The 61,700-nt window shown below is 41.0% G+C and overlaps 1 long non-coding RNA gene across 1 annotated transcript; it reads right to left on the reverse strand.

Annotated features, from left to right (window-relative positions):
* Nucleotides 1-18,463: 18,463 nt before the first annotated feature.
* On the reverse strand, nt 18,464-59,868 carry LOC120751106 (uncharacterized). Its single transcript, XR_005700270.1, has 4 exons — nt 59,740-59,868; nt 24,304-24,395; nt 22,943-23,055; nt 18,464-18,660 (listed from the first exon to the last, which is right to left on the reverse strand). It is a non-coding gene; the product is annotated as an uncharacterized LOC120751106 (long non-coding RNA).
* Nucleotides 59,869-61,700: the final 1,832 nt, after the last annotated feature.

Raw genomic sequence — 61,700 nt, forward strand, 5'->3', positions numbered from 1 at the left:
AGAGGAGTGCAGTACACCTGGAACCGACTGCCCCAGGGGTGGAAACACAGCCCCACCATCTGCCATAGACTTATCCAGACTGCACTGGAAAAGGGTGAGGCTCCGGAACATCTACAGTATATTGATGACATCACTGTGTGGGGAAACACAGCAATGGACGTGTTTGAGAAAGGAGAGAAGATCATCCAGATTCTCCTGAAGGCTGGCTTCGCTATCAAGAAGAGCAAAGTTAAGGGACCTGCTCAAGAGATCCAGTTTCTGGGAGTAAAGTGGCACAATGGAAGGCATCAGATTCCCACTGAAGTCATCAACAAGATCACAGCAATGTGTCCACCAACTAACAAAAAGGAATCACAAGTTTTCCTAGGGGCCATAGGTTTCTGGAGGATGCACATTCCTGAGTACAGCCAGATTGTGAGCCCTCTCTACCTGGTCACCCGCAAGAAGAACAATTTCCACTGGGGCCCTGAACAGCAACAAGCCTTTGCCCAGATCAAGCAGGAGATCGCTCATGCAGTGGCCCTTGGCCCAGTCAGGACGGGACCAGAGGTGAAGAACGTGCTCTACTCTGCAGCCGGGAACAATGGCCTGTCCTGGAGCCTTTGGCAGAAGGTGCCTGGGGAGACTCGGGGCCGACCACTGGGATTCTGGAGTCGAAGCTACAGAGGGTCCGAAGCCAACTACACTCCAACAGAAAAGGAAATCTTGGCTGCCTATGAAGGAGTTCAAGCTGCCTCAGAAGTAGTAGGGACTGAAACACAACTCCTGCTGGCACCTCGACTACCAGTGCTGGGATGGATGTTCAAAGCAGAAGTTCCCTCTACCCACCATGCCACCAATGCCACATGGAGCAAATGGATTGCCCTCATCACTCAGCGCGCCCGCATTGGAAACGCAAATCGCCCTGGGATTTTGGAAATAATTACAAACTGGCCGGAAGGTGAAAACTTTGGTCTCATGGATGAAGAGGAGCAGGAACAAGTGACACGTGCTGAAGAAGCTCCACCATACAACCAACTGCCAGCAGAAGAAACACGCTATGCTCTTTTCACTGACAGTTCCTGCCGCATTGTTGGGATGAAACGAAAGTGGAAAGCAGCTGTATGGAGCCCCACACGACAGGTTGCACAAGCCACTGAAGGAGAAGGTGGGTCAAGCCAACTCGCTGAGCTCAACGCTGTTCAACTGGCTCTGGACATTGCTGAAAGAGAGAAGTGGCCAAAGCTCTACCTCTACACTGATTCGTGGATGGTGGCCAATGCTCTGTGGGGATGGCTGGAGAAGTGGAAAAAGGCCAACTGGCAGCGTAGGGGAAAACTTATTTGGGCTGTTGATGAGTGGAAAGACATTGCCACTCGGGTAGAGAAGCTACCTGTCAAAGTCCATCATGTAGATGCCCATGTCCCCAAGAGTTGGGCTAATGAAGAGCACCAAAACAACGAGCAGGTAGATCAAGCTGCAAAGACAGAGGTGTCAAAGATAGACATAGATTGGCAACACAAGGGAGAGTTGTTTCTAGCTCGATGGGCCCATGATGCCTCCGGCCATCAGGGCAGAGATGCCACCTATAAGTGGGCACGAGACTGAGGGGTGGATCTAACCATGGACAGTATTTCTCAGGTTATCCATGACTGTGAGACGTGTGCTGCCATCAAACAGGCCAAGCAGGTGAAGCCCCTATGGTATGGCGGGCGATGGTCCAAGTATAAGTATGGGGAAGCCTGGCAGATTGACTACATCACCCTTCCCCAAACCCACCAAAGCAAGAGCTACGTGCTCACAATAGTAGAGGCCACCACAGGATGGCTGGAGACCTACCCTGTGCCTCACGCTACGGCCCGTAACACCATTCTAGGCCTTGAAAAACAAGTTCTTTGGAGGCATGGTACCCCTGAGATGATTGAGTCAGACAATGGAACTCATTTCAAGAACAGCCTCATCAACAACTGGGCTAGGGAACATGGCATTGAGTGGGTGTACCATATCCCCTATCATGCACCAGCTTCAGGGAAAGTAGAAAGATACAATGGACTGCTAAAAACCACCCTGAAAGCACTGGGTGGGGGATCATTCGAAAACTGGGAGCAGCATCTAGCAAAGGCCACCTGGTTAGTTAACACCCGAGGTTCCACTAACAGAGCAGGCCCTGCCCAATCTGAGTCCCTACATACAGTAGATGGAGAGAAAGTCCCAGTAGTACATGTAAGAGGTTTGTTAGGGAAGACAGTTTGGATCAATTCTGCTTCAAGTACAGAGGATCCCATCCGTGGGATTGTCTTTGCTCAGGGACCAGGCTGCACATGGTGGGTAATGCAGAAAGATGGAACCACACGATGTGTACCGCAGAGAGATTTGATTGTTGGGTGAGAACGGTGTGTAATTATCGCTGTGTGCTGAATGGTACTGCCACTGTATGTAGCTGTATATTGCATATTGTTTTTATATAGATGTATGTGTGTGTAGAGCTGGAGTATATATTAGTTCTAGTAAATTGACGATATGGGGATAAGGGGTGGAATGTCCTAGGGTAACTTAATGATGCCTGTATCCCCAATCGTCTGTTCTGTTTGTGCTGTACATTGAGTCCTGTGCCTTTAAGACTGGTTCTAAGAGCAAGGAGAAGCGCGGAGTTTGTTTTGAGAAAACTGCCTGACTCCTCCACATTCTTCTGCGGACAGCGTGTTCGGCGGAGGCTTGGAGAGACTGCAGGACAGAGATCTTTTTTTGCTTTTAGTTAGTTTCAGCTAGCTAGGGCAGAGAAGTTCCCTAGACTGTTTTTTTCCCTTTTTCTTGGCACTGTTTAAACCTGCTCTGGACTGAAAACCCAGGGGAGCACTGGGGGCTGAACCTGTGGCCCACCGGGGCCTGGACCTCGGCATTTTCCAGCTGCGCCGGAGGGACTGGGACTGAGGAGAGACTGAGAGAGAGCCGAGTTCCACCCACGGCAAGGACTTTCTCAATTTGCCATCTCACTTCAGAAGGAAAGGTTTTATTGTTTCATATTATTCATTCTTTATACTTGTATGCACTTTGTTTGTTTAGTAAAATAGTTTTTTCCACTTTTCTCCAAAGAGGTTTTTTTTTTTACCGGACCGGTTGGAGGGAGGGGCCACTTGGGTTTGCTTCCTTCGAGGGATCCTATACAGGGGTTTTCTCCCAAATTTGTCCCAAACCAGGACAGCATCTTAAACAGCAGATATAGTATAGCATTATTTAATTGTTTCATGATACGTAGCCAAATTAATATTCAGAAGCTTTACATTAAAAAAGAACAAGACAAGGAGAAACACTTCTGAGGGAAATATCTCTGTTGGGATTTATTCAATAATTCTAATTTTTCTATTTTCTCATTACCAAACTGGTTTTTGCAACATCTCAGGAAGGAGAAATTAGACATTAACAGAACCAGCATCTTCTGGGTGATTCTTTCAGCTCTGTGATACATTTCATGACAATGAAGGTTAATGTTGTGGTCTGAGGTGGTTGTCGTGTGTTCTCCAACACCTCAGGATATCCTGCCTCAACATTTCTTTCCTTCTTTCCTTTTTCATCTTCTTCCCTTGAAGTTAAAGTCCTGTGAAGTTAAGCCAGGACCAAGGCCAGAAGAACAGCAACAAGGAAGTGTTACTTCTCTGGCAGGATGTTGACTGGTGAGCAGGCACCTCTGGGATTTGGGACTCAGTTTGCAGGAATGGGTTTTTCAGGTGATATTCTAATCACAGAGTCACAGAATGGGTCAGAGTGGAAGGGACCACAGTGGCTCATCTGGTCCCACCTTCCTGCTGCAGCAGGGCCATCCCAGAGCACAGGGCACAGGACTGTGTCCAGATGGGTCTGGAATATCTCTTGAATACCTATATTGAATATATATTGCACAAGAAAGGTAAGACTGCTGGGTTTCTGCAGCCAAGAGTTCCTTAACTCCCAGTCTCGGAAAAGACTCCCTTCAACCTGGTCATTTCCTGGTCCCATGATATTTGTTCTCTTGTTTCAACAGCAAATTTCATTGTAGAATACATTTATCATGACAAAACGCACTTCTTCAGTCTCACCCCCAGAATTTTGTACACCATTCTCCATCAGTACAAGGCCTTCCTCTCTGTGGCTGAGTGCACTAAAGAGGAGGCAAGCTGGCACAAGTGGCCAGATTACTTATATTTCTATCAATGTTTGATAACTTGGGCTTTTTTTGAGCATCTATGCCATCCTGAAACCTGTAGGTTTAGCTTGGTTACTTGTGCATCTCTAGGGGAAAAATGGTGCCTATCATGAAGAGAACAGAGCAGGGAACTCTGCCATACTCCGAGAAGTTTCAGCCCGAGCAGCGTGATATTCACAGTTCTGAGATTCTTCCAACCAGATTAATCACCTCTGAAAAACAGATGGGACTGGATGTCATGGGGGTCTGAAGGCTTCTGCTGCAGCACAGGAAAGTGATTAGAAGTACAAGTTCTTAGAAGGGGTTGTTTTCCAGTTGTGATAGTTCTGAAGTGAAGGAATAGGCAACAATGAAAACTGGTAACGGCTTTAGCATTTTTAAATGGCCAAATAATATTTGGACTAGTTAAATTGCAATATTTAATAGGTATAATTTTTTAAAATATGCTTTTCAGGTCTGGAAAGCCCATGATTTCTGCCCTCAATTTACCACAACCAAATGTAGCCTTAATGAACAGATTCCTTATTGTAGCAGCTTGGAAGGAAGAAAAAAAACCTAAAAAAACCTGAAAAACCCTACGAACCTCCTAACCCTTGCATTACAGCCATAATACTTCCTGCTTTTGGATGAGGACTACAGCTATTGATTTCACGTCAGCTGTACAGACATTGTCAGCATTATGTTTTGAACTTGTCTGCTTGCTCATCACATTTTAATTAATGAAGGGATGAGCCAAAACACGTGTTGGTAACAGAACGGACAGCAGCTGGCAAACAATTTTTAGATTTACAATTAACTCATTTATACTATTGTTCTAAAACAGAGGGTTCATACAGTTTCACAGAGGAGGAGTTCATGTAATTTTACAGAGGTTATTATCAGGCTGAGCTGGAGAGGTACATTCATTTTTTCTCATTTTTTTGCTAGATCTTTTTAAATTACTTTTTCTCAGGTTTGGTTCTCATGGTAAAGCTGGTTGACAAGCTTAGGTTATGTTTTTTCCAGTGCCAGGCAATTTATATTACTAAAACAATTTAATCAAGGAACTACATGGCCTTTGAATAAAGAACCCCAGATTCATTTCATTATCATCTATTTTTCCAGAGAGAAAGTGGCATAAATTGCTCTGGAACTAGAGCTCAGCAAAACTCTTTTCTGAATCTGTGTCTGTATAAATTGCCACAGAATGAAAGTTGTACAAGTCCATCAAAACTTCAAGCACATTAAGAATCTAGTGAAACTCTAAACTTTCTCTTTCAGGTGTCCCAGGCTCTTTAAATCACATAACACTTTCTATGTCCTTGCTGTTACCCATTCCAAGGCTATTCAGATACAGCTCTTTAATTGTAAACTTCTGTCATTCCCTGGTGTGTCTGCCGTTCCCTGGAGGTTTAAAGCTGCATGTCCAAAATGAGCAGGCAAAAATCCCATTGATCCACAAAACCATCAAGAGTAATAACTTGGTGCCAAATGCCATCTTTACATGGTTTTGTGTCACAGAAAATTCCATGAAGTTACTAAAGAGGGAGTCTGAGAGAGAGCAGGTTGTTCTGATCAAATCGTTCCTCAGGTCAGTTAACTGATAGTTCTGAAGAAATCTTTCATGTTATAGGGATAATCAATGGGACCATTTTAGAAACAGGAGAAATAGTGAACATCGTTCTGGTGACACAGCAAGCACAGAAAGGGTGGTAGCAGAGGAGGATGAAATCAGCTTCTATGCTAGATCTGCAAAATGTTCCCTCTGAGGCATGAGGAGTTGAAGAAAACTTCAAGAAAAACTTCTTTAACATCTCCATATCCTTCCCTACCCTTATGAGCCCTGGAGAGGAAAACATGCACCCTGGGATCTCTCAGGATTGTCAGCCTGCTTTGTCCAAAGAGTGGATCATCTTGACACTGGTATTGATAATTTTCTTGAGACATCTGTGGGGATAAGGAATTTCCTGATCCTTGAGACATTGTTCTTTGCCCACAAGTGTTTTTTTTTCAGTTACCTGGCTTTGATACAGCCATGTTGGAGTCTCAGCAGTGTATAAACTGCAGCTGAGATCAGCCAGGAGCAAACTGGTGTCAAGATTCAGGCTCAGGCACAACCTTCAAATGCCTGTATGGTTTAATGGGCAGAACAGCTCCTGACACACTTTTGGCATTTGCTAATTAGCACAGCCACAGACAGGGCTCTGAAACTATTTCTCAGAAACTGTTCCTAATGGCAATTTGAATTTAGACACTTTGTTTCAGGGGAAGGACAGGTTTGATATATGACCATCGCTAAAACCCTGTAGTTTGGCCTCAGAGAAATGTCCTTAATAGCTTTACTTAGCAGGATAGGCAGAGCTGGGAGGACCAAAGGATAACCCAAAAGCTTGCAAACATCCCTTGAAAATGAAGGTTAAACCTCTGAGTTATTGCATGAATACCACGGCATAAGGGAGTGCAATCTTTAAGCATGAAGCGTTTATATGCTGAATGACCCAAAAGGCCAAATGGATATTAGCTGTTTTACAGGATATTATTCTGTGCACATAATATGCCTGGAAAAATTAACAGTGAAATTAATTTATGCTACTATAGTAAATTTATATTAGCCATAATAATTTTAATATATGCACATGTCTTTGAAATGATGATAGCAGCTGTAAAACTAGTGCATTTCTTTATTAAAAACACCTAGATCAAAGAGTTCAAAGAAGGGTCAAGGACCAGATTTATTTGTGATTTAACCCCCGTCAGCAACTGAACCCCACACAGCCTCTTGCTAATTCTGCACTGGCTAGGAGTGTATTTATGATTAGTTAAAGAAATAGTACGGAAATTAAATTTCCTTGGACTAGGAAAGCACTAGATTTAGTATTATTTTGATGGGAAATTCTTTCATTAACTAGTCAGGTATTAAATGGGTTAAAAACTATCTCAGTGCCAAATCTCAAACAGGTATTATTAGTTAGCTATTACCTGTATAAGTCCTTAGATAATTTTTCAACTGCATTTAATATTTTTATCAATATTTTAGAAAATAAAAATGCTTTACGGCTGGAGAGAATGATGATGTGAATACGGACATAGCAGCAAATATGGGAGGAATTTATAATTTATTAGCATGGTTTGAATAGCTTGGTTTCAAGCCTGGAGATTTCAGCTTTTCCCACAGTAAATCTATATTAGATCAACTGAATCTCTGGACCTGATTGACTGAACTGACTGAATCTTCATTTCCTATTTAAACTTAGACATTTAACCTTTCAGTGCAGATAAGCGAAAGTATATACACAGTGAAAGAAAGGGAAAGGCTTTGTCATGGCATGTGGAGACTTGTTGAGGACTCAAGGAAGATTCTGGGGTCTATAGAGTCTAACTTGCAAAAAAACTACATTTCAGGCATAAAAAAGTGATCCTTCCCATAAATAAGGCCATGATAAGATTGGTCTAAGTAATTTCTAGTTGTGAGATACCCATATTAAGCTGTGAAAATAGTATTAAAGAGAATTCAGAAGAGGATTCAAATGTTGGAAACCAGCCTTAGAGTGTAAAGCTCCATGGAGCTTATCTAATTCACTTCATTAAAAAAAAAAAAAAAAAAAAAAAAAAAAAAAAAAAAAAAAAAAAAAAAAAAAAAAGACACTAGTTAATCCCTATGTGCAGCTATTTATATGTAGAGGTGTGTGGCAGCAGTGAGGCATTCAAATTAATGGACAATGGCTTAACAGAAATCACAGGCTTTAAAACAAAGGTGAAGAAAATTGACCTTCAGATGATCCATTCCTGCATCTTATGTAATAAAGGTTATTAAATGTAGGAGTAGCTTATGGGGAGAGAAAGTTGAGGGTACCACCATTAGAAAGTTTCTCAATAAGAATGGGGTATTTTAAGAGAAATTATTTACTTCCTGAATATGTTGTTTGTGCTGGTTCACTCTGTCACTAGATTTTGTATCTGTCTTTTTTACATACAAACACTGAATGAATAGTTTGAATAGTTCAGATGAGATATTAGCATGAAGATAACCTGCAATTAATTATCAGGGCTTTCACTAGTCACCAGGAGCAAAGTAATTATAAGAAACGGTACAATGGAAATTCCTAGACTGTATTTCTGTGAAACGTATTGTTAGCCATTCATTTGTGACAAAAAGATGAGTGGCGTGATGCGAATATTCTGAAAAGCCACATTTTTAAAAGTCAAATTTGGAACATATGCCTTGAAACTCAGCATCAGTTTCTGTGTGGAATTGATGCCTTGATGTGTTGTTATTTAGTCCTTCTAAAAGCTAAAATGAGGGGACATGTTGGCTGACAAGAAAGAAGACTATCACTTACAGTTACAAGATTTTTAAAGCACAAACAAAATTTGGCACATTTACTGGAAAGTGTTTTTAAATGGCAATAGTAAAAAGGAAAAAAAAAAAAAAAGCTTTCTGTGCTTCCATCTTTTTTCAGTGTTTAACTTCAAGATGCAGAATGTGCCAACCTATAAAACCTCCTGTGAAACGAGTATCTGGAAACACTGATGTACCTCTGGGGAAAGTGCCACTTTCCAAACCAAAATATTTACCATATTTACCATAACCAACAGCAAAAGCTGTCACATACTGACCTGTTGCTCCTATCACTTGCAGGCTGCAGCCATGGTTTAGTGTCCTGGAGTTAATTTTCTCACTTGTAGCACCCTTTGGAACGGAGCAGAGTTGATTTGTAATCATATCAAAGTGCCATTCTATTACTTTGCTCCAGTTTTTCCAGCACGTTTTATTTTATTTTCACTTTACCCAGGCTCTTGTTCCAGCGCACACTTTTCTAAGTAGTTTTTCTAGCTATCCTAGCAGTATAAAGTAATGCCTACTTATGTCAGTGCCAGGAGGGTTGCCTTGTTTTAGGTGTTGTGGCAGCACAACACACCAGGCAGTTTTCCTTCCTTTTGTTAGCTGCTGAGTTCCTAACTGACTGTAGATAGTTATGGCTCTCTTTCAGAACCATTTCCCTCTGGATCTCATATAACCCCTTGGCAAAATGAGAGCTGTGCTGGACAAAGCACTATAAAATAGGCTTCTGAGAGCAATGTGCAGTGCCTTGGAGCCCTAAGAGGAGCCTTCAATCTGTTTTCTGTGTTTTATTCCCTTCAGCACTATTAAGGTGAAATGCTTCCCAGAGAGCTTTCATCCAAAGATCTGAGAGTGGTGCAGGAAAACAGCACCTTGGAAGTGAGCTCCCCATGGGCTGGGGGCTGTTTATCAATATCTATGTCCTCTCCAGTTTGGGCTGCAGAAAACTGCTTTCTCTTGCAATAAAATAGACTATGAAGGTGAATAGATGCTTGGAACTGGTTTGCAGATGTTATCAGCAACCAAGTGATAAGAGGGTTTGCTTTCTGTGTTTGCCACAACATTTGTGAATGGTAATTCCCTCATTAAGAAGCTCTGGAGGGTAACAGTAATGAAGGACTTAATGTTGAACTGGAAGTCACACCCCATGGTAGAAGGACAACGCGGTAAGAATCCAACTAATAGGGCAGTGGGAAAGGAGGGAATGAAAGAAGAATAAAATTATTATCTTTATTTCTTTTGCTCTTGCTATTTCTGCCCCTTCCATTTCCATAATCCAGAATAAAAATGAAGATGCAGCACAGAAGTGTTTCTCTAACAAGGCCAAAATGTATGTATTGGATCTGCTGTGTTAGATCTGCAAACTAGCAGTGATGGTGGTTTTCCCAAAAAGGTCTTCTGCTACTGATGCAAAAAAATCCTTAACTGTGAAGAGACAGATGAATGTAGGGTTGTGGATCCTTCCTTCCTTCCTTCCTTCCTTCCTTCCTTCCTTCCTTCCTTCCTTCCTTCCTTCCTTCCTTCCTTCCTTCCTTCCTTCCTTCCTTCCTTCCTTCCTTCCTTCCTTCCTTCCTTCCTTCCTTCCTTCCTTCCTTCCTTCCTTCCTTCCTTCCTTCCTTCCCTTCCTTCCTTCCTTCCTTCCTTCCTTCCTTCCTTCCTTCCTTCCTTCCTTCCTTCCTTCCTTCCTTCCTTCCTTCCTTCCTTCCTTCCGTCCTTCCTTCCTTCCTTCCTTCCTTCCTTCCTTCCTTCCTTCCTTCCTTCCTCCTTCCTTCCTTCCTTCCTTCCTTCCTTCCTTCCTTCCTTCCTTCCTTCCTTCCGTCCTTCCTTCCTTCCTTCCTTCCTCCTTCCTTCCTTCCTTCCTTCCTTCCTTCCTTCCTTCATCTATAAATTTCATGTCAAAGCAACCCTTTTTTAATTTTGTACCCTTTGGATGAGCTGCCTCCTTCTTCTCTGCAGTAATACCTACAGGCTAGCTCTCTTTGATTAATTTGCCTTTCTGCTCCACACGGTTTGTCTGTCAGATTACTCTCACACCTTCTTATTTACCACCAGCTCCTCTGCCCCTAAACTGTGTCCTTCAGAGCCCTGTCAGGGTAACAAATTCTGCCAGGGAAGCTCTCCCACCCCAGGTGGGGGTTTCCCTTTTAATGGCCAAAGCTAATGGGGCCACAGCCTACTGCTCTCTGGCACAGGGAGATGAGTATTTTATTTTTAGATACCTCTAGCCTAGGTTCTGTGTAAATGCCAAATGGGAGCTGTCTTCTCCCCCATAAACACATAGTTTACCTATTTCAGAGAAATTACAAGGCTGGGAGTGCGTACTTGGCTCTGAGGAGTGGTAGTTTGAGACAAAGGGTTCAGTTCAAGAACTTTTAAGTAGAGAAGTCAAGGGCCTTTTAATGAAAATTAACATAGTCCATACCACAGGGGATATTCAGGACGAGAGGATGGTCCTGAATTCAAAGGCATGGTGAGGTGTGTGTATGTAATTGAGCTCTCAAGCCTCTCAAGTGGCGCCAGTGACAGGTTTGGCAAAGGAGCTGAGCTATCTACCATGTCCCTTCTTCTACTTGTCTTTTTTTTCCCATTCCTTTCACTCTATTCCACTTAAATCTGACCCTGACTAATTTTCAGCAACTAAAATGAATGCTCAGATGACTTTATGCAATTTTCCTAACATATATAGCCATGGTCAAAGCTCTTTTCGCAAACAGAAAATCAAAGGTGAGCCCAAGTTCTGTAAGGTCTCATCCACATCCTATTGACTTCCCTTGGTATTTGTGCAGGTCCTGGGTCACGGCTCAGGCTGGTATTTTTTCATGTCAGAAAAACTCACAAACACTCTTTTGGGAAGTTTGCAACAGATCTGAAAGCAACATGGAATATCTGTGCTCTAATATAGCTACAGTATTTTAATTGCAGGCATCTGCCATCCAGCTAATGCAGATATTCGTGGAAATGTTTACTTCATTACTGCCTCACAAGAACCTAATTAGGCTGACTGGAGACTTGAACAAAGGAGGATGAAAAGGCATCAATTATGTGTGTTAGCACACTGAATAGGGCTCCAAAACTCAGACCCGAACTTCCATCAGAAGGGGCTGTTCAGGAACCCAGGCTGGTGATTGCATGCCCGTCATTTTGCACGCCCCGGGACAGGGCTGCGTTCAGCTGGAGGCGAAGGCAACTTTCCATCTGGGTAATTGCGGGCTGCTTATGCAGCGGGAACGTCACCAGGATATGGGGGAAGAGCTGACAACATTAAACCACCGCAGTGACAGCGGGGATGTCGCATCCAGCAACTAAAGCCTGCCGAGCACCAAACCCGGAGTCAGGTGTAGTGCAGAGATACAGATCTTCCATCAAAAGCCTCTGTGAGATTAAATTATGACATGGAATCTGATCTTAATCAAAATATGCAGCAGCACTGTGAAGAAAAATAAAATACTTTCTAAAAAGAATTTGGATATGCATGAGTTATAACACGTCCACTCAGCCCTATTCCTCCCAAATCCCAATGAAAACTACAGATGCATCCTGGTAAATGTGTTTGGAATAAGAAATACGTGAACAGCAGCCCAGACAAAGAAATGTTATATATTTTGGATCAGAAGAAATTACTTTTATTGAAGAGAAAGTATTAACACACTGGTTTTTTTTCAACATTCCTTTGAAAGTTTCAGAATTTGTATTGTTTTTACAAAATTTGTGTTCAAAATAATTTGGAAAGCAATCAGTCTTTTGTTTCTTTCATGACAATGAAACATGACAAATATTTTGTTATATTAATGGGATCTTAGGTCTTATTGCATTATATCACAGTAAAATAACAGGCAATTAATAATTAATAACATTCTGAAGGTGAAATAATGTAAAAGTAAATCACATGTATTAATTACTACATGAGTAGCAGTAATTAACAGCAAGTGGAACTGGATTTTAGTATAAAAAATACTGCAAGGGCTACTGAAAGCTCTCAGCATTGTTTACATTATTTTTGTAAAAGGAACTTTCATATGAATCAGATAAAGCTGCACGATTGTAATTGTGATAGATGCTCTTAAATGTGTTACTTCATATTGTTGGATCACAATGTACAGTGAAAAAAAAAGGTAAAAGTGTGTGTTTCCTAAAGATATAACCCACATCCAGTTCAGCCTGCTACTCTGAAAATCACAGGGTATTTAGAGCTACATGAGATTCAACTGACAGAAACCATCTCAATACAGAACTTTATTACTTGTGCGGTCGTTTGTATTAATTGTGACCTTATTTCCACTCAGGTATTTTTCAGCTGGGTGGTTGAACTGAAACCCAGTTTAACTGATTACATTTGTGGTGCTTTTCTGATTCTTTCCTGTGTAACATAGTATTAATTCTGGTTATGGTTAGTAGCACCAACCAATTTGAGACTTACACTGTGCCATGTGATGTATGATAATATTTTCTCTTTCTGTTGTGCTTTGCAACGATCTTTGCCATTAACACTGATGAGGATGAAAAGAAACCAACAGAGGCTTCTGCAGCAGCAGAGACCAATAAAGATAAAGCTCTTGTGTGTGTTGGGATTTCTGCTGGAGCACAGAGCACTGTAAACAGCATTGCTCTTTCATAAAGAGGAAAACAAACAACCTGACGTTGCTTTGAGGATTGCAGCTCCATTGTTATATGTGTATGCATCTTTCTTAGCTGATTTTATTTAAGAATGGGGATTTTTTTCCCCTTTATTCTGCAGCAGTTGCATTAGATGGACCTCTTAGACAGAATTCAGATAAGCTATAAGCTAATGATCCTGCTCCAATACCATGGTTTTGACTCAGTCCATTGCTCTCTTGAATAAAATCATTCTGTGCACATTGATAGTCATGTGGGTCAGTTGATAAAGTCTCTTTCCAGAAGATCTGCAATCCAGAATTTCTCCTCCTTTGAAGAGAGTCTGTAGTACAGAAGAACGCACAGAAAACTCAGGGGAACTAAATAGCATTAAGAAAATAAAAGTCATTAAACAAATCTGCTTTCTATTGGATTTTGCTTAGTAAAATAAGCATAGCAACATCAAACCATCATGCCCTAGGCTGGCGTTTTTAGAGTGACAAAATGTTTTTTGCTTCATTTCAAAATGGCTAATTCAGATTTTTCACTGGCATTACAGGAAAGTCAAACTAAAACCATATATTTTGAATATGTTGTAAGGCTGTTTGTATTTTTTCTCACTGGTTGTTTCAGTACTTACCCACCCTTTGCAGTGGTTTGAAATAGAGATAATTTTCAGTCTTGAAATCTGGAATTGATCTGCTGTTTTCTGTGGATGGACAGAATTGCCTTACAGCATGGAAATAATAATTTTTTGATCATTTGTCTGTTTTTAATTTCTTACGGACTGGGGCTATCTCAGGCTGAAGACCACGACTATCAAAATAAAGTTGGATTTTCTTCTCTAGATGCCTGACAATGAAGAAGTTAGATTAATTAAGATGCCTCAATTTAATCACTCCTGACGCCTCTTCTGGACATCTACAGTTTGAATACTTGGCCTGCAGTGAAAACACTGTTTTTTGTATTCTAATTCCAAAAATTATCAGAGTACATAAAATGTGCAGAATGGTTTTTGAATTACTATTGTGAATTAGGTTCTCAAGCAATAGAAAATTGTTAAAGTTAGGAGGACAGGGAAACAAGTTAGTTCATGCATTTTGGTGAGAGTTCAGGGTATTTGTTTTAATGCTGATATAAAATTTAAGATTAAAAAAACCCCTCAGCACCCCATGCTTTGTAAAGTTGCTGATTACACAAAGAATTTACTTATGACGTGCAGCATTTCCTTTGCCTCCAACACTCATGCTTTGAATTTTAGAAATCAGAGTATTGGCATCCTAATTTAAAAACAGACCCCAGATATTTCCTTTCTGTTCCCATGCTGTTCTTTCTTTTCTGCTCACAGATGGTATTCTGACATTTCTAATATATATTGCATTTGTATCATAGTTTCCCAGAATATTTTGATAAGGAACTCCAAAACCAATTTAGTTGGAGAGTAAATCTAATGCCAGACTGAAAAAAGATTTTCCTTCCTATTTCATATAACTTTTTTTTTTTTTTTTTCCTAAAAGGAAAGAGAGAAACAATCAATCTTCTTTCACGGATGAAAAGATAGACTTATCTTTCTCTTGTAACAAGTGAAATCTCTGAGATATATCAGGTTTTATCCTGACATGATTCTTTCCTACTTACAATTAAATATGAGAATCTTTTGGATGCCTGATATTTCTTTCCTCACTTGCAACCTTTTTGTTTCTGACCTCACCTTCCAGATCACTTAGATGTTTTTAATCCAGTTTTGAAAGTGAAAATATAGCGTGGATTTAATACTGCAGCTCTTTATACAAGTTAAGTTTTACTCATAATTTTTACCTCATAGAGCTAGTCTAATTCCTTTAGCTTCTCTGAGTGACATTCATCCCTCTGAACTTTGGATGTCCAAAAATTGGCTGTGCTCTCCAATGACATCTCAGTTCCCTCTGCAGGCAGTGCAAGAAGCTTATTCACCTCCCCTGTCTGAAATATCTTTGGAGGGGAGTAGAATGTTATTTGCACCTAACAGTCTTTCAGTACTGGCTGTGCTGGAAAACCAGCACAGCCTGCAAGCTGGAAAAGGAAAGGAGACTCCCACTTCTCAAATGCAGGAAGTTGCCACATAAGAATTTGCAAAATCTGTCTTTTTCATAAAGGTCACCAAAAATGTTAAAAAAAAAAAAAAAAAAAAAAAATCAGAAATGTCATCGTGTATGTCATACGCTTGTTTTTCAAAGTAATTTTTTACGAAAAATTTCCTAATATTTTGAGAAAGATCGAAAATTGTGAAATGTCAAAGTGCTTATCTAATGAAATCTAAACTTTCAGTATCTAGAATCATGGAATCATTAAGGTCAAAAACCACCTCTAAGCCCATTCAGTCCAAGCTTCAACCCAGCACTGCCAAGTTCACCACTGAACCACATCTCTAATAATATTTCATGACCCTCTGAGGAAATTACAACCTCAATGAAGTACAAATGTGTATTTTTTTTTGCAACCAGGGCAGCTGGTAGCACCACATATATTTTTAGCTTGGATTTCAGCACAGACCAGGTCTCATTTATTTAGTTGGAGTGGCAGTTTCCAATGGCACTGGTTGCTTTTCCATATGGAAACATGAGATTTCAGCTGACTGATGTGATGATCTCCTAATGTCGTGTAGAAGCTCAGCTACACACAGACAGCCTCCACAGCCTCAACCAGGACTTCAGAGTAAGACCTTGAGGTATTACTGGCCTTGTCCTGGAAGAAATGCCAGAATCATTCTAATTATTTCAAAACCTGGAGATGAAAAACTTGAGAGCAAGACTTGTGAGAAATCAATTCAGCAGAGAGAGAGGGAGTGGGGATAAGGTTCGACTTTCAGATTTTCTGGCAGCACCAAGTGACATTCATGTGAGCTGTGGCATACCTCAAAATAACAGAACTTTATTCCTTCTACTTTGTTCCTTATCCTAAGAGATGTTCTTCAATCCTTAGGAGTGATGACAAAGCACTGAGAGTGCACGTGAATAGTAATTATGCACAAGAGTGATGATTATAGGCAAATTTAGCACTAAGTAAAGAGCTGTGCAACACAGAACAGAGGGACTGAAAACTGCAGGAACCTCTGCAATCTGAAAAGCTACTCACCAGATCTTAACAGCAGGCAGCAACAGGTCTGGGTTTATTATTTTTTTTTTTAGGAGTGCTGCACACAAATTTCTACAGTCAGTTATTTCTTCCAAGACACTGAGTGTGATTGTACTTGATCATTGATATTTTCCAGAAACTCTAGTCAATACTTTCAAAATTTTCCACCAAGCCCCATTGATTTTGATGAAATTTTGTTTCAAAAATCAAGTGAAAAAACTTCAAAACACCAAAAGTTAACATTTTAGAGGTTTTGGAAATTAGAAGTTCTGGTGTTTGTTACAAAACTTTTTTTTTATTACAAACTGTTCTTATTTTCATAAATAAAAGTAAAGGATGAGACTGTTCAGAAAATTATCAGAAAAAAGTGTTCCTGTAAATGTGAAAATCTTGTTTGTTTTTATTTTTCAAATACAGCTTGTGTACTTATCCAGCATTCTGAAATGCTCCAAAGACATTGCAATTCTCTGATAAGCAGACACAGAAACAGATACACAGACATTGTCACCTTCACAAAGAAATCTGTTCCAAGTAAAATATTAATTACTAGGGCAGTTGTTTCAGGGGCTGGGGAGTAGATCCAGTTGATAAGGCACCAATTAGAGGGTAGGAGAGGGAAGTGTCAGGATTCCATGTACTATGAACTTACAAAGCTTTCCTGGACTTGACTACTCTATACAGAATTACACTGCTGAGATGTGACTGATCAACTTGCAGGCTGCATGATTCTTTTGCAGCTAAGAGATCATTTAAAGATATAAATGCCCCCTGAAAGTTCTGAATATTAGCAAAGTGAACTGGCTAAGGACACAATTGAAGGGACATTGGGGGCCCACAACTGTAAAGAAAATATATCAAACACTTGGCTTTCTCTCCTCTCCCCCCAGACTTACCAAGCTTGCGCTGAGCTTAAGGTTGAGGCTTTGGCCTTCCCTTCAAGTTCTCCCCATTATTTTGCACTACTCCTGACTGTCCTTGTGCCTCTCAAACCTAAAACAGAGAGTGGTTATTTGACTCCCTGTCAAACCTGGGGTCATCCCATCCAAAGAAAAGCAACAAATTTGGTGAAAGCTCTGGAGGACAAGTCTGATGAGAAGCAGCTAAGGGGAGCTGGGGTTGTTTAGCACGGAGAAAAGCAGGCTCAAGGAGAACATTCTCATTCTCTCCAGCCACTGAAAGGAGGATGTAACGGGTTGGGGTTCAATCTCTTCTCAAGTAACAAGCAATTGGATAAGAGGAAATTGTTTCATGTTGTGCCAGAGAAAGTTTAATTTGGATATTAGGAAAAATTCTTCACCAAAGGGGCATTGTTAAGCATTGAAGAAGCTGTTCAGGGAAGTGGTCGTCACCATCCTTAGAAATATCTAATAGATGTGCAGATGTGGCATTAAGGTGTTGCCGAAATTGGCAGAACAAACTCAACAACAATGTTGCATTAAGGAGCAGGAATTCTTTATTGTAGCCCAGGGATATATCTCTACTTATTGTACATGCATAGCACAGAAAAAGCTCCTGTTGAAACACTTCAAATCTTCATAAGTTTTCCCAGAAAATACATGCATATAGCAATCATTTCTCAGAAGTCACTATCATTTGCCCTCCCCTTGGCCTGTGCATTCTTATCCCGAGGTCGCTCTGGTGGTCCTTGGGGGTTATCAACCCCGAAGTTCTCCTTCAGCTTGGTGTCACAAATATTGGGCTGAGTTGGCATAACTAGTCTGGTTCACTGTTCTGTGAGATACTTGGTTAACCGAGTGCACATTCTTGTTCCTTTCTTTGTTTAATATTTAACATGATCCTATAGAATAAGCATTGTATTTTCCAGCAGCTGGGCAAGTAGTTCTCCCTCTGGCAACATTTCCCCCTACTGGGGCTTTTGAAGCTTGTTTTCCCCACCAGCCTTCATAAGCTTCACTTTGCTTCTTTACAAACATAACATTTGTTCCTTGTGTTGCATTTACATTTTATACACAAGTTAAAGCAAACATCATAATAATAACTCTCACTACAATCACAATTATACTTTGCAAGACAGAGGCCAAGCAACCAGAGAAAATCGCAAGTCCTTTCAATATTTTATTCAACCAACCATTTTCTAATCCTACACTTAATTCTCTGCTGGATGATGCAACTGATTTTATCCTTTCTATCTGATCATCCAATTTGGCAGTCTTATGTTCAATGTGTATAAGACAGGTATTTTTGTTTTAATTTAAGTAAATATCCTACCACCAGTTTTACCTGGTAGCCAGGAGACTGCCAGGGCAGAGCACAGATTGTAGAAAGTTAAGAAGGACATTCACCACATGATGTAAGATGCCCGGAAAAGCACCCACAGTGTCCTGTTCCATCCAAGAGTTCACTTCCATGTAGTTCCCTTTTATTACATGGTCCAGGGCAGGAGTCCTCTGTGGTGGGATTCCTGTGGCTTGAGAGACATCATTCAGCCTGGTGTAGCTGGGGGCCAATGGTTCTGTAATGTAATGAAAGACTGAGGGATGGAAAGGCCATAAAATAGAGTAAAAGACAATCAGCCTCACACTGAACTAATAATTCACATTTATTTGTATTAAGGATGACCATATTGTCACTGGTATAGTTTATATGGAACAGAAGTGCTGCTGAAGAGCCCTTGGCAGTGGCTGGCAGACCATGAGGGGAAAATATCACTTAGCTTTTTGTTACACTTTTACACAGTATGTATTTGCTTGCAGTTGTTGTAGGTGACAGCACGCTGCTAAAAATGGACATTTATTATTGCTGGGAATAGTCATTTTTGTGTTCCTATGTGGTTACTTAGGAAATTTATACAGCAAGATCACCCATCCACGAGTTTATGAAGACTTACTAGAGCCCCCTCCATCCTCAATGTTTCAAATTCATCTCTGAGACAGTTGCTTCAACGTTTGATATGGTGCAATTTCAAATCCTTCCAAGGAAGAAGCTATTAAGGAAATCTGTCTAGTGAACAAGCTATTTGGAAATAAATTTTGACTGCTTTTCAACTGTTCTCAGGCTTTAGAGTTCAAAATGCTTAGGAAACAACAGAAGTGTGTTTACAATCACATAGTATACAATTGATAGCTGATGACATTCAGGGAATAGCAGTGTGTTTAGTTTCCAAAGATAAATATTTATAATGGAAACATTTAATGACTTAAGCATCTTATTTAACTGGCCTTCCCTTCCATTTCCTGGTCTAAACATTGTACAGAATTCTACTGGCACTAATTTCTGGAGTAAAACATTTGTATCAGTGTTGTGTAATATGCTGGCCAGATACCTCCAGCAGATGTAACCTCTCCACGCTGGTTAATAGGAAAATGGCGTTCCCTGGGGTGGTGGCAAAGAAAGAAGTGGGCAAACTCATTTATTTGCTGTTCTAGTGCAGGCTGTGAAGACTTGGCACAATGTTTACTTTCCCCATAGGTGTGGGTGAACTTTGTACTTATGAGATACAAACAAAGAAATCCTCCAAATACGGACATGGTCTTTCTGAAATTCACTTTTAGGTGGTTACAGTCTCCTCAGTGTTTGATTCCTGAGACTGGAATACCTGAAAGAGTCTTTTTTTCCACAGGGGGGCAAGCATATGCTTTTATTATCTTCAGTCTAATTCAGCAATTAAGTATATACAGAAGGTAGCCTTTATAGTTACACAGTTTAAAGGAGATGGACTGCAGTCTAATGCTGTCTGGATACTCTTCCAGCTTCCCACGTGGCTTTTCCCTCGACAATTTTTCTCCTTTTTCTGTTACTGGCACACCTCTAGCATGTCTAAGCAATAGCACTGCCTTGTACATGATGCTGAGTCATCACCCAAATTGAATTTGTTTCAACTCACAAATCTTTTCCCTTGGCGGACCCCAAAGCTCTCCATAACAACATGGAATTTTCAATAACTTGAATCAAAGTTAACCAAGAAAGATTAATCCTAAAAACAGTCAAACCATCAAGTGTGTTGATGTTAAAAGGCCCCATTTAAACCTGAAAGAATTGGTTACTTTCGGCTTACTAGGTCAGACCTAAGATGAGGTGGATTTCTAACCCTACTCTGTTCAGGCAGCATTTTCACTCCTGTGTTTCAGAAATATATGTTTGATTGCGTGTACATACAACATATAGGCATACATTTTAAATGTTAACCTGTGTAAAGAAAGCCAGTCTGAGAGACTGAGATGAAGACAGCAACTTTTAGAGGTCTGTTGTCTTCATTTTCCAGCAAATACATTAATTATAAAGCCAAAAGAAAATGAAACAGGATTATTGAGTATGGGAATGGATTTAAGGAAGGTCTTTGATCCAAAGGAAAATAGACATTTAGGCAAAACCATTGAAGGGAGGAATTGTGTAAGCATTAAAGATGAATTGAAATTAATAGTGGAGGGAACAGTGACTGTATTTCTCCACCTGAGCAGACAGTGCTTCTAAAAGAAATCTAATAAACGTGGCATGAAACAGAAATGACAGAGCACTGGAGAAGGAGAGGAGAGGAATAGTTAAGAGGCAAGACAGGCGAGAAAGTGCCCTTTGGGATCAGGAATGGAGTTTGCTTAAAAGGAGCTCACACAGGCCGCAGTGCAATGTGGCTGATACTGTTTCATTCTTGCTTTGAAAATTCCTGTAATCAGATGTTCCATTCCGAAGACATTCCCTAATATCTTAACTTAGAGGCAGCAAAAAGAAAAAAAGTCAGAAAAGATGCCATGGGACAAGGTACAGTTTGATAAAATGAATTCTGGCTCACATTAGTAGGATATTTGGCTGTTGCTGTGGGTTTCTGGTGCTGGCCTAGAGGAGTGGTAGGAGTCAGATATGATGGGAATGACATCAAGCATGATCAGGGGATGGCGTCTTAACAAGAAACCTGCTACCTGCAGCACCAGTGCTACTGCTCCTCTCTGCTTTCAGATGCTCTGCTGGAAGAAAACAGACACGTTTGCACCAGAGTTTTGTACTGTGTTTATAATTAGGTCATAATTTGTACCACAAGCAGAGCTTTTAGGGTGGTGGAGAGAATGCACACCCGCCCCTTAGAGCCTAGGTACTATAACTGATTTATAGATGTAGTTAACTTTATGGATGGCAAATGTTCACCCTTGTGATATATTTAGGAATGTGCCTGAATATTTCCCAGGAAGAGCTTTTGTTATCAGCCCTCATCTGTCCAGACAAGGACAGATCATTTTCTTAAGGTTATGCAGTAACTCAGCAGGGTGCCTTTCTCTTGTGGTCTCCCTAAACCATTCAAATAGGGATAATAAAAAACCACGAACCCAACAATGTTCTTCTTCAGCACAAGCAAATGTAAAATTGAGAAACATTACAGCTCTGTATTTACAGAGCTGCTCTGAAATCCTGATGCTGAACACACATACACTGAAACTGTTTTCTTACTGAATGCAAACTCCAGAGGAATTCACAGACAGAAATGTACCATCCTAGCAGATTATTTGGCTTGCTTCACTAACCCAGTTTAGTCTGAGCTGGCTGAATTTATAGAACTAGATAAAGATTAGTTGTAGACTAGTAATAGGTATGACAACAGCTTTAATATACTGGTATTGTCAATAATATTAATTGCTTTATTCAAAAGTTTTATCATTATAAGTGAAAAAATACTCAATGAGTAATTAATCCAAGGTTATCCTGTCAGCAGAGGCACTGGAAACATCAATAATATCAGTTTACTTCTTCATTCCAGAGCTAGCCACTAATTGCTATGGACATATTTTTGATCACTTTATTCACATATGTTATGTTACTATCAGGAAATGAATTCTTCCTTTTTATTTTTTCCTTATTCAGAACAGATTTGATGTGACTAGAAAAGGAAAAATGTTAAACAGCAAGGGATTGGGAATGTCAAGTCCAGCTGGGGGCTGGTTCCTGGTGACATCCCACAGGGATCCGTGCTGGGGCCAGTGATTGTCTCTTTACCATTTTATAAATGAACAGCATGATGTGCCAGAGTTCTCCCTCAGCCTGTTTGCAGAAGATATTTGCTATTCAAGGAGACCTTGCCAGGCTGGAGATATGGGCTGACAGGAGCCTCATGAAGTTCAACAAAGGCAAAAGCAAAGTCCTGCCCCTGGGACAAAGTAACCCCAGCACCAGATGGGGGCTGGGACTTCTGAGAAGCAGCTTTAGAGATGAGCAACTGAGGGTCCTGGTGGAGCAGAGGCTGACCAGGGACCAGCCATGTGCCCTTGGAGTGAAGAAGGCAACACCATCCTCGGCTGCATTAACCAGAATTCAGCCATCATGCCTTGTTAAATTGATCCTTCTCTTCCAGTCAGCACTTGTTACAACCATCTGGTGAACCCTGTCCTGAGCTCTTCAGTGAAAGACAGGCATGGAGATAGTGGTCTGAGTCCAGTGGAGGGGGACTCACTGAATGGAGTCAGTGTAAATGAACCCTCAAGATGGAAGGGGAGCAGCAGTACCAGATGTAAAAGAAGAAACAGAGGAAACTGAGTTTGTTCTGTGCAAATTAAAAAAAAAAAAAACCAACCAAAAAACCCACAAACAAACAAACAAAAAACAAAAACAAAAACAAACAAACAAACAAAAAACATAAAACAAAAAAACCCACACACACCACCAAAAAAAAAAACCCTCAGGGGTGATTTTTTGCTGTCTGCATCTATCTGAATGGAGAATACAGAGGAGACCAAGAGACTTTTCAGAGAAGTGTGCAGTGACAGTATGAGAAGCTGAGGATCCAATCTGTAACATACAGAATTCAAACTTACCATAAGGAAATTATTTTTTGCCATGAGAACGACCAGAACTTTATCACAGGTATCTGCAGAGGATCAGGAATCTTCATCCTTGGAGGTGTTCTTTCCCTTACAAATCCAAGTCCCTTGAAAAAGTTACAGGTTTGTCTTTTTGTCAAAACTCTAAAAATTACTTGTTAAAACATTTTGGATGCAGCTCTTGCAGAAAGGAGGTCAGATAACTGGTCCAATTTCAGTGTCTAAATAGAATTCATTCATTTTCCCAAATGTATGTTTTAAAAAATATTCCTTTAATGAAGTGTGCATGCCCAACTTGCTTTATCGAATTTACACCTGGGATCACATTTCTTTAAAAGCACAAAAAATACTGATTTCAGTGCAGTTGCTAACTCTAAACAGAAGGTGAAGGTCTGGTTGCATTAGTTCTTGTGCCAAAGGAGGAAAAACCTGACTTTAATCCCTTAGATGGTGGGATAAGTATTTTTATGGTATTTCCACTAGACTAAGAACATCTAAGTGAACAATTTCATTGCAGATGTCAATGCTGTGTCCATTTGATCACATACTAAAATGATGCTACAGCAGCATGCACAAATGGGGCAATACAATTCAGCCTCCTCTCTTTTAAATCATTAAATGACTTGTGGAAACTTGCTTTTTTTTTCCCCAATGTGGCTCTCCCAGGCAGCTTCTGGGCACAGTTTGAAAGTCAGCATTAGCTAGACACTAATTCAGACATCCATCTTTGGAGGTTAGAAGCGTTAATTGTTGGGACATGTGGGAAAAGAATGGAAGATGGGCTAGAAAGGTTGGACATGCTCAAATGACTTGCAGCGGAGGTGTTAAAACCCACACATATTATAGTAGTTGCTATTTTGCCTTGTCTGTTAAGCAAATAGAACATCTGTGTTTAGGTAACAGGCTTCTGGCAGGCTTAGAGGCACCCTATCAAACATGCTTGTAATTTCTGCCGTGCTGTGGAAAAAACAGAGCCCAACAATAAATTACACCTGTGTGGATGCCTGGAATACAGGTGGAAACAGTGAGTTTGTTTACCAGCATGGATCAAACTCCATGGTGCCTGCATCCTCACTTGCGTGCCTCTGCCCAGGTGCTGCTTTAGGGATCCCCTGTTTGGAAAGGTAATGAAAATAAATTTATTCTTTGCATTTATCCATGGTTTTGTGGTTACTGCCCCTTACTGATGCCAAGTCACACAGGACACAGAAAAGCACATTTTATCTCAGATTTAGGTGAAAATCTCTGGTGCTGTTTAATTTGCTAATAGAAATATAGGCAAGGTCTTCTCATGTTTATTCTTCAGCATCTTATCTGTGCAATAACAGAAAATAAATATTTTCTCTCCCTCTTACCTATCAAATTGCTCTTTCCTTGTCCAGGAATCACCTCCTTCACCAGGGATAAACAGCATCTCACATAGCAATCTTCTCATCTCTTTGGAGTTCTAGACAAAAGAGTAATATAAATAATTAACAGAAATAGTAATTACAAGAGGCCATCTGTCCTTTTGCAATTGTTTTACATTCTACAGAATGTTAATACCAAAATACATTCATCAACTTTAATAGACATCTGGAGCACAATCATCCAGCTACCACTTGTATAAAAGTTACTGCATGAAATAATTATCAGTGAAATATGGTAAATAAAAAAACCTGTCTTTGAAAGCATTGAAATAGAAACCAGATTTTCAAGCTCCAAGAATTAACAAGAAGAGAAGCAGAGCTACCATCAGTACTTGCTGCTGTATAGTCTTTGGTGTCTCTTTTTCAGACAACTTAATTAGTCTGTGTGTAAAACCCACTGGCATGAGCAGAAAATTCTGATGCTGGGGAATTTGATCTTGAACTGACTGTTCTAGTTTCTTCCTTCTTTCCTCCTTTTCTTTTTTTCATGCAGTTTGCAAATTTAAGAACACGGCTTACATTCAAAATGTCTCCTGGCTCGTTACTAGGCAGGCCCAATGATGCTGATTCCATTCTTTCCTCTCATTACTGCTTATCATTGTGGGGTTTGCAAATAGCTTGTGGGACACAGTAATATCCAAGAGAACAAAGACTGTGTCAGAAAGATGAAGGGCACCTGAATTGCAATGAGGTAGCAGACTTGCTTTTAGATCAACGGTGGTTTTAACTGTTGAGCAAAATCTACCTTCCTTCTGTCTGGAAGCAGAAAATACAGCAGTGCTGAGACTTTATTTCCACATAGGGGTATTGCCAGGAATGTTGATCCAGGATTGGTCATTCTGTGAGGTATTTAGGCATTGGCACAGGGCAGATCAGAAGCTGCTGAAGCCAATATGTTATGTCCTTATATATTTCAGAGTGTTCTCTCAGGTTCCTGAAACCTGGGAAAACAAATAAGGTAATTTCCATCCCTTTAGCAAGAAGAAGTTTTGGTGCTATGTTCTCTGGCCCCCAGGCACTGAGCAACTTGCACGTGTAGTACAGTCCCATTTAGAGGAAGTAGAAAATACCACGCCATAAATATGACATACATGACAGCTCTTCCTCAGGTATCAGATGTCTTTCTGGAGACCTGATTTGATCACCCAAGTGGCTGGGTCTTGCTAAAACATTTTAGAGTAAAACAGAGACCTGTCAGTCTTTTCCCATAAATTACTACATCGGGAAACTGCTTCATCATTCTGAGTCCCAAACTCTCTCTTCCCAGAGCACCAAAAGATATTAGGTTGATTAAATATGACAAAGCAACACACGAATAACGTGTGCATTGTTAACCTAAAATACCCCAAATCTGGATTAATTGCAAGTCCTTAGTCCCCATGCCCTTCCTATTTTTTTTTTTCCTTTTTAATCCAACATTGAATCAATGTAGTCACTGAATGGCAGAAACACAGACTCTGTGATTAATTCCAGGTTTTATTTCTTTTCTCTCACATGTGTGAGATACAGTCTCACACATGTACAGTTGCAAGTTACTCCAGTATTTTCCCCCAGATAATTAAACCCCAATCACTTCAGAAAGTGTCTACTGAAGTGTGCACTCACCAGCGACTGAGAACAGGCTGTTGTAGGGGATAAAATGAGCAGGACAGCAAAAACAGGTTCTCCTGCTAACATAGCAAAGATCACCTCCTTCAGGGATTGTCTGGTTAATAGATGACATACTGGCCTCTTGCTGGCCATTTTAGGAAGTTTGTTTCCTATCATCAAGCACCAAATGATGCAGCATCTCTTATCAATATGAAAATTCCCCAAATAATTTGCCTTTAGCATGGACAAAGCACTCAGAGTGTGAAGGGAATCTGGTAGCAGATGTATGAGGTTCTCAGATATTTGTTCTGTGCTGATATGTAAGTAAATAGCAGATGTTTCTGAGGTTTCTCCTCATTACTAAGCGATGAAAGGGGGAGAGGACTACCTAGACTATCTATTCACCTCCTAATTTTAAATGGCAATCATTAAATCCATTTAAATAGCAATTAATTAAACCCACTAAAACACCTCTGTAGTTCATTAAAAGTTGTTTAATTGCTGAATTTCTACCTTTTCATCAGAGTGCTGCTAGTTACTTTGAAAACCTTCAGTGGTCTGTGTCTTAGACTGAATGAATTGTGTCGAAAGAGTGGAAGAAGCCAATGGGCTGAGTACACCAGCTGGGCCAAACAAGGTGTGTCTCCACCTGGGCACACTTTTGCAGGCAGGGCTGTTCCTGTCCCTGTCCCAGGAGAAAGGTCCAGGCCCTTCCTGCAGCCTGAGCTCTGCTCTGCATTGAATCACAGAACTCCCTGAATGGGAAGGGACCCACAAGGATCACTAGGTCCATCTCCTGGCCCTGCACAGGACAGAATCCCTAGGAATCACACCGTGGATTGTCACACAGTCAGAGTGTGTCCAAGTGGTTCTGCAGCTCTGTCAGGTTTGGTGCTGTGATCATTCCTGGGGAGCCTGTTCCAGAGCCTAACCACCCTCTGCATGAAAAACCTTTTCCTCATATCCAACCTGAACCTGCCTTGGCCTCAGACCATTCCCTCGGGCCCTGTCGCTGGTCACCAGAGGGAACAGATCAATGCCTGCCCCTCCTCTTCCCCTCAGGAGGATGTTGAACGTCTCAGTGAGGTCTGCCCTCAGTCTCATCTTCTCCAAGCTGAACAAACCAAGTGCTCCTAGCCATTTCTCATACAGCTTCCCCTCCAGAGCCTTAATAATCTTTGCAGCCCTCCTTTGCATGCTGTCTAATACCTTTATATCCTTCTTATTCTGTGGCAGCCGAATCCGCCCCCAGGGCTCAAGGTGAGGTGGGACAATCCCCTCCCTTGTCCGGGCTGGCAGTGCCGCGCTGGCTGTGCCCAGGACAGGCAGTTCCTTCTGTCTGCCAGGGCACTGCTGTGACCTCTCCAGACACAATCTCTGCCTTCAGCAGCTCTGTCTGTGTGGAGGCATCGGCCACCGCCGGGCAGAGCAGCAGCCATTCCCCGCGCTCTGCCTGGAGGGGATAGCAGGAGGCCACACACACAGACGGGCGCAGTTCCTGCCTTATGTGGGCTTTAAGTCCCTCCAGTCAGCCAGAGGAATGTCCTTCTGTCAAAACGTTCCCCTCTCTGCACATCCTCCTGCCTCAGAGGCCGCACAAAGCTGCCATCCCGAGCCTCGGCTCAGGCGCCGGCCCTGTGTCACTGCCCAGGGCTGCCCTCGGTAGGGGTGGGGGTGGATGCCATTAGCCCTGGCCCCCCCGAGCCTCATTATCTGCTCTGGAGAGCTTCTGGAGGGTCTCGGCACTCCCTTGGGCTTCCCCTGCCCAGGAATTCCCCTCTGTACATTGTGATCCCCTGCCCTTCTGCAGAAGGTGCCAAGAGCCTCTGCGAGTGATAAATAGAAAAAAGTTAATTAGATTGCTAATTAAATGCCATCCAAGATGAAACGATTAAACATTTATAGGAAATTTTCTAAAGATATTCTCCTCCAGAACTCAGTGAGCCAGCCTGGATTTAATTTTTGCAGCAATATGAAGTGCCAGTCTCTTTAAAAAAAGTTCTGCCTTCAGTGGGTGCTGTGGTTGCCCAAGGGCAGAACTTAGCAGTGTGACAACTGTTCTAGAGGTTTCCAGCCCCTTCTGCTGCTCTTCTCCCTGGAGGATCTCCTTAGTTACTACTGACAGGATCTTTCTGATGCAGTTATGCCCTGCCCAGGTGCTGGATGTGCAGACTGATGTTGCTGTGAGGTCTCACAGACACATCCATGCTACCCCACCTGGGGTCTGCAAGGGTTCCTCTCTCTGAAGAGATGAGTTCTTGCATGACAGGTTCCAGACACTCAGCTTTGCCCTACAGTCCATAAGACAGACACAATGCCATGCAGAGATCATCAATTAGACCTCTGAGAGCCCTTTTTAAGCATAAATTACAATGCTGATAGCAGATTCCATTCGTGCTTGAGTTCTATGTCAGCTATTCTGATCATCAGTGAGACAGTAGCAGCTTTTTGGCCCTGGATAGGGGAAGAATTTGCTCCTCAGAGACCTAAAGGCATTTTTAGTGTTTTTGTAGAATATTCTTATGAAATATTTTTCAAGTGTTGTTAATACCTCTGCAATCCCAGAGATAACTGGATAGGTTAGACAGACATTTGTGCGTTACAAATATCCCCCTGGAACAATTTCAGCTGCAATTCCTAAACTGCACTTAAAACATGTGTATGAGAGCTGCTATTTTTGCTGCTGTTACAGTCACTGAATCAGGAATCTGAGAAATAAAGAGCATGAGCTATTACTTTTAGGAGCTGAGGCTGTTTTGTCTTGTCCTTTTGGGATTAGGGCATAGACAGGATGGATTCTGTGATGCGGACTCCTCAGAGCTCTGCCTGTACAGAGCTGTTTTCTGTATGCTGCCCTCAATATTTTGGGTAGTTTGACTTTATGAAAAACAGAAGTTAATAACTTCTGCCTGCAGAAACAAACTTAAAATGAAGACAGCTTCCCTTGAGCCAAAGTGCTGTTTTATTAAAAACATTGTATTTGAGGCACAGCCTTACTATTAAATTCAAGTGATCACAACAGAAGAAGCATTTGTAACTTGAGTAACAGGGAATCTGAATATATCACATATGTCCCAGATCTGAAATGGTACAAAAGGTTTTAGATTAAGGTTTTTTCCTTTGCAAAACGAAGTCGGATTTCATTATATTCCTTAAAGTTTTCCAAATTCCCAGTTCTTAACACAACAGTAATAATGTAATTAGAAAATAGTCACCTTTCTTTAATAACAATGGCCAAAAAAGTATTGATCAAAAATTCTACAAATTTTCATATTTCTTTGGATTTAGCATTAGAGAAATGTCCAAAACTGAAATAACTGTAGAATCCAAATTATATTTATTTCTGGATTTTGCCTTGAAAAGTCAGCAAAAATTATCTGAAGGGTTTTTTGTTTCAGTTCAACCAAAGGTTTGGGGGGGGGGGGGTGGTGGTGGTTTTTTTTTTTTGGGGGGGGGGGGGTGTTTGTTTGTTTGTTTTGGTTTTTTTGGTTTTTTTTTCTTTGCTTGAGCTTCTACTTTCCAAAAGCATCAACAAATCACAAAAAGAAAAAAGAAAAAAAAACCACAAACTTTTATGCTGATTTACCCCCGTGCAACTTCCAGCACCTGCAGGATTGAAATACGATTGGTTTTCTTTGTCCCATTTAAAGCCAGCAGGTGACTCATTCTCGGCTCTGACTGCCAGGATATCATTACCACTGTCATCTGCAGTCACCAGTCTTTGGGCACAGGAAATTGTAGGCACCTGCACATTCTTCCAGGCCTCTGGTGACACAAACACCTCCAGGCTGGATGGCATTGCAGCACTGAGCAGAAGACACCTCGAGTGCCCTGGAATTACCTCCAGTCTCTTAATGCCATTGAGTGCAAGCTCACAGTGTCTGATGGGAAACAGGGTAGGAAGTGGAATGAAGACAGGCAATTTAGGAGCTGACAGAAAAAAAATTTAAAAAAAAATAGAACTGGATTTTCTTCTGTTATTTTGATTTGTTTGTGGATGGGTTTGGTTTTAATCATCTCTTCTTATTTGAGAGGTTTTATAAAAGGGATTTTCAAAAAACAGACCTCTTCTAAGGACCTGGTTGCATACAGGTAAAATTTTATAAAAGAAAGGCTTTATAACATCAGGCTTTACCCATCTAAATTAATAGCTAGCCTGTCAATTCTCAGGAGGAATTATCTAAGAATGAAAATCAGTTTTCATAACAATCTATTCCTCAGAGGAAAAACAGGCTGCACCTGTGAAAAAATAAAAGCCTATCCCATGAGAATCCACAGAGAAAAAATGTAAACACCTGTGGAAAGAGTCTTAGTAGGTACACACACAAGCATCTTCTAACCAATGGATTGAGTGGCAAGAAAGTTACCAACCAATTAGAGTCAAACACCCTGTCTTTGAAAACTGTGTAAAAATGGGCTGTAGCATTAAAGATTGGCTTTGCTGCATGGAGAAACTGAGGTCCCTCTGGTTGCTATTGTGACAAGGAGCTAATGTTATCTTGATTTAAGATTATGTCCGTTAACATGTAATGCCATAAAATCCATGTGCCATTGGAAAGTACTGGATGAGTGCACTGTAGTTGTCTTTGCTTAGATATAATCAATTGAAACTTATTAATCTCATCTCATAAACTTCACCCAACCTAAAAGGCATCCTGTATAACAACCCCAGCTGGGCCTTGAAAAGAGGGATGGATTAAGCTTGTACATTATAAATTCCCACATTATCAATTCAGATTTTTGCAGACTGCTAGATTTGTTTCATGGCAGGCTTCTTTATCATTTGAATTCTTATCAGATTAATATGTTGCTGGAATTTTAGATGACAAGTGTATACTATAATTTTGGCCAAGAACAGAAAGTGGAGAGAGTAAACCTAAACAGCCAATGAGGACCAAAAAGCAGAGCTCTGACTCTGCAAAATGTGCTTGCCCAAGTAAAATTGATGCTTATCCAAGCCCTTGGGGGGATCAGTCAGTAAAATCCTTTCTAGTTTTCTTGGCTCTCTGATCAGACTGTAATACAGGAGTTGCACCAATGTTGCCATATTATGTGAGCTTCTGTGAGATGTTTACAGCTCTGACTGAATTTTCCCACAGCTTCCTGATGTAAACATCTTGTTTTCACATTCCTTTCTGATGATCGTCAACTAATGGACCTCTAGCCTGGCCAGTGGGAGCGAGAGGTGGTAGCCTTGTCTTCCAATCCCTGGTCACTCTTCAAAACCTGTAAAAGCGAGGTCTTTGTAAATAATAAAGTTTTTCTTCAGCCTTCATTTTGTGGAGTCAAATCTGTGAGTATTTACTTGTGTCCACTAGCAACACACCAATTTCTATTGAATAGGAGTAGAAGTTGCAAACAATCGTTTTGCAAATGTTTCAGCACTATTTTTTCTTTTCCAGGTATCTAATCCTACTGATTCCCATGTACCTGCATAATCTGAATCACACATCACTGTTTTAGAGTTGCTTTTCTGCTGATTTGTGTCAGGAATGCACTTCAAGCTGTTTCCATTTTTTAAAAGGCAGAAGTTGGGAATATTCTCATGCTCCTTTAGGCCCTGGCCTTGTGCTGTGCCAGAGAGGTGATGGTTATACTTTGCACAAGGGGAAATGGAGCTTTTCACTGATCTCACTTGATTGCTGTCTGGATAGGATTTGCATGCTTCCAAAAGCACAGGTTTCTGGTGGAAAGGGCTACTGTTGTGTTTTGAAATGTGGAAGGAGTGATAGAGGAGAGTCTGGTGCTCCACTTGAAGGTCAAAAGAGTCTCCAAGAGTTCCCAGGTAACCCTACATACGTACAGCACTCACAAATCAATCCAAGGTCTAAAGTAGACCTCACCACTCTTAAAAACACCATACAAAGAATAAACTGAAGACGAATGACACATTTTTTTCCTTTTCATTGAAACCAGAAACCAAATTTGAACAAAAAAGTATTATTTAACCCCAGGAAAAGTATTTGGGCGCAATTTCAGGTGGCTATGCCAAGACCCATCTCTCTTCTCCACAAGAACCTAGAGCAACAGCTTCTTTATTCAGCTCATCCAGGAGATAAATAAGGGTACTTTCTGGAGTGAGGAAGCGTGGATTGAGCTGGTTTGAATGGGATGAGTCTCAGGAAGAGGTTTATTTTCACAAACCCAGAGTGTCTGTGCTGCACAGCTGATGCCAGGGAGCACCCACAGTCTCTGATGGTGGCTGGTGTTGTTTTACGTGGGAGCTGTAGGTGGACCCTGGGCAGACTCCAGACCCCCTCAACAGCTCAGAGGCTCCAGGCAAGGCTGGTGCAAAGAGCTTCTAGTAAGAGGGAACAATCCTTCGGGAGCTGGTTGCTGTGGCAGAGTCAGACCAGAAGAGAAGTTATTTGCACAGACATTTGCTGGGGTTGGTTCAGAGGATCTGTCTTTGGCAGGTTAATACTGTAAGAAACAGCTACCACTGACCAGGTTAACATGGGCAGAAAGAAAATCTTAAAATCAGTTAGGTTGAAATAGACTGTCAATATCATTGGGTTCTTTGACTGAACAGCTTTCCCCGTATCAGCTTAACCATAACACCAAATGCCATGTACAGTCATTTCTTAAACACTTCTAGGGAGAGTGACCCCAAAACATCTTTGGGAGGACTGTTGCAATGCTTGACAACCCTTGAAGAGAGGAGCAGAGCCAGCACTTTTCCAAGGATGATCTGGAGTCAGGGTTGGCATGGCTTTCTGCTGGTGGTTGACCTTTGGGGAAAATCAAAGGATTCTGGCCAGTGTCAATCTGCAATGACAGAAAACTAGCAAAGGCTTCCAACTCTCAGTATTTTCCATTTGTGACTGAATGTTAGTTTAAAGTGGGGTGTCTGTGGTGAGTTGTCCCAGTGATCCCTGGCACACCAGCAAGTCCAGCGTGTGTATTTGAATGGTTACAGATTATACCCCACAATTCATGGGCTTTGCCCTTCCTTGGGAGCCCATCTGCAGGGGGATAAAGCAAGCTCTCCAAGCTCTCTGTTACACATCCCTGAGGCCAGGCAGCTCTGACAAGCATGGTTGTGTTGTTGGCTGAGCACTTAGCAGAGGCTGTGTACCTAACCTTTCCTCTTTGCTTTGGCTCTCTGGCAAAGTACAAGTCAAACTCCCTTCACCACCTGATCATTTCAAAGAACATTGTGTAATACAGATACCACACAGCTGAATGCAGCCACTTCTATCTAGGGCAGACTGATCTTGAAGGGATTTAATGTTCAGATGAAGGGAACACGACCTTCCATTTTTAAGCTTTCATTTCACCACTGTTTATAATTAACTGCAGGCATAGGGCTTCATGTACTTTGAAAGGCTGAGGTTATGCTTGTGTTGCAGAGCCAGGGGATACAAGCTTGTAGTCCTGATATTCTTAGACCATCAAGCTGCTTTTCAAGGAAGAGCTGAAAAAGAGTTTTAACTAGTAATGTTGTAAGGCTTTGATGTGCACAGTGTGATGATCGATGGGCTGACCTGGCTCAATTTTTAAAGTAGTTCATCAGATTCAGTGTGTTTGTGGTTCTCATTTGCTTTGATCCTTACAGCCAGGAATGCTTGAGCAACTGCCAGAGGAGGGTTCCACCAAGTAAAAATTCCCAACAATCTTCTCTTTCCAGATTCTTTTACACCAAGCTTTTAGAAATTATAAATAGACCAGGAAAGCTGGAAGCCAATGGAACATCAGTCCCAATACTGTTTGATTCAGACATACTCACTTCGACAGTCTCCTCTGGATTCATAAATAAATTTCCATGTGTCTTAAAGTGATACATTTCCCCCAGAGATCAGCTTTAATTTCTGGGAAACAAAGCAGCAGCACTGCAGCTTTCCATGATAAGCACATTTGAAGTACAAGGATTTGAGTGCTCCTCTGCCTCCTGGGCCAGGAGAAGGAGATAACTCCAACAATAGTTGCAATTGAACAGCTCAATTACAATTGCAGAAATTTTCCAACCTGATTATTTGTGTCAGGTGATAATCTGTGAGCCCTCATGCACAGTGTCACTTGGAAGCCACCCCTCCTGCAAGACTGGTCTGTCACACAGCAGGAATGTCATACTTTGCTTCAGTATTTTTTAGCACCATAGAGTCACTCTTTAAATATTAGCAGAATGTATACACATTTTTCGAATTTGGCCTCAAAAACTGGCTCCAGTGAGCTTCATAACAGAGTCCCCATTGAAATTAGCAGACAACACTTTTTGTCTGGATCAGGTGTTAGAGCAGGTGGAAGAACTCTAAGGTAAGCAAGACTGGTACAAAATACCGCCTTTGGTTGTTTTTTTTGTTTGTTTTTTTCTGGTGTTTTTTTTTGTTTGTTTGTTTGTTTTTTTGTTTTTGTTTGTTTGTTTGTTTGTTTTCCCCACAATATCTAGTGAAATTTCATTTAAAAATCAGAGAAAAACAAAGAGAAATTGTTGAAAGACTAGTTTTGCATTTTCAGAATTAAAAATATTTTTACAATGTACTTCAGATTAATTTTCTAAAGGCTGAGAAAACATTTCATCTGTCATGAAGAATATCTTTCTGTTCTTTCAACTTAACATTTTAGGGGGATTTTATCTAGTTAAATAGTTGTTATCTAAGATCCAGTGCAATGTAGTGGAAAAAGAATTGACTGAAGAAGGAAAAGCATTTGACTCTCCACTCAGGTATTCAGTTGTATGTCCTACCAATGCTTTAATTTGTGGGATTTCATTTTGGGGAGGCCCAGTCTGTCAGACTGTCTGAATTTGGGGGTACATACACAGGCAAAGTCATTCCTTGCACTTGCAGGAGACTGTGGCAAAGGTATTCCCCTCAAGCAGCCACCCTGCCGGAGCCGACACAAATTGCAAGAGCCATTCAGTAATCTTTCACTCTGTTCCTCAGCAGAGGAAAATACCCTTCTAGCTTCATTTTGGAGAGGAGCCATTTCAAGGCTTTTCAGCACTGCAGGCAGGAATGAGATAAACTGCCTTAGGATGATATCCAAAGGATGACAAAATTCACTTTTGCTGTGGCAGCAGACTTGGTTCAGGAAGAAAGGAAGGGCTTGCTGCAAATTTGGGGAAAGGACAAGAGTACAGAGCTGAGTGACATCAGCAAGCTCAGTGTGGATTTAGGGTGCTGCAAAGGTTTAGTGAGGTCTGAGGCAGTTTAGGTGGGGAGCAGAGCCTTCCCTTGCTTTGGGCAGCTGCCGAGGAGGCAGCAAAGCATCACCTGCACTGCGGGTGAGAGCAGCCAGTCCTTCCATCCTGCTGCTCCTGCTGCTGAGCATTGATCTATTGATCTGTGCTCCTTGGGGTCCTTCACACTGTCCTAATGCTTTTCATGTGGCTTATAAGTGGCAGGATGCTCACTGCCAGGAGGTCACAAGTGAGAGCTGCTGTGGGTGAGCAGAACTGTGGAATGTGACAGCTCCAGAACCTAAAACCTACAATTCCCCATCCCTGTGGCATATCCCAGCACAGCCATTCTTATTCTTGACCTACAGCTTTTCTGTGGGGGGAAGAAGACTCCTAGTGTGGGTGAACACCAAAGGGCTGGTATTTGTGACTCTATCACTCTTTCATGGTCTGGGGACATTTCCTTGGCTGCACTGTCACCCTTGGCTGTGGTGCCTGTTCTGGCACTAGGGTTTTCTTTAATGACACTGGCACTCCTGGCTGTTTTGTTATATATATTCCAATTCCCAGTTAATGGTTTCTGCTGACCTGATTGGATATTCGTGCACTAAATTCAGTGTGCACAGTATATAACCTTTAAGCCATGCAAACAGCATATGACCTTTTTAGAGGGGCCAACTGTTTTTTGGAAAAAAATGCAAGAGAGAGTTGGCCAAGTGTAAAATTTAGAGCAATTTAATATCTGGCATAACAGAAGTTCATTCAATCTAAAGAGAATTTAGAGAAGGACTGAGAGCGTGTGCCAGTGGGTAACTCCAGCTCTTCCCTCTCATTAAACCATGCTGCTAAGCAGTGATGCCAAGAAACTGCACATCAAGGGGATGATAGAACTTAGCAGACATATTTCTGGGAAGATGAGAAACAATCAGCATCACCTGAAATCAGCATCACCAGAAAATGAGAACAACCCCCTATGATTCTCTGAGGAATCTGAGGAGCCTGGAGAACAACTGTATCTCTCTTGCAACAAAGAATTTTAATTTATAAAACAAATGTTTCCTCCTGGCGTCAAATGTTATCAGCATCTAGCAGTGTAATTTGTTTCTTTGGTATTTAACACATTGACTGTTGCAGGAAAACCCCTTTGCTAGGAAGATTTGTCAGTTCTGGTTCTTCCCCTGTGTTAGCACCTGGCATTAGCACTGCTAATTCTGCAATTTCCTGCATCCCCATCATCTGCAACTGGCTCCTGTGGGAGCTGTGGATGGGAGGTTCTTCCTGCCACAGTCTTTGGGTGGTGGAGAAGCTCAGAGCACATGCAGTGATGTAGATCCTCAGGGATCTGGGCACAGGGAGGAGGCTTCTGTGTTTTATTTCTCCCTGGATGTCCCATGAGCTGCTTGTGCTACAGGAGGAGGTTGGAGGAAAGGCTGCAGGAAGGCTTTTTAACAGCCGCCAGAGAACTGGGAGGGGCAGAGGCTGGGACTGGTGAAGGAACCGGGGCTTTCTGCAGCCTGGTGATTTCATGGCTCTGGAGCAGTCAAGGGGAGCAGCAGGGCTGTGATGGATGTGCAGTTTTGTGGATGGCTGCCCAGCCAAGCCGTGTTTATCCATCCTGTACCTGAACATCCAGGACAAATTTTTCCACACACTCTCAAGTGTTGTCTGAATCTCCCTGCTGAGTCAGGTAATGTGACATGCAGAGGACATTAGCACCACTTTGGTTCAGGTGCCCCAACTCTCTTATTTGCCAGATGCTGCCTGGTTCCCTGCCCTGCAAGTATCTATAATGCTGTATGAGAGAAGAAACTGCACATCTCCTCCAAAACAAAAGCCTTTTGGCCATGGAAATTAGGCGGTTGTGCTGGCAGAGCTTAACACTTGCCTTGTTTCTGGCAGTTATCATATAGAGGAGATCTTAGAAGGTGGGGAAGCAATGATGGCTGGTGTTTATGGGGATACTTAGCATGACAGACCAAGCTGAAGGTACCTGAAAACTTAACATGCTGCTGATATCAAGAGCAGCCCTGATGCACTTGTGCTACATTGAATGAAAGAGCCCTGGCAGGTTCTGGCATAATCTGTTCATGCCTGAAGTTTGATTTGTAAGACAGCAGGAACTGAAAGAGAATCTCAAAAAGGAAAATATTGACACATGACAGGGACGTTTCTCAAACTGTGGGTCTCCATCCCTGGGGCTGGTGTTAAAATGGGACAGAAGGCATTAAGATTGTTCACATAAATCCTGGCAGTGCTTGGGGAACAGGACAGAAGCTTCATCTGAGACAGAAAGTGAGGATGGCTGCAGCTCATGACTATGAGCACATGCTGGAGAGTGGGAAATGAACTTCAGATCTGATCCTGGAGGGGATTGAGCTCTGCAGGCAGGAGGGGGATTGATAAACCTGTTTCCAATGGGAAACAAAAGTAGAGTTGTTTGGAAGGTGGGCAGAAATCAAGACAGGATAACAAGGATCCGACTGAATTTTCTGCTCTGTGAACAATCAGTAAAAGAGACTGTGCAGAAATAATCAGAGGTGTTTCACTAGTTCTGACCATCCAGACCTGAAGATTGGCTAGCTAACTGCAGAGTCTTCCAACTGATGGATTTGCAAGTAGCCTTAGGAAACTGTCTCAATAACTTTCCCTTGTAATAGAAATGCATTTTCTTAACCATTATGGCACAGTATTATTTTTCTTTTTTTTGTGTGTTACATTAATGCCTTGGAGCTCCAGGCACGCAATAAAGTTTATCTACATTAGTGCCCCGTGAGTCTGTATGTCTGCAGACTGTAAAATAGAAGACAAGCCAGCAGGTGGAATGTTGCACTGGAAATACCACAGAATATCCCTGTACCCAGAATATTCTGGGTACCACAGAATAACCAAAGAGCATGCCAGGAAAGCTATTAAAAATACATATGATGAGGAGAAGCACAGTAAAAAGAATTCAGAGAAAAAGAAAATCAACAGATTTCACAGAAAAGGGGAGAAATAAAATAAGAATGGTTAGAAGATTGGATAAAATAGATGAAAATTTTAAAAATCTGGTTTTAATCTGAGTTCTGTGCAGCATGGAGACTTAGGAGGACTTGTCTGCTGCACCATTGGCAGCTATGCAAAAGGAACAACACAGGCAGCTCGTCTGTTCTTCTCTTACTCCTCTAATGAAGGGAGACACGCTGCCTGCTGCTGGCCAACAGGAGCTCATGGGTCAGTTTATTTTGCTGCTCACTTTCAGTTTGGCTTCTGAAAATTTTCCATGAGAACTTTATTGCTCTCTCCAAAGCTTTTCCTGCTTTGAACTCTCCAATGTATTTCTGAAACTATGATTATTTTTTAAAATTAAACCCTTTTGGTTTTATTTTTAGCCCTTATATCCTCCCTTATTTCTTAGTAATAGCTAGAAAATAATACTTCAAGAATTGAGATATGGAAGGGGAAGGGGGAGAGATTCCCTGCCCTGAATTTGCTGACTTAATTCTATACAAGCTCCACCTAAGGGGAAATATATTTCTGAGCTCCCTTAGAAAATGTAATTATAGATTTAATTCTATAATATATGTTTTTTGTGATGGTGTGGGAGTTGGCCAGCTTTATTCTGAGGCCACTTTCTATCACCTTTAAAACGTTGTGCCCATTGGGGTTTGCCCGTGGATTGATTAAAACAAAACAAAACAAAACAAAACAAAACAAAACAAAACAAAACAAAATAGTAACAATTTCTCCGACTTGAAGAAAGTCAAGGGGGAACTGACTGTCAGTCTTAGTTCTTGTCAGAGAGATTGCTGGAGGAAGTCTCCAAGGAAGCTGTTTCCATGTGCATGAAGGACACAAGGGTGACTGGGAACAGCTCGATTGGATTTATAGGGGTTAAATCTTGCTGTACTGACCCAATTGCTTTCTGTGAGGAGAAGATGGGCTCTGAGAATGACGGAGCAGAAATGGTTGTTTTTTCCCCTTCTCTTTAGCAAGTCCTTTCACAGTCTCCCACGGTGTCCTTGCAGCCAGAACAAGGGGGTGTTGCTGGATATTTGAACAGAAAAACTGCAGATAAACTGGATCCATGAGGCAAATTTGTGGATCACAGCAAATTGTAAAAAATTGGAGGAATGACTGATTGCCTGTAGGACAGGGTTGCTGCTCAAACACTGGCTGGAAAGAAGATTTACAAGAGAAGTACTGGGGGAAAGCAAACAGAACAGAATTCAGCAGTGTGCTGTTGTAGTGATCTGGAGCATCCAGCTTATAGGGAGAGTCTGAAGGTGTTTAGTTTATTAAGCCAGGAAACAGAAGGTAATGGAGGGATTCACTGAAGTCTCCCATGTCCTAATGAGTGACTGACAGGAGAAACAGGCTCTTTGCAGAGACACACAGCAAAAATGGACAGCAGGAAAAAATTACAATATATTCTTTTCAATATGTTCTTCATAATGAAAATGTTAAACACTGGAACAGCTTGACAAGAAATGGCCTCAAGTTGTGCCAGGGGAGGTTTAAATTGGATAGTAGGAAAAATTTCTTCACTGAAATTGGTCAGACATTCGAATAGCCTGCCCAGGGAAGTGTTGGAATCACCAGCCCTGGAAGTGTTCAGGACTGTGGATCTATCACTTGGGCGCAGGGTTTAGTGAGGAACATGGTGGCGGTGGTGGGTTAACACTTGGGCTTGATCTTAGAGGTCTTTTCTAACCTTAATAACTTTATGATTCTGTGATGATAAGGTTGGGATTTTCAAGATCTTGAGCAATCTGACCTTACTTTGAATATAGCACTTTGAGAAGGAGTTTGCATTAGACCTCCAGATATTCCTTCAGATCCAGTAGTATTTCCTATGATTCCATTGTATTAAGGACTTTTATGGCATGCTGACCACAAAATAAAACTCTGCCAGCATTACCTAACACAACCACTAGAAAAAGATCAGAAAATGGAGGGTTCTTGGCTAGCATTTGCCATATCTTTGTGGTCAACACACCTTTGGGGAACAAATCATAGAAACCGTGTCTGGAACAGATCTCCAGAGGGACTTAATCCAACATCCAACCTCAAGCAGAGCTGTTGCTGACACCAAATCATTTCAACCATACATTGCTTGGCTGGATTTTGAGAACCTCAGAAAATGGAAATTCAGCAGCTTCTCTTGACAAGCTATTTCAGGCCTGCACCACCCACCTAGTGAAAATGGGTTTCCTACTAACCTACCTCAACCAATTTATGGCTATTGCTGAATGTTTTATCACCAGTCACTATTACTGAGCTGAATTTGGCTTCATCCCTTTTAAAATCTGCAATTAGATTCTTCTTTGGATTCCTTTTCCCAGGTTAAACAAACTTCCTCATCTTCTTCTTGACAGTTGTATCCTCTAACTCCCTGACAACTTTGTTAGCACTCTGCAAGTGCTTTTCCAATCACCTCTCGAACAGGAGACCCGAAGCAGATTACAACATTGCAGGTGTGAATATCCTATAAACAATCAAGAGAAGTTTACTGCTGTTGCAGCCAGTTATGCAGTTTGAAAGACCCATGTGAAGAATTTTGTGCTGTTTAATTTCTGAACATCATGACATTTCTGTTGTTTCCAGGCTCAAGTTTATCAAGTCCGTTGTAACTTGAAGTTTTACTGTCTTTTGACATATTTCCACATATTGCATCTTCACCTGCAAATTTGCTGAAGATGCATTCTGATCATTCTGATCATTCTGATCATGTCTGATCATTCAGGCCAGTGATAAAGATGTGGAATAATATTGTACCAGAATCACTCCTTATTGTACTCCACTTAGTAGTTTCCAGCTGGATGCTGAACTATTCATTACTGCCCTTTAAGCCTGGTAATCCAACTAATATCCAGCCCATTTAAGACCATTCATCCAGCCTGTATTTTTCTCAATCACAGAAAATGCTGTGCAATCACATGTCAAAAGCTCTACTCAAGACATTTTACCACCACTGCTTTTCACCAGAGCACTCACTCAGGGCGATGGGATTCAGCTGTAAGCAGTGGCTGGATGGGGCTTGGATAATGCAGAATAAATTACTGATATCAGCCATCAGGATGGAGGTTTTCAAAGGGTGGTTAAGGTCTCACTCCACAATCACATAGGATGTATTCCCAGACAATATGACACAAACTGCCTCAGCCTGGGAAGTGGATTCTGTGCAAGAGCTTTTCCTCAGCCTTGGCTGAGCTGCCTTGCTCCAAACCAAGTCTGGGACTCTTGGGATCAGGGTGCAGTCAGAAATGCCCATTCCATTCCCTGACTGCAGACTTGCCCTGTCAGCCCTGAGGAGGGGCCATGGTATCTCATCTGTGGCTTAGTACACTTACCATTAGCTGTTCAAAAATTAGGTTGAACATGTGGTTCTGGCCAGATTTATAGAATAGAGCTAGTACTACACAGTGTTGCCCCTTCTTCATTTGCAACCACCACATATAATTGAGCACAAATAAGAGGTTTCCTGTTAAATCAGGTATGTCTGTGTTATTTTTCACGAGGAGTCAAGTTCCTCAGCTGGCCCAGTGCTGTGACAAGCACACCTCACACTCTATGAAGTACACTTTTACAAGCCTCCTTCCTAACACCGGGGCCACAACTGGAGATATCCCTCTGACAGACATGTTCACCCACCTATGTATGAAGAAGGCTCTGCTTCCTTTGGTAAAGGGTAAGTGATGTGTCCTGAGCTGCTGGGTCTACAAAACTGAAACTGGCTGAAGTTGAATGATGCTTATTTCAAAGCAAGATTCCTTTAAATTAATGTAATGTCCCAAAAGAGTGCATCACTAATCCTACTGCTGCACTTGTACAGGGAAAGTACTGCAAGGTCACTGCTTCTCAGCCCTCTTAATTAAAAAGCAGACCTCATGATAGGCAATTGTCCCTCAGGCCCAAGGATTTGCTTATCTCTTGCAAGCTCAGTAGCCAAAACCGAGTTTATCCAGAAGCGGGATGAGAAGAACTGAAGAGCAAGACTCCCCACCCCTGGCAAGCCTTGTATTAAGCCTCACAGAAGTAAAAAAGATGTCTTCAAGATGATTTTTAACATAGTGCAGGAAGCACAACAGCATGTGGCATCTTAACAGCACCGCAGCAGCCGATTGTGAGTCGCCCGAGCTCCAAGTGAGGCCAGAGACTCCCGTCAGCTTTTCAATTTGCTAATGCTTGCAGAAATATTAAGTGAGCAGCAGGTAGAGTCAGCTGAGCCCAGAAACTAATAAACTTGCCCAAACAAGTGGAGGTCTCTGTGTATTTTACTGCCAGCTCCACTGCGCTTCAGCTATGTGAAACATAATGCAGTCCACTGGGATCCATGAAACTGTGTTAGCACATCAGTAACATACTTGAGGATACACTTGTGTCCTCTCTTGTGTACACTTATACACTTGTAAATAGTTCCCACGGCACTACAACTCCTTGCCTGGACTGCCAAAAGATACACATCAGTACTGCAGAAAAAATCTGATCACAGTAAAGAAGTTTGAGAAAAGCAAGTTAAAACTTTCTACAGCCCCTGCTTCTAATTTAGCTGCCATCATTCAGTCAATACCGACTCTCTTTGGGATGCTAATGACATTGTCTTTTCATTTGTCTTTGAGTACAGAGAATGTTAATAGAGAGATCACTATCTGTATTTATTTCTACAATAATAGATATTCAAATTCATTATGTACTTGCATACCAAAGTTATGACGGTGTGCAGCTACTTCTTTCTCTCACAACATGGCAAAGGAAGCCATTTAATGAGGTTATATGGCAGGGAAGAAGCAAAGAAAATGTGATAAAATTATATGGGGATTGGACCAATTAATCCATAGCGCTCATTAATGTGATTTGCATGGGCAAGGAATATACGGTTTGTCCCGTAATATTTTCCTCAGACACCTAGGATCATTTATATCCTCCTTTTCTATTCAAAACAAAGGGATTAATTGCATGTTTTCAAGGAGAAAGCTTAACACGTAAGTCTCCTTTGCAATTTCTTCCTGTAAACCAAATGTAAAATGGCTGCCAGATGCTCTGGTTATGGCTGTTAGAGATTTACGGCTTCAGCCCACAGGCAGTGAATAGAATAAGCAGCTAAATTTAAAGACAATTTTATCAGTATAAACACAGAGACATGAAAAAAGTAAGACTTATTATATGCAAGGAATAAACTTCAAGGGGAAAAGACCACTGGGAACTCAAGTAGGAAATTATGAGAGCAAATGGCCTCTTTCAATATCTTTTAAGTACAACAATCAAAATTGTAGTATTAAGATTCAAAGCCAGAGATGCAGTTTAAGGTGATGTGTCTGTCACCCTTTATGGGAGAGCTTGCACAGCCCACTTGGCAAAGAGCCTGGACATCATCCCTCGATGCCTCGAATGTCAGAGCACAGAGAGACCATGGATAAAACACACAAACTGGAGCTCAATGTGCCCCAAATTCATCATATTAAGAAAGAAGATGACCTTCAGTCATATGAAACAGTAACTGGTGAGTTATAAAAGGACTTCTGAAGTGAAGAGTCATTCCAAATAGAACTAAAGGAGTGGCATGAAATTTTTGTATTGAAGTAGAGAGATCTTGAGGGGAGAGGAGTAGCATAGTGGGCCTGGTTTGGGTTTGCCAGAAGTTGCCCCATGGCATCACCAGCCTGCTCAGGCTGGGCCAAACCTGGAATGCTGCAGGAGTCTGGTACCCAGCCAGCGGGGGACAGCACAGACAGAAATCTGTAGGAGTTAACATCTCTAAGTATCCGGTCCTGTGATCATCTGTCACACAACTGGTCCTGGCTCTGAGCAGACAGTTCACCATTTGTCAGTTAATCACGTATTGATAAAAAAATGAATAAACTGCTTCTATTCTGACTTAGCTTAAACACCTATGTAGGTTTCCCCGCAGCACCATCCTCTCTCATGATCTGTGACTTCTGTCATCTTAGAGTACCTTAATAAAAGCCCAAGTCATTTGTCTCCCACCAAGTTTTAGGTTCTGTGTTCTGGCAGACAAATAATGCATAGACTCCACATTTCTGGAGCTAATTTGGCCTCCTGTGGAGAAAACTATTTGCCTATAGCATGTGCTTACAGACTAATTTTGTTATGTTTTCTACAAACTCTTCTTTTTGCAAGCTATACTCCCCTTTCCCAAAACCAAAGTCACAAGGGCTTCCAGAAGGATGACCTTTCAGGAAAAAAAAACCCCACAAAAGCAGCCTTCTCACCATTGTCTCACAAAACTCTTTGATTTCCTATTCTTCCTCCTCCTGAGATATGTTATTTCAACTTATATTTAAGTGTAGCAGTGTGAAATTCTCTCATGCTTTCTGCATTGAATTTTATCCCTTCAAGGTTCTGTTCCATGGGGAAGAGTTGTTTTTAGGAGTGGGGATCTTTGGTTTTTCAGAATTTGTTTTTGATGACCTTGGCAAGCTGGAACAGAGCAATGTTAAAACCAATGCACCACTGCAAGAAATATTGTATTGTAATTTTAGCAAAGCAGTAGCACTGATTTACACTTTTAATTGAATGCCACAAATAGACCTGCACTGGATGAAGAAATATGGCCGACAGAAGCTCTTGTTTTATTTGCTTTCCTCTATTAATTATGACTGTATCTCTCTCTATATAGAGACAGTTGTTAATTTCCTGGACCACTGTCACTCAGAAACATTTAGGACAAGCTGTCTCCTCTGATCACACATTAGAAGGTATGATTCTTCCCTGATTAGCCTTCTGGTCTGTGCATAATTAAAACTGGAAATATTAACAAAGCCAGATTGAGAATTATGATGGATTATATTTTTCCCTAGAAAAACCATTTGGGAGAAATCATCCCATATTTTTGTGTTCTCATAAATTTTAGTTTTCTAGTCTTTGTCTGTAGCTGTCATACTCCCATTCCCCCAGTTTTTCAGTAAAAATTATAAATATGGCAATTTTTGAGTGAAAGTTGTAATGAATAAAGTTGAAGTTAGGAAAGTAAACAACTTTGATTCTAAAATTTTTGAGACATTCTCACTACCGTAACAATTGTGTATTTCTCAGGCTGTTTTTCCCTATAAAACATTTGCTAAGCTTACTGAAAGCTGGCTTGGAGACAGCACAAAGTCACACTATCCAAAATCAAGGCGTGTCCTTGGCTCTGTTACAGTGGTTGAATTTAAGGCCAGATTGGATTATCTTTCCTAGGATACAGAAATTGCCTTTTGTTTCCCCAGGGGAGGTTTGCATTAGACAACAGGGAAAAAAAAATCTTCATGGGAAGAGTAGACAGAGACTAGAACAGACTGGCCAGGGGAGTGATGGAGTCACCACCCCCTGAAGTGTTCAGAAAATGTGGAAATGGTGCTTGAGGACATGGTTCTGTGGTGAATATTGTGGTGGTGGTAGATTCACAGTTGGATTTGGTAACCTTAGAGGTCTTTTCCAGCATTAATGATTCTATGTTTCTATGATAGTAAGTGTGGATACCCTTAGAGTCAGTAAATGCACAGAAACCTGCAAGAAGAGCCCAAGTACTGTATTTTCTCTTTGCTTTCAACTTGGGTGAGAAAATTAGGCTAGGAAAGATTATTTTATCACTTATAATTATCTCTCAAAGCAAAATGATCAGGTACTGGCTACAAGCTTAGTAATATTCTTGTTTATCTTCCGTGTTGCTTACTGTTGAGAAAATTTAACTTTTCTACCAATTTCTTAAAACTTGGCTTCCTCTCTCCTTGTTGGCCTCTGCAGCACAGAGAGACACTCTGGTACAGATGTGCTCGTTCAGGGTGACAGAGCCAAGGAAGGTGGGTCTCACACTCGTTAGGGATGCTCACATTCTGTTAGGATGTTAGTGACAGGAGATGCCTCTGCTGGTCTTGGAGCATCATTAAAATTCATAGCACCAGCAACTTCCCAACCGAACAAAAATATTCAGAAGCAAACTTCAGGTTTCTAAGTGAAAAAAAATTTACTCTCCCTTTCTCCTTGGGATTAAGTGGAGATTTCCCCATCTGCCTGCTAACCTATAGAGTAAAGCCCATATTTAGGACTGAGATGGATGCTTAGTCTCAATTATCTTAAATATTGTTGAATGCATAAAATATCTGAACATAAGCAGAAATTATGCTGAAGAAGGAAGTGTCTTTTAACATGAATACAAACTCTTGCTGGAGTGTAAGAAGCATGGGTCATGAGGCTCTGGGTATACAGTGAACATTTGATGTGGTTCTTCACGGAGTTGTGCTTTTTAATAAAATCTTCGTTTTCAACTCAGCCAACCTTTATTTTGCCTAACCCACTTTGGCTATTTCTGGTGGTGTTGTCTGGAACTTCACAAAGCAAAGGAACAGCTGTGCCATTCCAACTTCTCCCCGCTGTCCCCACCTTTGTTTGACCCTGTCATAGGCTGGCACTGTACAGAGTGCACAGGAGTGGAGAAAGGGGACAGGAAATTTGTGATGTTAGCTCATATGAAATCCTCCAGTTTCTCTCTACCATGGGCAGGGACACCTTCCATTAGACCAGGTTGCTCAGGACCCTGTCCAACCTGGCCTTGGACACTTACAAGGATGGGACATCCACAGCTTCTCTGGGCAGCCTGTGCCAGGGCCTCACCACCCTCACAGGGAAGAAATTCTTCTTAACAGCCAATCTAAACCTGCTCTCTTGCAGTTTGAAGCTATTTCCCCTTGTCTTGTTACTCCACATCCTTGTAAAAAGTCCCTCTCCATCGTTCTTATCAGCTCTTTTCAGGTGCTGGGAGGCCACAGTCATGTCACCCTGAATCTTCTCTTCTCCAGGCTGAACAATCGCAATTCTCCCAGTCTTTCCTTATAGCAGAGTTGCTCCAGGATTATCCCTCTGATAATCTCGATGCCCCACCTCTGGCCTCACTCCAACACCTCCACATCCTCCCTGTGCAGGTGCCCCAGTGCTGGATACAATTATCAGATGCTCCACAGAAGGAGTGACTCTGAATTTAACCTATAAATCAATTACAAAGGAACCAAAGATATTCAGACTCACTTTGCAATGCCCACAAAATGTTAGCAAGGAGAGGAGAATGGAATCAGAAAACAACACTTGTAAGTTTGCTAGACAACTATTTCCCCTTACAGGTGGCTTAATACTTGGGAAAGCTCACAAATAGAACTGAACAGGGAACAAAGCAGATTAACTTCCACAAGGAAATTCAGTTAGTGAGTTGTTGTTCTGGTTAGGAAAAAAAGATTAACTTTTTTTTTTTTTTTTCTGCATAAGATCCATGTAGAGATTGTTAAAGTTCATAATTGTGTGCTTATTATCTGATTTTATCTTGCAAATTGTTTTAAAATAGATTGAATAAATGGGAAATTTAAAGTATTTTTGCACTATTTTACCCCTAAAAAACCAAAAGAGAGAGTTTTAAGGGTATTGTAAATGTTTCCCTCTATGCAGAATGGATGCAACATTGTTTTCACTGAAACTTAATTTCTTAACCAAATATGAACAGATTCTTCAGAGTAGTTGTGGATGCTCCATCTCTGGAAGTGTTCAAGCCCAGGGTGGACAGAGCTGGAAACAACCTGGAATAGTTGAAGGTGTCCCTGCCCATGGCAGGGGGTTGGAACTGAATAATCTTTAAGGTCTCTTGCAACCCAAACCCTTATATGATTCTGTGATTGCCTTCCCTCCAAATTATTGGGTGTATAATGCCAACCCTTGTTGCACAATTAAGCTGTGTGAACTGAGGTAAATTCAGATCATTTCTGGAGTTATTGCAAAGCACTTCCTGGCTCTGCAAAAGCAAATTTAACACTGAGATTCGTGAAAGCAATGATGCTGTGGACAGTCACAAGATGTGATCATGCTGATTAGGGCATGAATAGTTCTGGACTTCACCGTCAATTTTACTGGATGAAATGAAGCTTTTTGAAAGAACAAAAAAACAAAAAACAAAACAAAATCAGATCAGCTGAATGTAATCTTTTTGGATTGCTAAACATCAATATAGATTTCACACTGGGTATGAGTAGAGTCAAGTGTTAAACAGGATTGCTTTCACTGTTGGACACTGGTTTTGCAACACAGGTGAGTCTCACAAACACTCAGAGACTGAGGATGGTAAAGTGGAGACAAATGCACCATGAGCTCATTGAGCACTGTTCATTTTTAATGGGTACCTGGTATTATTCTCCTCCATCCATGGGTCTAATTTGGTCTTAATAGAGACAGCCATAGCTCCTGCTGTATTCGACCTTTATGTGAAAGGATAAGAGGAGACAAAGACCAGACTTACAAGGTTAGAGAATCTAGTGATGCCCCATTACACTCCAATTAAAAAGTGCTAATAGTGACACTTGTAATCATTTGAAAATGAATGAAAAAAGGGCTGAGATGCATGTTTTTTTAAGAAATTTTTTTCTTGGCTATGAAAAAAGAGGCGTTTGAAAAAAAGAAAAACAAACTTATTTGAGGATACTAAAAATTAGATTCCATGATTGGGTTTTTTTCTTGTTTTGGTTTTTGCATGTGGAATGAAAGAGGGGAGGAGTTGGTGAATTGAAAAACTAGACTGCTGCACAAATTGCAAGACACTTAATCTAGCTGATTTTACAATCCAATATAGCAATTCACAAGCCACAAAATCCTCCCAAAAGATGTTTAAAATGCAAATTGCACAGATTTTATTTAATCTCATACTTTGGATACCTGAGGGCTTTTCTTCATCCCAGTCCTTTCCATTCTTTGATTATGCGCTGTGCTCAGGTAGGACAGCAAAAATTCTCCCACCAGCACCAAGGAAAAGTCACATATAAGGTCTGGCTTGTATTCTTCCATACAATCCCTCTCAGCCCCTGTTTCTCATGCATTTCTGAGTGTCTGCCTCCACAGTCTCCAAGCTGTGGACCATGGCCTTCCAATACTTTACCTTGGGTCCTAAAAACCAAAAATTATCAAAGCCACAGCTTCACACGTGGCATAGGCAGGAGAGCTAATTTGTTAGCCTTTACATGCTGACAAACATAAATTAAAGGAGATCAAAGAACTCATATTAAGCTACAATTAAATAATTTGTTTGATCTATCATTTTTTCTTAATTTTAGAGTCATATAGCCCTCAGCTCTGTGGCCCAGACCTCAAGTAACACTTCCCATCCCTTTGCTGTCATGGTACAGCTGCAAAATCCCCCAAGTTGCTGCCATCCCGTGGCTGATCCTGGAGCTGAGCTACTCCTGGGATCTGCCGCTCCTTCCAGACACAGGGAGAAGTTTGCTCAGCTACATCAGCAGCAGTGGCAGCTGAATGAGGTGATTTTGTGATTGTGAACTCCCACTTCCCCCATGTGAGCAGCAAAGCAGGGACTGCTGCCAGCACATGGGAGGGAAAGGAAGGCGCAGATCAGAGAATGTTCCAGCTTTGGAGGACGTGTGTGACTGTTCCCAGGGGCAGATCCTGGGGCATTGGCTGTTCCTCACTCCCTCTGCAGCCACCTCACTACAGAGTCGTTCCCAGGGTTGCCAGTCTCAGGTGACTGTGGCTTTACTATTTCTAACCAAGGAAGTCCTACCTATTAAGCTTGAGCCAGATCAGGAGTATATTATCTGCAGCACAAAAGGAAGGCCAAGCAAAATATTTCAGCTAAACATGGTGTTCTTAACTCCTCAAGGTTCAGCTTCTGGGTCTGCTTCCCCAGTCCTGGAGTCCAAGATAAGTCCTTCTTCTACTCTGAGAATTAATAGGACTGAAGTAAGTAATTACTGAAAATTCTCTCCCTCAGGAGATCAAAGTGCTCTAGTCATTTGCAATTGGCTTGAGGAGAGACATCAGTATTAAATGCAAGCTCATCTCCATAGTGCTAAAGACTTCCTCTAGCCAAGATACTAGATGGAAAAAGAAAAACACAGAAAGAGGAATGAAAATTTAAAATCTAAGCCCATCTTTGGAGACTATGAACTCACAGAGGCTCAGAATGAGATCAGTTAAGAGGCAATAAAGTCCAGCTCAAGGGATGGACAGGTCAACTGCAATTGGGCATAAGGTGCTGGTAAACTGGGAGCCGAAAGAGAAAAACTATTTTCTAAAAGAATGTAGATATTTTCTATGAATATGTATGGATGCTTTGACTATTGTATTCTGATTATAGTGAGAAATAATGTTAGCCCAGTGCTGAATTTATACAAATGTTACTTTGCTTCACAAGTTTAAGAATACAGGGACCTTGGTATGGGAAAGCTCAGCCCCTGTCAACAATGATAATTTCAAGACCTATCTAATTCTGCAATAACATCTCATGGCTGGTGTTGTGTGCTGGCTTGAAGGCAAAACCAGCGAGAGACTTCAAGTCAGAAAAAAAAAAAAAAAAAAAAAAAAACCAATTTAATAGGAGAGAAAAAAAAAGGTAAAATAAAATAAAACACATGCAATAGTACAAAACATCACTGACAGAGTCAGAATACAACCTGAAACCGCGGTGGTAGCAGTCCAGATGAAGTGGTCTTGTTGAAGCAGTGTTCCTGCAGAAAGGTCAGGTGGCTCTTGTCCTCTGGGAATCCAGTGGGTAAGGCTGCCTGTGCTGTCCCAAATCCCAGATTATATCCAGGTGGGAATGCTTGGCTCCTCCCCCTGGGTGGAGCATCTCACAATGGGCTGATATCATTTTATCAGTCTTGTAATGGGTCCTTGATTGCCCATTAAACAGGGATAGCTCCTGGAGGGAGTTATCTATGAGTCATGCAGCAGAGCATTGATGGGCCATTAACAGAAGATAGTCTGGAGGGATGGGGGCAAGGGAAACAGTGCACAACTTAGTTTCAACATTTCATGAAGATGGTGATAGAATACGTACATTGGGCACATCTTACATTGTAACCCAGGACATGCTGGAATTCTGGAAATTTAGATTTTAAGATTTTAGTATTTACTAATATGAGTGAAGCAATATGGAGGATTTGAGGCATTGTCTAAGTCCTTCTTCACCTTCTTCTTTCTTCTTCTTCATGGGTTTGAGTGGTTTTCTGTAACTGGGTGAAAAAGGTCCACATTGCAGGCCTTGGGTGGTCATTATTGGGTCAGAAATATAAATAATATAGGTGTCACCCTGTTATTGGGTAATTAGCACTTAAATAATCTTGGAAAGAGTTAGAGGTACTCCATTTTACCTTCATTTTCTAACTTGCTAGTTAGAGCTCATAGCTCGTGAGTCTGTAAATAGATAAGAGTTAATAAACATCCATGTCCGAACACAAACTGTGATTCCCGTGTATTAATCCTGACCTTGGCAGAGAAAAAGAAGCCAGAACCATCACAGGCTGGATTTTGGCCGCAATTGTTTGTTTTCCATAAAGTGAGAGAGACAGAGCACTGCACCATGCTCAGAATATCCCTGGGCTTCTGACTGGGAAGCTTGGGAATAGAACTATCAGAAAGAAAAAAAACAACTCAGCTGAGCAGAAGGGTAGCCTCTGGTTTGAAGGGAAATTATGGAGAACAAATTGGGAAGGTGTTTACTGGGGACATTGCACAATGTTTTAGAAAGAAAAATAAGGTATGAATGGGATGATGTGAAGAAAAAAAAAAAAACCAACAAAAAAACCCCTCACAAAACAAAAAACCAACCAAAAAAACCCCAACAACAACAAAAAAGGAAGGCTCAAGGCTCACATGTTCAGCAAAGGAGTGAAGGAAATACCTACAGCTATTAGTCCGTGAAAAACAGGAGCACGGCTGCACATCCAGCCTCAGGCCAAGTCAATATGGTTGAAGTAGTGTTTGAGATCATATTAGCCTTATGAAGCATTATATGTGTGTGTGTGTGTGTGTGTGTGTGTGTGTGTGTGTGTATATATATATATATATATATAAAAATACAAAACAACCCAATATCTCATAACATCAAATCATAAAATCATAGAATGGTTTGGGTTGAGAGAGACCTTTAACATCTAATTTCAACCCACCTGCCATGGGCAGGGACACCTTCCACTATCCCAGGTTGCTCCGAGCTGCATCCAGCCTGGCCTTGAGAACTTCCAGGATCTGGGCGTCCACAGTGTCTCTGTGCCATTGCCTCACCATCCCCATAATTAAAAATTCTTATTATTAGTGGGACTTAGATTATAGTGGGAAACTGTGCAATAACCTCCAAAAGAACTTTCCAAGGTGAGAGTAGCACTGTTACGTGTGCTGACTGAGGAGGAGAAGGATTGTCATGTAGTCTGTTGCAGCAAGGCAGTGGTCAGAGAGCTGTGACCTTCCTGGAGGAGTGCCCTTAGAGGGATGTCCCAGAGGCACAGGCATGTCTGCTGCCGCTGAGTGATTTCAAGCTCTTCAGTGAAATCAGCTCTTCGGGGTGGCCCTGAAGGAAGAGGCAGAGCCTTCGTATGGAGTTCCACAGGAGGCTTCATCCTGCTTCTTATTCTTCGGGGTCCAGCGACAAAGAGAAAGAGAGTCAGAAGGAACATGGGTTTATATGGGAAAGGCAGGGGGTGAGGTAGCACACCAGGGCAAATCATCTGAGGGCTCAGGGGAGGAGCAAAAGAGAAGGGCCAATGGGGTACAAAAGATTTACATAGTTGCTGCAAAGCCTGTTGGAGGTAACACATTTTCTCACCATGACAAGAGAGACATCTGTCACAGTTTGTCCCTTAAGGGGATTGCAATATGCTCAAACCTAAGGGCTGCTTTCTCTTCAGGAGTGTGTGTTTATATTACTGTTTGTCTTAACTGCTCTGTCTCCAGGGGAGCATGTCTACATTACTGTCTGGCTAAAGGTCTCCACATAGTCAAAGCTGAGATACGGTGCTTGTAATTGTGTAATTTTAATGTAGATTTCTTTACAAGCCCAGAGTGCAGCTCCACTGAGCATAGGTGTCTGAGAGGTTTGGGGTTACCCTCCCTGGCCTGGGGATGACATCCCAAAATGCACAGGTCTCCTGTAGGTTCAACGTCGTGTCTGCCAAATGTGTCTGGATACCCCAGTGCATCTCAAAGGTCATGAGATTCCTTTGTGTCTGTGACTGACATGAGCCCTGATGTGCCACTTCATTCCTGACTTCTGAAACACGTGTAGGCTATAAAAGGCTTTATTTTCTGGAATGAGATATTTAGAGAGTTTGACGGGCTCTGTGGGGAGGGTTCAGTCTCAACTTCAGACAGCACAATACAAGAGTCTGCATGGAAATATCTACATGGAAACCAAGTATCTAAGAAAGCTGAGAGGGTAAGAGAGCAGCAGAGCTTGGAGGGTAATTCCAAGCCAATCAGTCACCAGGTGCCTAGTTTAGGGGGATCTGAGTCACTGTTCCAAAATGAGGAGTGGTGGTGATGTGTTTATGTATTACATCTTTGGTTTTGACAAAGTTGTTTCCCCTAGAGAATCCTTCTGCTTTTCTTTCTTATTAGGCAAATGGTGTTTTTCTATCCTACACCTCCTCAGTAGGAGTTGTTTGTGTGGTTTTTTTTTTGGGTTTTTTTTTTTTTTTTTTTTTTTTTTTTTTTTGTTTTGTTTTGTTTTGTTTTGGTTTGGTTTGGTTTGGTTTGGTTTGGTTTGGTTTTTTTAATAGGTGAACAGATGTTGGTGGGAGTGTCTCAAATATACACTTAAAAATGTGCACTTGAAAATGAGGTCTGAAAAGGCCTAAAATTTTTAATAATTTCGGAAAAATAAAAGACCTAGCTTCACAAGGAATATTTTGCAAGATGCTGTGAGGACAAATACTACTGCAAAGCTGGAAGGTGGCCAGGAGAACACAGTAAGTCAGAAAGAAGAGAAAGTAAATGAGGGAATAAAAATAAGGCACAAGAGAAGACAGCTGATAGAAACACAGAAAACCAGGCAAAGCACAAACACAGACTTGAGAAAAGATGTAGAAACTGTAGAAGACACCTACAAAGATGGTGAGAAAAAGAGCAAACCCCAAATCTGGTGTGCTGTAGCACCAGCTGGTTGCATGGGATGCTGAAGGAGAGGGCAGATTAAACAAAATTCTACTTTTGATATTAAAACTGTCTTAAAAATACATGTCTTCTCCTTCTGCTCCCACATATATCACACATATTCCCACCTCCTCTGTTACACTACTTGGAGAACTTCATTCTGCTTCCCTTCTCATTTTAAAGGGCTCTATTTCACTTCTATGCACCTTGCAGTTCTGTGCTTCTGGTTACAGAGCAGCCTCATGAAGAGTGATAGTGTGACAACCTTGACCTGCAGAGCAGGAGGGGAAGAAAACCACTGCCTGTACAGAAGGCCAGGGGCCGTGATAGTTGCTACAGCTTTGCCATCAGAGCCAACAGATCCGAAAGTTCTTCCTGACACAGCAACTCTTTGGTTACCCTGTTCTGTTTCTCTTTTCCCAAAGCTGTTCCCACTGAGGAAAAGCTTGTGGTCCCAAAATCTGGGCTAATTCTGATTCCTCACAGCAGCCCTCATTGTAATGCATGCCAGGTCAGTAGACATGGTCATTCCAGAAAAATAAAATAATGGAATTTAATTTTAAATGTTTGGTTTCCTTTTTTTTAATCCTGTCCTTACCAGGTAGACTGTTGGTTAGAATTCCACAGAGAAAACAGAAGTACATCTAGAACAGCTGCTGTTTGAAGGGATGTGATTTCAGCCACTGTGTGTTCTTCTCAGATGTGGGCAAAGACACATTAAAAAAGGCTTTATCATGGAACAGTACATGATGAAATCTCAATGCTGCACCCACAGCTTGGCAGACCCAGACCTGGGGTGTTCTTTATATGGGTTGTTCTCCAGAGGATAATGTCCAGTGCCATCAGTGTCACCAGTAAAAGGATAAAAGGAGGACAGATGCTCTCCTTTTATTGTAGCCATTACTCTGTAGCCTGCAGCTCGGAAACCACTGGGACATCACATTCCCATGAATTCAGTGAGGCACAATTCAGAACAGGGTTAATTCAAATGCAGCCCACCAACAGAAGCTTGGCAATGACCCTGTTTTAGGAAAGCTAAAACTGTCAAGAGGATCATCAAGAAAATGAAGCCAGCAGCATAAGGGACAACACCTTGAGAAGAGGCAGTGACAAAGTGAATAAATAAGGTACTATCAGTTTTGATCACATTTTGATATTGCTTTTCTTCATGAAACAAGATGAATGTTCAAGATTCTGTTGAAATGTGAGGAAGCTAATGATGTCAGGGTTCAAGGAGTTTCCAGACAATCCTTTTAGTCACATTGTTTAGTTTTAGACAGTCCTGCATGGAGCAGGGATTTGGACCTGATGATCCTTGGGTCCCCTCTGACTTGACATACTCCAAATCCTTGCACTCTTACTAATGATGCCAATGATCAGAATGTACTGAGAGGTTCTCTCCCCTGAGACAGTAAAATTTTTAATGCCTTTGTGTCTTCCTAGTGTCAAGACTTTTACAGGCTTTGGCCTCTGCAAAATGCCCCATCAAAGAGCAATCCAGGGTAAGTGATGAAACACAAGGAGAAGGATTAATATTGCACTGAGAAACAGTGTATGTGTTTTACAGAAACAGATGGCAGGTAGAAGTATCTGTCAGGTCATTTTGACCTAGATGAGTGTGATTCCCCAAAAAGCAAATAAACTGAAAGTATTACTTGTTTCTTATGGCCTACACTTAATTATGTAGTTAGAGCTGGTGCCATAATTAGAGCAGAGACCAGCTCTGCACCAGCCCTGGAGCTCACACTGCAGAAGAAGATGAAGCTTCTTCAGAGAGCTGTGTGGATCAGGACACAAAGGTTCCAAGAGCAGAAGTTCAGCCAGAAAACAAGAAAAAATATAAGGGGAAGGGAAACAAAGGCATAAATGTTTGGATGCATTGGGGAAAATAGCAGAGATTAGAACAAATGCTGAAGCTTGATGGCCTATGACAGAAAATCAAAGGAGCTTTGTTTGTTGCCTGTGGTTGAAAGCTTATAGCAGTGGACAATTTTGTCCTTCTATGTCCTCCTACAAGTACAAACACCTATTTCATCCATAAGAGGAATTAAACAGTCTACCAAAGCTGAAAGACTTAAAGAAAGCACTCACAGAAAGGAATTACTTTAAGGGTCTGCTGCTTTTTGGGTTGGGTTTGTTTGTTTGTTTTTGTTTTAAATTGGTTTTGTTTGTTTGTTTGCTTTTTTGTTTTGCTTTGGTTTTATTTTTTGTTTTAACAACAGTTGTGAATTGGAGGACAAAGGGGGATTTTTTTATTTTTCTGGAATTCTTTCTTGAAGCAGTGCTTTGAAATATTTGATTTGACTCAGAAAACACCCAAAGCAGAATGTTTGGGCATGGATTTTAGGGTTTTCAGGATCTGTGAGGATGTCTGGTGTTGCACATGGTTACAGTGCCTTGTGTTAATCACTGAAAGCAGGTGCATGATTATTTATCCTCCACGTGCTGGAGTCAGACTCTGTGCACTGTGTGTCCCAGTACTGAAGGGAAATGCACACACTTGTAAATGTCCTGCATATTTTATTTCTCTGGGACATACCACACCTGCCAAAAAAAAAAAAAAAAAAAATATATATATATATAAGCCTCACAGGTTATGCACAGGCAAGAGGATTGAGTCCTGGTGGCCTTTGGGATAATTCTATAACAAAATCATTGAGAGAACCTTGACAAACACTGGGAGCAAGGTTCTCCCTGCCTCACGGGTAAGCAGATGTGCTCCTGTATTCACATACTGCCCTGAATATGGTGAATCCAAGGCAGAGTTAACTATGGTTAGAGCTAATCATAAAACCCTATTTGAATCTAGTGCATGATCATAACACCAGAACAGTTAGAAATTCAATTGTGAAACTACTGCATGGCTGTAGAGCCTAAAACTCTTCTGGCTTTCCACGAAAAGCTTGGTTTTGCTTGCTCTTCTTAGGAAATGGCAAATCTGGTCCTACTTTTTTGGTCCTCTGTCCTTCATTAAGATTATGCGCCTGAGCAGTGTGGTTTTTTAATGAAGCTGTTGTGACATATGCAAACCTGTTCCATGGTGCAAACTCCACATAAGACCCTGCATGAGAAAAGGGACTGTGCAGGAACAAATCATGGGCAGGAAAGTAAAATAAGGTTTAATCTGGCAGCAAATTGGGAAGTTGATGCATTTTGCTCATTAAAACACCTTTAATGCATTGGATGGGATCTCTTGCGGAGAATACTGCTCCTGTACATTAATTATAAGTGCCTTGTGGGAGCCGTAAGAGCGGCTTTGTTTGGTGTTACCTTGGTGTCTGACACCTTGCTGACACCACCAATCTGTTACAAGGAGTTTGCTGTGGAACTTTAAAGCACTCTCTGCTCTAAGTGGGGTGTGATCAGAGTTGTAAGGTAAACTAAACTGCTGTAGTAAATAAAAATCCTCACTCCTCCCAAACTGTGGTAACCTCAAAATTTGCTGACTTCACTGACTTTTAGAAATTCTTGAATCTTCTGCTGTGATTCACTGTGGTTTTGCATTAAGGGATGAAGCTCCACACATTCCAACAGACTCCAGGTTTAGTAGCTTTAAAGACCACTGAATTTAAATAGAATTATCATCTCTGAGAAATCTGATATTTTTTTAATAATTTTGACTCTTTTCAACCTCTGCAGTGGGATGAGGTGAATCCCAGTTTCTATTTCTCTCCACTGGCTACAAATAAAAACAGGTGAGGTACTATCTTAAAAAGAGGCATCTAAAATATGAAACACATAAAATTAAATCAAACCCTTCTATTGTAGCTGAGCATTTTATTTCCATTTAAACATTCTTACTTTGAGAGGCTTAGGAGTTTATTAATCATTCATCATTTGGGAGGTTCAACAAACAGAAATTCCACCTAAATTTTCTCCTTACAGAGAGTATAAAAGAGTATTGCCACTCTTTTAGGTTTAGAGGAAAGCTTTTACTGCGTTTAAAATAAATACGTAAACATTGCACAGTGGTTATCTTGTTCTTTATAGAGATCTGCCCCTGTAATGATAGATAAATATTTACAGTTATTTTTATATTTTAGACTTTTAGCTGACAGAAAGAATCATTAGAGTGTTATTTAGCAGCAAGGACTTCAGCAGTGTATCCTTGAGCAGTGGAAAAGCACTGCAGAGCTGAATATTCACTGAGATTCACCCATTTTATTTCAATGCATTTTATTTGGATGAATGTGGTATAATTTTATATGGAGTCCCCTCTAAAGCTCATAAAACTCTATGGATTAAAAGAATCTATTCAAAACATTTAAATGTCTCCCTTGATCTCTGATGTGTACAATTGTAAGTGCCACAGTTCTGATGATAAAATTCCCAGTAATTTATATAAATAGCAGGACTATTTATATATTTTAGTGGTGAATTTTTTGAGGATTACATTTGATCTCCATGGATGCACATATTCATAGCTCATGAATTCTGAATAAGAGCAAATTCTGATAGAGTCCATATCAAGCTGTACTTGGGATCAGCTTACAGTACAAGAGCTGCATGTCTAAAAGTTCTTTTACATTTTATGCTCAAATTACAGTTTGGAAAGTTTTATTCTCTTTCTTGTTTTATTCTATACTTTATTCTATGACCTTCCCAAACTCCATTAGCTCCCTGGGCTAAACCTTTGTGAAGCATTGTTTTACTTTCCTTGTTTCTGGCAGCATTTCCAACTATAAATAAGAAATAACAGAGTAAAAATCCAGAAATATTATTTTTATATGTAGATATTTAATCAAGGCTGATAACAGGAACCTTGGTGCTTCTCAAATCCCCCAAATAAGTTTGGAAATCTGGAGTGATTAACAACCTCGATTAGGGCCATCAATATTGTTTTTCTTTTGCATGTTGTTTAAGTCATTAAAAGAGTTCCCCAGAAACCACTGAACTTGTGAGTTGGCAAGTTTGGGAGGCAATAAAACTGATTGCTAATCAGGATTCTTCTCAATGCTATTTATCATCCTTCTGTCCAAAGAACACTGTTAACTTCCAGCACTCCCTTGTGTAAGTCCTTGTACAAATATTTAAAAAGAAAGTGTAGTCCTAGAAATACTCAAATATTTCATGGAGACAAGGTCCAACAGTGACACTACAGAAGAAAAAAGATGGACAAAGTGATTAGGGAATTAAGTTATTCTAGAACAATTCTAATAATTTTAAAACATATTTTTACAGAATAAATGTTTTTAGTAGAAGGTTGTTATATGACCTTCCATTGAACCTTGGAAAAGACATTACATTTTCTACCTCATTATCTATAAAATGGAGATTTAGCAAATCTTGACAGTTTTGGGAACTAAAAACCCCAATTTTCACTGACCTTTACCGGCTATAAAAATGCATATTCATGTTTGTATGCATTTAGATCAACAATTAACTTGTCAAATAGCAGTGATTACCCAGAGGATGGTTTTGGAGGCAGGTCCTCACACTGGCAGTGATTTCATTCTAGCATGTACCAATCCCAGTTAAGAGTAGTCATGAAATTGAAAAGTTGTTCTATGGCAAGCAAACTGTTATATGATAGTAAATAAACAAAGCAATTATTTTTAATAACAGTAGTCATATATGCAGATATTTTAAGATAATTATACTTTATGAGTGTCCTGAACTTAATAATAATTTCAGTGTATTTCTTTGTATAGTACTGCAGTATAATATACATCTAATTTTTAAAAAGGTAGTAAGTAAATACAAGTAGTAGAAGTTATTTTCCTAGGTATCTTGTTCTGTCAAACAAGCAATGAAATCTAAGATGTGATCCAGCTTACCTGATACAGATGCCTACAGTTGATTCTTGGCTGTGCCCAGACACCCACAAAAAGAAGACTGTTATGATGAGAAGGCAGTTTACTTATTTTATCTGATATTTCTGCCTGTGATATCTCTAAGAATCTGCAGGATTTTACAATTTCGTCTTGCTTTGCACATCAATCTGCTGCAGTGTTGTGGCCACACAGGCTTTTTCACTGCTGCAGTTCCAGTTTGGAAATTTTTTAAAAAAAAAAATAAAAAAATAAATAGAGGCAAACTGAATTTATTGTAATTATTGGGTGGTAGTGACCTGTAAGTCCTTGGTTAAAAAGCTTGCACAGCACTGCTGCAATTATAGTATGTTCATAACCTTCCTATAAAGGGAGTCCCATGTAGGAGGCTTTGCCTCAGTGGGTATTTGTTTTTACAGTAGGTAGCAATGGCAAATAAGTGCTTTTGGGGAGTGTAAGGAATAATTTACACGTAATTTTTCAGCCTCTGCATTTCCTATCCAAGGGAAATGCCACAAACACTACCTCCAAGAGCTGCTGCCCCTGTGAGCCTTGCCAGCTAACATTAGTCATGGTTAGCAGCACTCGAGTGGTTTGCAGAACACAATTACATTTGGAAAAATAAATCTGCATTTCTAATAATTGTTTATATGGGATTGAAATGAAACAGCAGAGAAAAGTGTTTGTAAATAGAACAGACTGGTGAAAAGAGCCACATTACTCTTCATCCTTTTCCTAGGGGAAAAGGATGAAGCTGTGATAACTTATTTTCTTGCCTGTCAGACTGCCCTGAGCTGAAATAGTTCAGGATTCCAAGGAGTGAACCATATCCCATGAGTGAGGTGGCAGATGGTGCCACAGGAGCTGGGGTTTCATGGTGTCACAGCCTCATCCATGCTGGGGTTTTGCAAGCTCCTGCCACTGAGGTCTGACCCTGTTTTTTACAGGGCTGTTGGAGTCTAAATAGATGCAGAAAAAGATGGAAATACAGGGGAGGGAAAAAAAAAAAATAAAAGAGAAAAAAGAGCCATGTTCAAATGATCTTGTATTCTGAAATATGTGAAACATTACACTTCCTCTCCTGTGGTGTGCAGAGAGCAGGATACAGCCCATGGAGCACCTTGGTTCACTTGTCATTTCTGGGGGAAGGAGCAGTAATTCTGACTGAGATCCCATTGCAGACAACCTGGATTCCCACTGCTTACTTCATGAGTGGGCATGGATAAAATTCCTCCCAATTATTCCTCCCAATTCCCTAGTATTAAGGGACATGGTTTACTTTTAGCCACTAATACTGACTTTTTCTAGGGCATGGATCAAAACTGAGATAATTCTACCATCACAAATGAATGGGTTCATTGAAATGATGTCTGGTACATCCTCAGTGATAAAATCCCAGTCAGGTGGAAGGGGTTTTTGTTTGGTTTTGTTTTTTTGTTTGTTTGTGTGTGTGTTGTCCTTAATAAAAATGGTGCAGGAATTCACATTCTCTTTAGAAAAATACTAAATCCACTGAGACATCTCTACATCACATACAATACCGCTAAGTGGAGTGCATGTGGTTGAAATCTTTCCTCCAATGATTTCCAATTCCTGAAGTTAATTAAATACAGCTTGTATAATGATTGCTAATAACGCAGTGATCGCATTCCAGCATCACATTTCATGAATATGCTGTTCATATCTTCTCTATTTCCATGATAATGAATGATGAACAGCTCAAAAAATAGGTTTATGGCAATATCACTTGTCTTTATTAGTCATCCTAAACCATGTTAAATTCAGTGGGTTTTTTTGATACAGTGGAAACTGTCTTTTCAAAAAACACTTTGCTCCAACACTCCTTTACTTTACAGCAAGTGATTCTGAGAAAGGGAAAGGGAAAGGGAAAGGGAAAGGGAAAGGGAAAGGGAAAGGGAAAGGGAAAGGGAAAGGGAAAGGGAAAGGGAAAGGGAAAGGGAAAGGGA

This window comes from Hirundo rustica, chromosome 3 (genome assembly GCF_015227805.2).
Source record: "Hirundo rustica isolate bHirRus1 chromosome 3, bHirRus1.pri.v3, whole genome shotgun sequence".
In the NCBI taxonomy this organism is placed as follows: Eukaryota; Metazoa; Chordata; class Aves; order Passeriformes; family Hirundinidae; genus Hirundo; species Hirundo rustica.